At 33.3% G+C, this 69783-nt stretch overlaps 10 protein-coding genes across 14 annotated transcripts; 6 read left to right on the top strand and 4 right to left on the bottom strand.

The window, feature by feature from the left end:
* The first annotated feature begins 5167 nt into the window (after positions 1-5167).
* On the top strand, positions 5168-6428 carry LOC130983219 (probable phospholipase A2 homolog 1). The gene is made up of 4 exons (XM_057907412.1): positions 5168-5297; positions 5380-5428; positions 5511-5630; positions 6149-6428. Exons 1-4 carry the CDS (start codon positions 5235-5237, stop codon positions 6322-6324), a joined length of 408 nt encoding a protein of 135 aa, XP_057763395.1. The 5' UTR covers positions 5168-5234; the 3' UTR covers positions 6325-6428.
* A 4703-nt stretch (positions 6429-11131) lies between these two features.
* On the top strand, positions 11132-16829 carry LOC130979809 (uncharacterized). Its single transcript, XM_057903356.1, has 7 exons — positions 11132-11428; positions 11599-11731; positions 12387-12490; positions 13154-13325; positions 13414-13554; positions 13703-13937; positions 14021-16829. The coding sequence occupies exons 1-7, from the start codon at positions 11388-11390 to the stop codon at positions 16468-16470; spliced, it is 3276 nt and encodes a 1091-aa protein (XP_057759339.1). The 5' UTR covers positions 11132-11387; the 3' UTR covers positions 16471-16829.
* An 18334-nt stretch (positions 16830-35163) lies between these two features.
* On the top strand, positions 35164-36196 carry LOC130981260 (uncharacterized). Its single transcript, XM_057904863.1, has 2 exons — positions 35164-35232; positions 35333-36196. The coding sequence occupies exons 1-2, from the start codon at positions 35164-35166 to the stop codon at positions 36194-36196; spliced, it is 933 nt and encodes a 310-aa protein (XP_057760846.1).
* A 2541-nt stretch (positions 36197-38737) lies between these two features.
* LOC130981774 (probable caffeoyl-CoA O-methyltransferase At4g26220) lies at positions 38738-42467 on the top strand. The gene is made up of 6 exons (XM_057905470.1): positions 38738-38834; positions 39015-39087; positions 40247-40326; positions 40500-40644; positions 41376-41507; positions 41992-42467. Exons 2-6 carry the CDS (start codon positions 39019-39021, stop codon positions 42280-42282), a joined length of 717 nt encoding a protein of 238 aa, XP_057761453.1. The 5' UTR covers positions 38738-38834; positions 39015-39018; the 3' UTR covers positions 42283-42467.
* A 97-nt stretch (positions 42468-42564) lies between these two features.
* On the bottom strand, positions 42565-45999 carry LOC130981773 (deoxyhypusine synthase). Of its 4 annotated transcripts, none has more exons than XM_057905467.1 (8): positions 45889-45999; positions 45472-45755; positions 45193-45360; positions 44501-44719; positions 44128-44214; positions 43790-43895; positions 43475-43710; positions 42565-43125 (listed from the first exon to the last, which is right to left on the bottom strand). In XM_057905467.1, the coding sequence occupies exons 2-8, from the start codon at positions 45679-45681 to the stop codon at positions 43045-43047; spliced, it is 1107 nt and encodes a 368-aa protein (XP_057761450.1). In that variant the 5' UTR covers positions 45682-45755; positions 45889-45999; the 3' UTR covers positions 42565-43044. The 4 variants fall into 4 exon arrangements, with proteins under 4 accessions (XP_057761450.1, XP_057761449.1, XP_057761448.1 ...); XM_057905466.1 differs by having other exon boundaries at positions 45472-45708; positions 45889-45998; XM_057905465.1 differs by having other exon boundaries at positions 45472-45708; positions 45885-45987.
* Positions 46000-46480: 481 nt separating this feature from the next.
* Positions 46481-48500, bottom strand: LOC130982679 (pentatricopeptide repeat-containing protein At3g14330). The gene has a single exon (XM_057906727.1). The coding sequence runs from the start codon at positions 48487-48489 to the stop codon at positions 46519-46521; it is 1971 nt and encodes a 656-aa protein (XP_057762710.1). The 5' UTR covers positions 48490-48500; the 3' UTR covers positions 46481-46518.
* A 2880-nt stretch (positions 48501-51380) lies between these two features.
* LOC130979476 (asparagine--tRNA ligase, cytoplasmic 1-like) lies at positions 51381-54228 on the bottom strand. Its single transcript, XM_057902927.1, has 6 exons — positions 53679-54228; positions 52728-53321; positions 52273-52529; positions 52040-52169; positions 51852-51910; positions 51381-51760 (listed from the first exon to the last, which is right to left on the bottom strand). The coding sequence occupies exons 1-6, from the start codon at positions 54162-54164 to the stop codon at positions 51577-51579; spliced, it is 1710 nt and encodes a 569-aa protein (XP_057758910.1). The 5' UTR covers positions 54165-54228; the 3' UTR covers positions 51381-51576.
* A 147-nt stretch (positions 54229-54375) lies between these two features.
* On the top strand, positions 54376-56675 carry LOC130979477 (vacuolar protein sorting-associated protein 32 homolog 2). Its single transcript, XM_057902928.1, has 7 exons — positions 54376-54575; positions 54690-54852; positions 55460-55559; positions 55674-55759; positions 55852-55943; positions 56037-56151; positions 56255-56675. Exons 2-7 carry the CDS (start codon positions 54775-54777, stop codon positions 56444-56446), a joined length of 663 nt encoding a protein of 220 aa, XP_057758911.1. The 5' UTR covers positions 54376-54575; positions 54690-54774; the 3' UTR covers positions 56447-56675.
* A 4210-nt stretch (positions 56676-60885) lies between these two features.
* LOC130983065 (60S ribosomal protein L31-like) lies at positions 60886-62220 on the top strand. 2 transcript variants are annotated; one of them, XM_057907240.1, is made up of 3 exons: positions 60886-60985; positions 61087-61193; positions 61786-62220. In XM_057907240.1, exons 2-3 carry the CDS (start codon positions 61111-61113, stop codon positions 62063-62065), a joined length of 363 nt encoding a protein of 120 aa, XP_057763223.1. In that variant the 5' UTR covers positions 60886-60985; positions 61087-61110; the 3' UTR covers positions 62066-62220. The 2 variants fall into 2 exon arrangements, with proteins under 2 accessions (XP_057763223.1, XP_057763224.1); XM_057907241.1 differs by having other exon boundaries at positions 60893-60985; positions 61073-61193.
* A 925-nt stretch (positions 62221-63145) lies between these two features.
* Positions 63146-65618, bottom strand: LOC130983064 (meiotic nuclear division protein 1 homolog). The gene is made up of 10 exons (XM_057907239.1): positions 65381-65618; positions 64991-65071; positions 64751-64867; positions 64592-64630; positions 64382-64489; positions 64235-64297; positions 64093-64144; positions 63921-63965; positions 63659-63738; positions 63146-63440 (listed from the first exon to the last, which is right to left on the bottom strand). The coding sequence occupies exons 1-10, from the start codon at positions 65381-65383 to the stop codon at positions 63372-63374; spliced, it is 657 nt and encodes a 218-aa protein (XP_057763222.1). The 5' UTR covers positions 65384-65618; the 3' UTR covers positions 63146-63371.
* Positions 65619-69783: the final 4165 nt, after the last annotated feature.

Consider the following 69783-nt stretch of genomic DNA (forward strand, 5'->3'; position numbering starts at 1 on the left):
AACAACATGATAGTTAAATTATAGACATTCCTATGTGATTCATAAGTAAAACTTTAAATATCTCTTACTCTTAACTCTTGAAAGTGCCACATATAGTTGGCCATGTATAAAAACTGGTTTGGGCAAGTACAATCTAACATGAGATAAGTTTGTCCCTGAGACTTATTAATTATCATGGCAAACGATACTATTATGAAAAACTGTCTTCGTTGGAATCTAACTGGGACAGTTTCATTTGTTGGTACCATATTCATTTTTGGAGTCAAAAGCAATATGACCAACATTGTTATCCGTTAACTTCACATTTTATGACATGATTTCCAAGCTTTCTAACTTGTAGCCATGTACCATTACAAATACCACTGGATTGGTCAATATCCTCAGTAACATCACCGGATCACCAACCTTGAGTATAATTATATGGAGGCAAACCAGAGCAATTTAGCTATCAGTAATTCAAGATCTAAATTTTGTGCAGACATCCGATTTTATCCCTAGTGTATGTTCCTGTGTCCTACACGGGATAATACATAAAATTATAAAATTTTTTAAAATTTAAATAAAAAATATACATAGTAATTATTATTATAAATATTTACAACTTAAAATATTAAAAATAATTAATATTTATTTTAATCAATTTAAATTTATTGAATGGTCATCTCATTTGCCCGCTTAAGCAAGTATTTGGAGTTTGAATCTCGCCTTGTGTATCACAATCCATTAGTTAGCGACAGACCCTTAATAAATAAAACTCATATGTGGTGGATTAATTCTCGACTTTCCAAGTTAAAAAATCTGTAGAAAAAATTGTATTGTCTTTAAAATAGATTAATTTTTCATTAATAGAAATACTATGAATTTTGCTTTGTTGAAATTTTCCTGGGACAATTTTTATTACTATCGTATTCATTCTTGAAATCAAACAATATGATCAACATTGTTACTTGTTAAAACTTCATATTTTATGAAATAATTTTTAAATTTTCAAATTCATAAACTTATGTCATTACAAAGTTACATCGATTAATATTTTTGGTAATATGGTGTATCAAACACCATCGTTGAGTATTAGTTAGTGTGAAAAAAAACCAATAACAACTTTTGTTATTCAATATATATTTTCTATTGAAAATAATTAATATTTTCTAAACTTGTAAATACATTTTCTTCTAATTTCTTACACACCATTTTATTTGCCAATATTTACTATTAAAAAAAACAAATGACCATACTATCTTACATATATATGATGTACAAAGTAATTCTTCTCTTAAAATTAATTTTGGTTAGTGAGATAAAATGTAAAATATTTTTTTATTTTCTTACTCAAATTTAAATTTAAATTTAGAATTGATTAACAACTCATCATTTTTTTAATTTCAATAAAAAATAAATTGGTTAGATGCAAAATATTTATTTTTAATTTCAATCATTTAATTTTAATTACCAAAATTAGATTAAAAATTAATTATAAACTTAATAATCGATTATATATAATATATATATATATATATATATTATATATATATATATATATATATTATATATATATATATATTAGTACGTAAATAATAATATTCAATGTATTGATTATTTATTTTTTTTGACAGAATTAATATATAATCTATTGAGGATTGATTTATTATCCAATTTTTTTTTATAAATTTTGTAATATGTGAAAATAGTAATCTTATTTTTTTTATTATTTAATAAATTCTTCTTAATTTTTTAATTATGTAATTAACTTAATTAATAATCTTATTATGCTTTATACTAAAAAATATCAATTTATACTATTTATATATTTTTTACTACTAATAAATAAATAAATATTTGCACTATTATACTTATTGTGCTAGATGATAACTTAAGTTATTATTTGTATGTTAAATTTATTAAATATTAAGATAAAAAATTAAAATTGTTCAATAATTATATAAATAGTCATTACAGAAAAGAAAAAAAATTATATCATATATAATCCTTGATATATATAGTCATGTATATATAAAATTCTCTATTTTAATTATGTGATTATTGTTTTTTCACTTTTTTTACATTAGAAAATAATATTTAAAACTAAAAAAGAGATAATTAATTTTTTTAATTGAATTAAAAATGTCTTGTAAATATCTAACTTTTATATATACTAAGTGTTTAATATTAAATAGTATGGTATTTGCTATAACAATGACTCAAAATATTAATTTAAGATATATTTGAACTTGGTAAGACCTCAATGCAAGCAAGATCAACTAAAATCTATTGTTAGGGTCCCAAATCTGACTTGAGTTCTTTACCTTAAAGACCCAATGCAGATGAAGTCCATGCGTTTCCTCTTAAATCGGCTCAAATTGGATCTCCGTTGCTAGTTAGATATGGTAATGAGAATTCAGGGGAGCGTGAGAAACCACTTTTCATCCTTCATTCCTATTTAAAAAAAATGTCTCTGTTCTTTTCCGTCATTGTAAGTTTCTATTTAATTACTCCTAAGAGAACGTAGATCTTCGGGTATCTATTAATATTCTTTGAAAATTTTTTAAAAAATTAACACAAAAAGACATAATAATAAATCATAAATAATCAATTCAATATAATTCAACACAATTTATAACATATTCATTATGAAAAATAACATTTCAAAGGAGAAAACATAAAAAAATCCAACAAATAACATAACATAATTTTTTTAGGATGATACTGAGCGACATAGTGACGGACTTGATGAGAGGTAGAGAAAGTGAGTTAGAGAGAGAGAGAATCAAGGCTAAGAATGAGTCTGAAAGAAAAAGGAAAAATTCAAATTGGAGGCAAAAATTAAGGTTACTAAATTCAAGAAATAGATTTACATATATATAAAATAGGATAAATTAATAATTTTTATTCGCGTATATTTAATAAGTTTCATGGGGCGGGTACTTATGTCCGTGCCCCTATTAGGTACTTAATTAGAATAAACAATAAATTATTTATTTTATTTTAGACTCATAAATGAAAAAATCAATTCACTGATACAATGAATTACAATTAACGTAGTCTAATTAATTAATAATATAAATTATAATAAATTATATTAATATTTAAATATCCAATCAAATCAATTAGTTGATATATTAAGTCATTGTAATAAATTGTATTGAATGAGTTAAAATAATTAAATCGGAAAACACTCTGTGGAGCATGCTATGTCAACTCCATCATTAAGTGTAGAAACTCAATTTTTATATAATAGAATAGATAAATAAAATAAATAAGTAAGTAAATATTTGCACTATTATACTTCTTATTCTACATAATGACTTAAGATATTTGTTTTGTATGTTAAATAATATAAATAATATTTTGTATCTTATATTCATTAAATATTGATATTAAGAGGAGAAAATTATGTAATAAATTTTATAATAGTAATTATAAAAATAAATAATTATTTATTATAAAGATGTCAAAAAGAATCTAATATATAAAGATGTGAATTGTAAAATAGAGGGATACATATAAAGAAGAATAGCATGCATGCATAAACGTTTTTTAACTATATCATAATTTGCTGTAGCTATACAATGAATTCAACGGCAGTGCTTCAAAAGTTTGCATCGGTGCACCTCGAGCACATGACTTGATTTCTTAAGCCGCAAGTATGCCGAGCACATTGTCATCCAATTCCATCAGCAACGATAAGGCTTAAATTGAGATATTTTTGAGTTATAAACAAACAATCAACGAAATATTATTCATCTATACCTTTTCATTTATCCATAAAAGAAATTTACAAAAAAAAAAAAAGAAAAGAAGAGTTGAAATAGCAAGCGATAAAAATGATGATTCTTATCATTTTGTTTGGTGTCTATATATAGAAGACCAGAAAATCATAATTATCTAATAAAATTAATTTGTATTTATTGCATTAATTTGAATAAGCAAAAATTATCATATTTTAGTTTAGTATTTAATTCACATGATTTGAATTTGACTCAATACATATAATTTAATTTGATTTAATTATTAGTTAAAAATATCTCATTTGCTTATTTTATTTATAGATTTATTATTTTAATTATTAATAATTTAATCAAATCAATTAATTAATATACATAATTTATACCTAATTTGATTTAATAAATTAAAAATACTACCAGAATATTAAAAAAAATAAATTAGGAATACTATTAAAATAAATTGATATAAATTATAATTATGTAATATTTAAATCTAATCAAATCAATTAGTTGATATAATTAATCTCATAATAGATTATATTTAATAAGTTAAAAGAAATAAATCGAAAAACACTCTCCGAAGCATGTTAGTCAACTCCACCATTAAGTGTAGAAATTCGATTTTTATATAATAGAATAGACGTTAATTCATATAGTATATAACAATTTAATTAGAATAAATAACAATTTATTATTTATTTTAGACTTTATAAATGAAAGATTAATTCACTAATATAACGAATTAATTAATGTAGTATAATTAATTAAGTAATATAAATTATAATAAATTATATTAAGAAAAGAAATATTTAAATATCTAATCAAATCAATTAGTTGATATAATTAAGTCAGTGTAATAAATTGTATTGAATGAGTTAAAACAATTAAATCGGGAAACACTCTCCGAAGCATGCCACGTCAGCTTCATCATTAAATGCAGACATCCGATTTTTATATAATAGAATAGATAATATTTATATTTGGTAAATCAAATTAAAAATTGCTTTTAATAAATATAAATAACAACAATTGCATTTGGTAAAATACCTTTTAAAATTTAAAAATATTATAATAAATATAAATATAAGCATAAAATTTAAAAATTAGTTAACATATAAGATTATATTAAACTTTTAAATTTTAAAAAGTATAAACTAACTTTAAAAATTTTTATCATAAATATTTTTAAAAGTATCCAATCTTTTAAAAACAACAAATACAAACACATAATTTTTTTAATTTACTAAACACAAAAAAAGAGTTTAAATTTAAAAAAAGCATAAACACCTATTCTAAAACTTTTATCAAACCAAACCTAAATATAGAGGAAGCTGCATCGCAAATAGCAATTGGTAATTTCGGTAAGGGCTGTTTTGGTAATTTCGGGTATGCCCTCCCTGACATAACTTTCCTTACTTAAAACCAATAAAAAACAGAGAGCCTGCAACGACATTGGCTTACGGGACGTCTCGTTGTTTTACGTTTTCGTTATTTCGGTTTACTAAACGCAATATGTCACGCGCCACCGCCGTCGTCGTTGTCCTCCTCCTCGCTGTCCTTGTTGATCTCTCCGAGGTAACTAACTATTCTGTTTATATCAAATCTGTAATCTCTAATCCCTAATCGCGTTTCGTGATGAATTTGATGCGGAGAACAGGTACAGGCCAATGCGTGCAGCAAGAAATGCATTGCAGAACAATGCCACGGTAAAGATAAGATTAGATTTAAATTGAAGCTGGATTTGTTTCATGCATAGATTTGATTGATGAAATTGTTTTCACATTTCAGTGCTGTCAATCAGATACGGAAAGTATTGCGGGGTGGGGTACTCTGGCTGCCCTGGTGAGCAACCCTGTGATGATATTGACGCTTGTTGCATGGCCCATGACAATTGCGTTGACAAAGAAGGTAACCTTTTCATATTCTTCCTATTATCGAATTTCACGTACCAATTTACAATTCATCTGCGTATTGAAGTTAACATATTTCACATGGATGGAATCTAATGGAACCAATTAGGAATGGACTATGTTACCATTCATATTAAGCAAACGTGTAAGAATATCATTAATGCCTTGTATGATTGGGTTAAGGGCTAAAGCTACATTAATCAATGTTACAGACTTATAGATTAAACAATGCATGGATCCGTTCTATCTTGTGCTGAAATTTTAGTTTTTATTTAGAAGAATTAAAGACAATGATCAAATACTAACCATTTTCTCGTTATATGACTTATTCCTCCCAAAAGTTCAAGTGTTTAGATAGAGAGATATATGGCATTGTGTTCATTATGGATATGGAAACTGTTTCTGCTGCATTGCCATAGCCCATAAATATCAACATAGTAAACTTATCTACAGAAGATTGTTTCTGCATCATTAACAATGTAACTAACTAAGCATGGTGTTCTTGTTTTAATACAGGAATGGTTTCTGTGGATTGTCACCACAAGTTGAAGAAGTGCCTAATCGACGTTCAGAAATCTGGGAAGGAAGGATTCTCAAAGGAGTGTCCGGTCAGTGTAGCTGCCCCTACTATGATTAAAGGCATGGATTTTGCCATCTTGATGACCCAATTGGGGAGCAATATACATCATTAATTAACATATTCCTTCCCCGTCCAAATCCTAATCAACAAAACTAATATTGATTCTGAAACAGAAAATCTTAATGATCTGCTTCAGTCATTCTTTCTGTCCAAATATATTCATTCTTTCTGTCCAAATATATTCACTGATATTTAATATATATATCAGAACATTGAGAACAATGTTATCCAATATTTAATGTTATATTTAACTATTGATGAGTACTTATTAACTTTTTTACTCACTGTAAGCTCAATGTATGCTCATAATAATCTTATATTATTTGTTGCTATTGTTAATATACTTCTTGCTATTCAAATTAAAAATGCTAGCTAGCTAGGTTACTAGGTACTTGTTTAACTTGGCATAAATATAGCGCAAACTAACAACTACAGATAAACAATGCTTATCTTTTTCATTTATGTTCAATTGGATGACCTATTTACTAATCACTGTTGCAAGCTTTAAGATTTAAGAATCCTAATTTATCTTCAAGTTAATTGATATTTGATAATGTTTTTATCATTCTTACTGGAAAAAGTCTAATATGGTGAAAGTATTTAATGGTCTTTAAAAAATCAGGATATTTAAAAGAATTTAAAATAAATTTAGAATAAAATTGTAAATATATTAATATAAATTTTTTTTTGCATAAAATACTTATAAATTTGCCACATGTTCTTTTCATTTTCCATTTTAATTAGATTTAAACTTTTTTCTATTTAGACATTTTTTAAATAAATAATTTATTTATTGATATATATTTTTTAAAAAATACTTATATTTTTTATTATTTATATCATTATCATTGCTAATGAGATAAATAATAAAAAATAAAAAATATTATACGATTAAATTATTTTTATAATTAAATTCAATTAAGTATTTTTATTTTTGTCTTTTTTTTTCTCTGTTAGACTAATCAATTTTATTCAAAATAATAAAATTTATATTACATCAATTTATATTTATTTTTCAATCCATTTCAATTCAAATTATTGTAATAAATAAATAAATTATTGATATATAATTCTAAATATATTTTAAAATTTAAAAAGATATGTGTCTTAATAAAAGGAAAAATGTAAATATTTCAAAAAAATATCTAAACAAATAATTACTTTAATTAATTTATTTAAATTTTTTTTCTCTTATGATCAGAAATTTATCCACCTTTATTTGTCAAACTATATTAAACAATTGCAATTTCTTTTTTTTTTTAAATGAACTCTCTCTAGAGTTTTAATATTTTAAAATAAATATCAAATGTTAATTTGTAATATATTTAAATAATTTTAAAAATAAAATAGTATTTTTCTTTTTTAATGCTAATATCGAAATTTTTTTTTTGTAATATTAAGGAAAAATTTTAATCTTTCCAAAAAAATTAATTAAAAGAATGTAAGTGGTCTTTAACTAACATTGTTTAAATCATCAATTCTTTGCATAATCTAATAGACCATTTTGTATTGGGCACAAACTTAAAAGAGTTAAAGTCAAACTTAGCAAATTTATAAGTTATAACTTTATGTACAACACCAATAAAAAATACTAAATTGAAATATAATTGCCTAATCCATTAACAATCAATTTTTAATAAATTATAATTTAAACGATATATTTTTTTTTATAATCACTTAAGAAATTTCGAATCCAAATTTTTCTATTTTTGATAATAATAATAAAAAAAACAATTTCAAGTTTCTCTACAATAGTCGATTCCTACTTGCAAGGATCTAACATCTAACTATCTAATATTCATTTGATGGACTCAGATCTCTAGTTTGGGGGCGGCAATAGTGACTTGCAATAATATAATAAATAATTGAAAGAGACGGTGACATGATAAAGCTTTCTGGGACAAGGAAGCATGTGGCCGAGGTTAGATCATACATTTAACTCGTAAATACTAAATTACCACTCAAAATAAAATAGTATTTAATTTTTGTTATTGATAAAATAATTTTTAAAAAAATTTATAATTTGATAAAAATAATCAGTTTTCAATTGAGTTATTTGAAATTAAGATTTAAGAATAATGTGCCAGTTAATAATTTTTATAATTACAAAATTTATCATTTTTAATTTTTATAATTTTAAAAACACCCCAATTTCAATTTTTTAAAACTCTAATCCCTTTTTTTTGGAATCTTCGTCTCTTCCTCTTCCTTAGCGTCCTCTTCCAATTTTCTTCTTTCCCAATAAACTTCTCTTCATTTTCGTTCATTATCGTCTCTACCTTCATCCTCATTTTTCTTCCGATTAACTTCCGGTTCTGGCTTACTACAACAGCGTCATCCTCCTCATTTCTTCTTCTTCTCTCTTTTTTAATCAAAGATACTTATTTGAGACTCAACTCTTTTTTTATTTTTCCTTTTTTTTTTCTTGACCAAGTAGTTATGATGCTTCTATGGCGGTTGAGTTCATAATGGGTGGTTATAGAAATGATAACAGCAGCAGCGGCTTCGCCACTTTTAAGACTAAAAAGAACGCCGTTCAAGAAGTGGCATCTCTCTCAAACTCAGCCCCAACACTTTAACACTTCTTCTTCTTCTTCTTTGTCAATCAAGACAGTTTCACATATGTCCAATAAGAAATTTTCAGCAAAAATAGCAGCAGTAAAACAAACAAAACCCATCAATTCTTTACTTAGGATGTTCGCATTTTCATTACCATTATCATCCAAGAAAATTGACGTCTTGATAATGTGGTTCAACTCACGTTCAATCTCTTAATCCGTCCCAAAAGAAATCAGATTTTCGTTATCAACTTGTCCCTACTCCTAATTTTCATAAGCATCTTGTCTAAAATATTTTATGTATCGTTTTTAGCTGTCTTACTTGAGGTCTCTCTAATAAAAAAGGGAAGAAAAAAAGACATTAGGATTTTTTGAAAATGATGATGATTTAGAAGAAGAGATGGGAGTTTTAGAGAAAGGGGATTAAGGTTTTTTAAAAATTAAAATTGAGGTATTTTTAAAATTATAAAAGTTAAAAGTGGTAAATTTTGTAATTATAAAAATTGTTAATTGACACGTCACTCCTAAGTTTTAACTCAAAGTAACTCAATTGAAGGCTGGTTACTTTTGTCAAATTTTAAAATTTTGTGGGGATCATTTTATCAATAACAAATATCATGTACCATTTTATCAGCGTCAGAATCTTTTTGGGTACTGAATTGGTATTTACCTCTACATTTAACTAGGCCGTACATGAATTAGGTGAAATACGGGTTCCTCTTTATTTATATTTGACCTTAAATAATAATAAGATATATTTTTAAAATCTTTATTCAGTTATAAATTCAGTAAAATTATGCTATTTTTGAATCACACTAAAATCAAATTTAAATCAGTGAAATTCGAATTTTGATAAATTTTATGTCAAAAAATTATAATGTCTTTATTTATAAATAAGAAAAAATATATTTGTTACCGAAAAGTTGATATTCATATTTGAACTTAAATTTGTTTATAAATTTTAATTTCGCGTTTTTTTAAATTTATTTTCTAATTCAGTTAAGTGTGATTAAAAATAAAATAATAAGTTTATAATTAATATAATATAATATTAAAATTAATTTAAAACATATATATCTTTTTTAATCACCTTAGAGTACACATGGGATGAATGAATCTGAATTCGTCTTGATTTGGACTCTACTCTAAATAATAACCGAATCTATTTTTAAAATTTTTACCCGACTTTAGATCCGATGAAATAACATTAAATTAACCTCTAAAATATTAAAATTTGGACTAGACCTTTGGATCAGGCCGAGTTGGACCATATATACTCCTATATTTAATAATTAATATGACGCGTGGGTTTGCTAAACTTTAAAATTTAAATTAATATAGTTGCTGTAGATTTTGAAAATTTAAAAATAAAAATAAAAAATTTTAAAGAATGAAAGTAAGCATGTATGTATCGTCAAGTCTACATTTCTATTGAGAGAATGAATTGTCTAAACTATTAGGGGGAAAATTACATTGATAATGTAATACTTTTCATTGTCAATATTATACATCATTCACTCTATCTAATTATAATAATGTTTTCTGCTTGAATTATCTATAAAACTGTTGAAACACATTCTTTCCAAAGACTAACAGTAAATGGAAGAAATAGTATAAACAACTATACGACTAACTATGCAAAATTCTATTCACCACAATAAAAAGAAGGAAATCTAAACTCTCTTATTCTTTCTTAATCATACAAGAGGAAAAACTTACCCATTTTCATGATTAATTATTGTTAATTACCCTATCAAAACGGTCGACATCACATCACATCACATGTAAGCCATTAGTTGTAGTCATCGCTATTACTATTAAATTAACAATTTTAGGGCCAATATATAATTGCCCCCTAAAATATTTAATGTGCTGGTCCGTTCAGGTTCTAACTTCTAACCTAACTTTCAATAGGAAGAACTAAGAAGAAAAGTAGAGAACCACATCAAAATTGAAAAGAAAAAAAAAAAAAGGAAAAAGGCGATCACTTTGACTCTCAAAATTTGGTTTGTTGATAAAACAAAATTAATTTAAAACTATTTTACAGGATCATTTAATCATGTTCACGTCAATTATTTTAAATGATCATTCACATATTTATTGTAAAAAAATAACTATTTTTACTAATATAACAATAAATAATTAAATACATGTGTAAATATCAAAATAAAAAAAATATTTTGTCTGATAAATAAATTTGTTGATTTCGTTTCATTTCCATGGACCTTCTCGCACGTAATTACGCGCTATTAATAGCGTAGGAAGAAAAAGGTTTCTTCCAATAAGGATTCCATTGTCGTCTTTCGACGAAACTTCAAATTTTTTTTTCCCCTAATTGTAACAAAAATTACTCTTTCCTTCGCCTGCAAGATCCACTCTTTTCATTCTCTATCTTCCACATATATTATTTTAATTCTAATCTCTTAATCATCAATTTCATTGTTGTACAAAGCACAATTCGAAAGTGATTCCCTTTCTTATAATATATCAGATAGGTAGAATTACAGTTAGTAATTAGAGTCTTCATCTTCATCGTTGATTAATCCCTGCAGAAACTATGTCTTCTATGTTGCATAGAAGCTTCAAGCCTGCAAAGTGGTACGAGTAACGCGAAATCAGTTTCAATTTTCTTTCTTTTTGTTTATTTTTTTTTCATATGAATCAGTAATCTTTTAATTTTTCTTTTTAGTGGAGGTGGTTTTTTTGTTTGTTTGTGTTTGGATTCTGAGTTTTGAGTAATTTGAATTTGGATTATGGTTTTGGTGCAGCAAAACTGCATTGAAGCTTGCGGTTTCGAGGATAAAGCTTCTGAAGAATAAGAGAGAAGCGCAAGTTAGGCAGCTTAAGAGGGAACTAGCTCAGTTGCTGGAGTCTGGTCAAGATCAAACTGCTAGAATAAGGGTAATAATCTTGAGGAATTTCATTTGAGAATATGTTTCATTCATTTACTATTGTTGTTGCTGCTGTTGTTTTTCTCTATTTGTTAAATTTGGTGTAAGATAGCACAGTTAGGATTTTTTCTAGTTTGATAAAAAGAAGAAATTTATTTAGATTAAAGTAAAGTAAATAAGGGGAGAGACGGAGATAATGGTATTGAGATATTGGATTCACTACTTATGAATTATGAACGAAACAGAGCTGAAATGTTGTTACAGCAGCAAGCTCCTTAATCCATTTAGTGTTCTTTGAACATGTAGCCTACTATTGCTAGCTATATATATACATACATAAACTGAGACTTGCATTTCACAGTTTAGTTGCTCTGAAACAGAATCAAAGCATCAGATTCAAAAGTTTATTAAGTGATCAGTTCAAATAAAATGTTACTTCTATATGTACTAGTAAAAGAATCACTGGATAAACAGTAGAACTGATCATGGAGTCTTGTCTTTTCTTGTTCATGATATTTGATCCTTCCACATTACCTGTTTGCTGAAATTACTGGAAGCTATACATGCTGATACAACAGAAATGTAGCGCAATATAATTCAGGAAATTTCACCTTTTTATTTTCTATCTTTTGCTTTCCTTGACGTGTCTTCTGTTTTGTGCTTAGGTTGAACATGTTGTCAGGGAAGAGAAGACGATGGCAGCATATGATCTTATTGAGATATACTGTGAACTTATTGCTGCACGCTTGCCAATGATCGAGTCACAAAAGTATTTGAAACCTCTCAAATAATATTTTCTGTTATACTTTGCCTACATTTCTAAGTTTTTCATTTATTCTTTTAATGCGGGAAAGTCTACATCATTAAGGCCATGTCACTTGATATATCTATTCTAGTTGATCTTCCAGGGACTTCATATCATTCTTCATCTGGGAAATATGATTAAGTTTTCCTGTATCATTATTTTGTTAGGCTTTTTCAAGAAAAATGGTGATCAGAATAGGAGAATCTAATTCTATTATGTGCTAAAGAGTAACAGATGATTGTTTAGGTGGTTCTAGTCAAGCTAGGCTCCGATTGTAGATGTAGGAAATTATTCGAATAAAGATTAGTAAATGCAATTAAGTAAACAAGAGGTTATGGCATCCTAGTATAAGGTAAACCCTTGGGCCAAGATGTGTTCTCACTATCTCAGTCCTATTATCAATGATCTTTTATCATTATATATTAAAAGATATTAATATTATGCCATTGCACAAATTATAATCTTTTTGACAACAATGTTGCTTTCATATACTAGCAGAGGCCCTGGATAAAAAATCATGTTCAACTAATTATGCAGCATTCTAGTGTCGCCTTTAAGGTTCGTTTAGTAATATTTGGCTCGATTTGCAGAACTTTCAGTGTTGATTTGTTTTTTCTTCTTTTCCAGAAACTGTCCCATCGATTTAAAGGAAGCAATTTCAAGTGTAATATTTGCATGTCCAAGATGTGCAGACTTACCTGAGCTCGTAGATGTGCGGAAGCATCTTACAGTGAAGTATGGGAAAGAATTTGCATCGGCAGCTGTTGAATTACGCCCTGACTGTGGTGTAAATCGCTTGGCAAGTTTTTCTACCTGTCCGAAGTTTGATAGGATCAAATTTTCACGGCCTTTTTTTTCACCCCTCTAATAAAATGGTTTTGTTTCAGTTGGTTGAGAAATTGTCTGCCAAAGCACCCGATGGTCCAACCAAAATAAAAATACTGTCTGCAATTGCTGAAGAACATAATATCAAATGGGAACCCAAGTCATTTGGAGAAAATGATGTAAAGCCTTCTCAAGACTTGTTGGTATGCTGTTTATTTCTTTAATTTATTATATGAAATTTGAATTTGTTATTTTTTATTGTTTTTACAGTATTTAATTATTTTAGCCAACTCCACCAAATGGAGTAAAGGTTGTTATTGACTTTTCTTTTATTATTATTTATATGTTAAGGCTGGGCCAAACACTTTTGAGAAGGCAACTTATGCAGAACCTTCTCAAGTCCATGTTCCAGCAGCTGTTCGTGATGAAAAGGGTCCTCCTAACGTACAGGCTTCCTCACAATTTAAACCAGTGTATGATAGACCAACAGGTTCGGATGCGCAGAATACAAGTGATGCTACTAGAAAGGACACTGGAAATCAGTCGAGACCATCAGGCATGTCTGATCCCAAAATTATGCCTTCAGGTATATGTTTAAGGCAATAACTGGATATATTTCAGGCCTTGTGTTTTGTCTATTACCTAAATATTTGTTGTCCTTTCTGATAGGAACTGGAAATCAAGAAATGCATTATAGAGATTCATATTCTGAAAACAGGAGTGCTTTTCCTACTGTAAAGCAGAATTGGAATATGGAATTTAAGGATGCTGCCTCTGCTGCACAGGCAGCAGCAGAATCTGCGGAGCGTGCAAGCATGGCTGCAAGAGCAGCTGCGGAACTTTCAAGTCGTGAAAATGTAGCAAGGCAGCGTTCAAGTGAATCACATAGTTCTCCCAGAAGCCAGCTAAGAGATGAAGTACCTCAAGAATATTCTTTTAATGATGACAAACACCTTTCTACAGGTTCTGCGTATACCACCTTCCAGAGAGGCAGTTCTGGGTTGAACAATGAAAAAATTAATACAAGAGAGCAAAATAACTCGGTAGGAATGCGCAATGAATATTACAGGAATAATCAAGAGAATGTAACGAAACATGTGCAGTCTGCATCATTGACATCTGCTAGTGCTTTTGATGATGAACACCTTTCTACAAACTCTGCTTATAGCACCTTCCATAGAAGCAGTTCTGGCATGAAAAATGAAAAAAATAGTGCCAGAGATCAAGATAACATGGGAGGAGCTCCCAATGAATATTACAGGAATAGTCAAGAGAATGCAATGAAACATGTGCAGTCCGCATCATTGTCATCTGCTAGTGCTTTTGATGATAACCCATTTGCTAGCAGGTCTCAAATGGCTGATATAAATCAGCATCACTCATTTGAGCAAGGGAGCAGTGACTTCCGTGATGTGAGAACAAAAAGGCAGGAAAGCAGAACTGAAGCAGATTTTGTAACTAAACTGCATGGTGATAGTGATGTGAACACTGAAGACAATTATGACTTTGGTGATGCAAGTACAGATAGAAAATCTAGACAAGCTTCCTCTTCTCACCTCATTTCTCCGAGTGATGATCGCCATGATAGTTTGAATCTGAGTGGCTGGGGAAGGGTCAGTGAAGATGTGGAAGATCGGTTTGTCACTGGTGAAGGGAACACCATGGAAACAAGTTCTTATAAAGATACTTCCGTTGTATTTGATAATTATGGATCAGAGGATGATGATTATAAATTTGAGTTTGATGAAAAACCCAATACAGTATTTTTCCCATCTCCGGATAGCAAGTCACATACTGATTCATTAGAAAAGAGAAATTCTTGGAGCCATGGACAAGATATTAATGAGGAAGTGCCAATTTATAGTTCACAGTCATACTTATCTACGTTTTCTGAAGGATTGACTAAGTCTGCAGTTTCTTCTGAAAAAGAAGACATGTTGCCTGTCACTTTTGATGATTACGATGACTCGGGTTCAGATAGTGAGGTGAATTCGGTCAATTCTAAGGTTCCTGGGAATTTTGGTCATGTAAATTCTGGTGTTGATCACAGTACAAAGCTTGGGGCTTTAGAGGGGTCTTCATCAAGAACTGATAAGACTGCAGGTTCTGACAGAAATCCTAGGTTATTATCACCATCTTCATTTGGTTCGGATACTCTGGAAGAGCATTTTGAGAGAAAGGTGGATATTGCTAGTGTTTCAGGAAAGAACTTTGGCAACAATGACTCACCAACCAATCAGCCATCTTCAAGGGAAAGAAGCTCTGTATTGGATTCGGATCTTAAGGCAAATATCCATGCATCACAGTCACCAAACACTTCCATTGATACTGAAAGTTTTCAGGAATCTGAAATAGGAAGTGCCAGGGAATTAAACTATGGAACATTGAGGGGCGGTTTTCGCAACAAGGGTTATAGTCGACCACCTTATGTTAAGGGTACATTGAATAGGGTTCAATCTCCACCAGATGACATGTCGATCCAGAATGGAAGATCTTTGCCTACTGTGAGGACTTTAGTCAGTTCGGATTCAAGGGAAGCGAGCACTAGAAACAGAAGTGTGGGTTTGAGAACACACAGCACTTTTTCTGAGTCTGATAACTTTGAACTGTCTTCAAACTCGCAGCAGCCTCTGACTAGTACTTACGAACCTCGTATTCAGATGGGGCAGAGTGAGACGAAAAAGAAATCAAAGACATACTTTGATTCTGATGATAGTAGTTCTGACGATGAACAGCCAAAACAAAATTTAGCTAGTTCTGCTCGTCCTGGTAGCGGAGCATCACGAAGAACATCTGTTCCCTCGAAAACTGCGACTACTCGTACAAAACTTGGATGGAAATCTACTAGAGCTTCTCAGGAGAGTGAAAATGAAGAGGCCTCATCCATGAATAGCTCCGAAAATCGAGCAAGTTCTGAGCCTAGATCATCCACCAGTGTGCAACCTTCAAGTTCCCTTCCTAAGAAAGTGATGCAAGATTATGGTGAGGAGCAAGAGGCTTCAAAAGGTGGAAGTTCTGAAGCAGATACTAAGGAGAAGGCTGGTCATGTTCATCCAAAGCTACCTGACTATGACTCCTTTGCTGCTCATTTCATGTCTCTTAGAAAGGGTCGCCAATAAATTTTGTTTGCTTTGCATATTAGTTGCGTAGCCACACTCAGTATATACTATATAGTACTCCTTAGAGGTTCATCATTCTTTTTTCAGCTTGTACTGGTATTGGTATACATAGATGCGTGAGTTTAATATTCAAATTACTTGAGGAACATAGATGTCACATGGTATTTTTGTTGTATAAATTGAGTCACAGAATTCATCAAATATTCTTACGAACCAGCCCTGAAAATACAAGAAAAATTCATATTTCATAAGCGATTATAATGCCTAGATGGGTAACTCGGAGACGTGTTAGCAACATAGCATGTATGATGCATGTTCTCTTGACTTTATATATACTAGAATGGGACTTTATTGTATAATATATTCTAATATTGTTTAGAGATTGATTAGACAATGAATTTTGTTATACATCTTAGTCTTTTTGGTAATTAAGTTTATTAAGTTGGTCTAAATTCAACAAAATCTACTCAACATTCGGGTGAAAATCACGCCGTTATTCTTTTTTGTATTTTTTTATATTTTTTCGTACGCCTCTTCTTCTTTTTTGTATTTTTTTATATTTTTTTGTACTCCTCTTCTTTGCAGTTATTTGTTCTTCTTTGTTTATTTTTTTCTTTCTTTTTTTGCAATTTTATTTCTCTTAATAGAGTAAAACAAGAACAATTATGAAAAAATAAAATAAAAAAATAAAAAAAAATTAAAAAAAAGTAATAGCAGAAAATAAGGAGGAGGAGGAGGATTATACAGAATTTATCAGAAAAATAATACCAAAATCTCTTAATAATAACACATAAATTTTTTTGTTTTGACACTAAAATTTTGCTACAAAAGCATAAAATGTCTTATTTAATGCTGTATTTTTTTTATTTCTCTTTCTTTTTTCTATTGTTCTTATTTCTTCTTTTAAGAGTATAATTGTCATAATCAAACCAATGATCGAACTGATTAAATTACTGATTTATTGGTTTATTAGTTTAACCGATAGATTCAAGGACGGACCTACATTGAAGGACGAGGGAGCATTTGCCCCCAGAGAGTTTAAAAAAAAAAAACTAATACGTACCTAATATATATATATGCCTTTTATTATATTATATTTATCCAAAATAAAATATAAATAATTTTTTTTTGTATTTTATATTAAAAAAATATTTTGTTAAATTTAATATTTAATAATAATTATATTGTTAAATTTGATTTAGTATAAAAATAAAAATAAAAAATAAATAAATTCAAAAAATAGTAATAATTAATTTTATTATATTAGTTAATTAGTTGATAATTAAATTAAAACTTAGTTTTTTAATTGAATACTACTTAAATTATTAGTGACTTTTTAAAAAATATTTAACATAAAAAAATATATTATCTATATATTAATATACTCTATTAATATTTATTATTAAAATAGTTTTAATTATAGTAATTATTTTGAATAAAAGATTTATTTATACCATAAAAACTATAATAAGTAGATATTATAATTAAATGAGATAATAAAAAATAAAACAATTGTTTAAGAACATATATAATAAAAATAATATTTAGTCATGTTAAAAATAAAAAAGTCATTATAAATTATTTTTTAATCATTTTAAATATTATACTGAGTGAAATTATCTTTTTATTATTTTAAATACTATAATAAGTGATTTCGTGTATGTTTCTAATTCTTATAAATATGTATAGATAGTTCTAATTTAAAATTTTAAATATGACTAAACAAATTTGGGTTGGTCGAGTGATTAGCTTAATTGTCCGCTTAAATAAATGTTGGGAGTTCGAATTTCATTTCGAGTGTGTAGCAACTCATTGGCCCTCTTAAATGAAACTCAAAGTCATGATAGATTAGTTCTTAACTTATGAAATATTGTGAAGAACAAAAAAAAATATATCTATACCTAAATTTTATTATTTTTTTGCCCCCACAACTAAATTTTTCTGGATCCGATAGATTACTAGTTGAACTGATAAAACTGGTCTTATATAAATAAAAAATATAAAATAGTCAAAAATTTAAAATTAATATTTAAAATACATATTGTTCATACCCTGGCCCAATGATAAAGGCCCAGGTCCAATTAAAAGGCCTAATCTGAAGGATTAAGCCTAGCTAAGTACCGACCTCCACGTAAGAAGTCGGTATCAACCACGACTTGACCTGAAGAAGTCGGATGTGAGGTTAGCTGGTGGATAAACACTCATTCAAATGTGTAACCGCCCCTAAAATCTCTCTAACCGCTTCATAAAGCCATATCTTAACCTCCCCAAGATAATGGGGACGGTTAACACCCTAAAGATACGGCACTACACCAACGGTGGTTATTGGCTCACCACTATAAGTACACTGACACCTATCAGGTATTTCTAAGCCCAATACTCTCTAGACCTGCTCACACTCTTTCTAACTTAGGCATCGGAGTGTCTTTGCAGGTACCACCCCCCATTCATTCACGCGCGCAAGTCGGACGGAGCCTCCCGAGTTGCAGATCCATCCGGAGTCCTCCCCCTTCATACACTTGGGCCATTTAACGCCATCCATCTCATTTATCTCCGGTTACCCACCGTAACATTGGCGCCGTTGCCGGGGACCCGAGAGATCATCCATTGATGGCGGACAGATCCCACGAAGAAGGCCATGCGGAAACAGATTCTGAACAAGAGAATCTAGGCATGGGTAATAACGATGAAGACCTGGCCCTACACCAGGAAGATAATAATCAACACAGAGAGGGTACCTCCGGAGTGAAGAACCCGAAGGTAAATTCCTCAGATGGGCGTGAATCAGAGAAAGGCGGACCATCCCACGTAGTTGAATTAATGGGATTGGTCCACAGCCGCCTAGAACAATTGGAGCAAGAGCGGGAGAAGCAGAAGGAAACTGAAAAGTACCTCAAAGAGGAGATGGAACGGCGAAAAGAGTTAGAAAGAAAACTCTTACAGCTAGAATCCTCCCTCAAGAGTCACAACTCCCGCGACGAACAAGAAGACCAACTCTCGGGTGGAGAAGATCCTTTCAGCGAGGACATAATGAGGGCAAAAGTTCCGAGGAACTTCAAAAGCCCTAATATGGACCTCTATGATGGAACCACAGATCCTAAGCATCACCTAAGTAACTTTAAAAGTCGGATGTATCTAGCTGATGCCTCCGACGCTACGAGATGCAAAGCTTTCCCGACCACTTTATCGAAAGCAGCGATGAAGTGGTTCGATAGCCTCCCCCCGAGATCAATCACTAGCTTTGAAGACCTCTCAAAGAAGTTTTTGATGAGGTTCTCAATTCAGAAAGATAAAGTAAAACATGCACCGAGTCTCCTGGGAATAAAACAGGAGGTCGGAGAATCTTTACGAGCCTATATGGAAAGGTTCAATAAGGCATGTTTGGAGATCCAAGACCTGCCCACAGAGGCAGTCACAATGGGGCTAGTCAATGGGCTCAGAGAAGGTCCCTTCTCACAGTCCATATCCAAAAGGCACCCCGTTTCTCTAAGTGATGTACAAGAAAGGGCTGAAAAGTACATCAACATGGAAGAGAATGCAAAATTAAGAGACCTGAGTTGGCGACCCGGACCCCCTCCCTCATCCAAGGAGAGGGAAAGGGAAGTCAAGAAGAAGGAAGAACTCGGTCTCGAGAGGCCCAGAAAATATCACTCTTATACTCCTCTCAAAACTTCTATAGTGGATGTATACAGAGAGATTTGCCACACTGAAAGGCTGCCACCCCCTAGACCTATTAAAAACAAAAAAGGGGGAAGCCGTAGCGACTACTGCGAATACCATAAAATATATGGTCACTCCACCAACGATTGTTACGACCTCAAAAATGTGATAGAAAAGCTGGCTAGAGAAGGTCGGTTGGATAGATATCTCATGGAAAGGTCGGACACTCACGGGAAAAGAAAGCGAGATGATATGGATAGGAGAGATCCACCACCGCAGACTCCAGAGAGACATATTCATATGATCTCGGGAGGATTTGCGGGAGGGGGCCTCACTAAATCCTCTCGCAAAAGACATCTCAAAAGAGTCTATCAAGTCGAGGAAGAGACACCCGACTTCCCTACTATCTCGTTCACAAAAGAAGATGGGCAAGGGATAATCCCCGGGCATGATGATCCCGTGGTGATAACTATGATCCTAGCCAATGCCCATCTCCACAGAACCCTAGTAGACCAAGGAAGCTCGGCGGACATCCTTTTCAAGCCCGCCTTCGACAAGCTAGGGTTAGACGAAAAAGAGTTGAGAGCCTACCCCGACACCCTATATGGATTAGGGGATACGCCAATAAAACCACTGGGATTCTTACCCCTTCACACCACTTTTGGGAAAGGGGAAAATCAAGGACTCTGAGCATAGACTTCATAGTCATCGATGAAGGGTCAGCCTACAATGCCTTAATCGGCAGGACTACCCTTAATCGCCTTGGAGCAGTGGTATCTACTCCCCACCTTTGCATGAAATTCCCAACCCCAGGAGGAATAGCAACGGTGAGAGGAGATCAAAAATTGGCAAGAAAGTGCTACAACGAAAGCCTAAATCTGAGAGGAAAGGGCAAAGAAGTCCACACCATAGAGTTAGGCGGCACAAGGACCAGAGAAGAGCTGCGACCCCAACCAGGAGGAAAAACCGAGGAGATACAAGTCGGAGAGGAGGAAGGAAAAAGCACTTACATAGGAGCCAATCTAGGGGAAACCCTAAAGCAAAGGTTGGGTGAACTCCTGAGAGTTAATTCTGACCTCTTCGCATGGAAGGCTTCCGACATGCCCGGGATTGATCCCGAGCTCATGTCCCACAAACTCTCGGTTTACCCAGGGTCCCGACCTGTGCAACAAAGAAGACGCAAGCTCGGCCCGGAACGAGCCCTAATAGTAGAAGAGCAAGTACAGGCGCTCTTGGAAGCCGGCTTTATTAGAGAGGTCAAATATCCAACATGGCTAGCCAATGTAGTGCTAGTCAAAAAACAGAATGGTAAATGGAGAATGTGCGTCGACTATACCGACTTGAATAAGGCATGTCCTAAGGACCCTTATCCCCTACCAAGTATTGATACCCTGGTGGACTCCAGCTCGGGTTATCAATACTTATCATTCATGGACGCCTACTCGGGATATAACCAAATCCCGATGCATGAACCCGACCAGGAGAAAACATCTTTCATCACGCCGAGAGCCAATTATTGCTACGTGGTCATGCCATTCGGACTAAAGAATGCAGGAGCCACGTATCAAAGATTGATGAATAAAGTGTTTTCTCCCCACCTAGGGAGCTTGATGGAAGTATATGTCGACGACATGCTAGTAAAAACCAAGGAGGAAGTCGACCTCTTAACCGACCTCTCACAAGTCTTTGACACTATAAGGTCGCATGGGATGAGGCTAAATCCTGCAAAGTGCGCCTTCGCGGTCGAGGCAGGGAAATTTCTAGGGTTCATGCTAACACAGAGGGGAATTGAGGCCAATCCCGATAAATGCAGAGCCGTCTTAGAAATGAAAAGCCCGACTTGTTTGAGAGAGGTTCAACAGCTCAACGGCCGACTTGCAGCCCTCTCCAGATTTTTGGCAGGCTCGGCACTAAAATCCCTTCCACTATTTTCCTTATTAAGGAAGGAATGCCAATTCGAATGGACTCCGAAATGCGAGGAGGCGTTCCAAGAGTTCAAAAAGTTCTTAAGCCAACCTCCTATCTTGACCCGACCAATACCGGGAAAAGACCTCGTCCTATACCTATCCGTAGCGAACAGGGCTGTCTCGTCAGCCCTGATAAGAGAAGACGAGGTCGGACAACACCCGGTCTACTTCATCAGTAAGGTCCTACAAGGCCCTGAACTAAGGTACCACAAACTAGAGAAGTTTGCCTACTCCTTAGTGATAGCCTCACGGAGGTTACGACCTTACTTTCAGGCTCATACAATAAGAGTCCGCACAAACCAACCCATGAAGCAAATCCTCCAAAAGACGGATGTTGCAGGAAGAATGGTTCAATGGGCGATAGAGCTCTCCGAGTTTGATTTGAGATATGAAACTCGGACAGCAATTAAAGCCCAATGCCTCGCCGACTTCGTTGCAGAATATGCAGGAGAACAAGAGGAAAAGCCGACTACATGGGAACTCTATGTAGACGGATCCTCCAACAAAACAGGGAGCGGCGCAGGCATAATACTGGTAGATGAAAAAGGAACCCAGATAGAGGTCTCCTTAAAATTTGAATTTCCAGCTTCAAACAATCAGGCAGAATATGAAGCCTTGATTGCCGGATTAAAGTTAGCAGAGGAAGTTGGTGCTACAAAGGTGACGATCTACAGCGACTCACAGGTGGTGACCTCCCAAATAAGCGGAGAATATCAGGCAAAAGACCCTAATATGAAGAGGTACTTGGAAAAAACCCTGGAGCATCTTGGACGCTTTGCAGAAACCGAGGTCAAACACATAACTCGGGATCTGAATAGCAGAGCGGATGCCCTATCCAAGCTAGCAAGTACCAAACCAGGAGGAAACAACAGAAGCCTGATTCAAGAAACCCTTCAAGAACCTTCGGTAGCAAAAACAGAAGATAAACAAGAGACACTTGAGGTAGTCGGTTTAAACCTCGGATGGATGAATCCCTTAGTCGAATACCTGAAATTTGACATCCTCCCTAAAGAGGAAAAAGAAGCTAAAAAGATCCGAAGGGAAGCACAACATTATACTTTGGTGAGAAATGTCCTTTACAGAAGAGGGATATCAACACCATTACTAAAGTGCGTACCGACCTCAAGAACCACCGAGGTGTTGGAGGAGGTACATAGTGGGATCTGCGGAAACCATCTAGGAGCAAGGTCACTCGCCAGGAAAGTAATCCGAGCAGGATTCTACTGGCCGACTTTGCAGAAAGATGCCACAGACTTTGTGAAAAAGTGCCAACCATGTCAGATGCATGCAAATTTCCACGTAGCTCCACCAGAAGAGCTCATCAGTATCACTTCTCCCTGGCCCTTTGCAAAATGGGGAATGGATTTGCTAGGTCCCTTTCCCCAAGCACCAGGACAAGTCAAATACCTGATCGTGGGAATAGACTACTTCACAAAGTGGATAGAAGCAGAACCATTAGCCACTATCACCGCTCAAAGAAGTCGCAGATTCCTCTACAAAAACATCATCACAAGGTATGGGATACCTTATTCCATCACCACAGACAATGGTACTCAATTTACCGATGCCACCTTCAGAAGTCTAGTAGCCAGTCTGAAAATCAAGCATCAATTCACCTCGGTGGAACACCCACAAGCATATGGGCAAGCCGAGGCAGCTAACAAGGTCATACTGGCAGGACTCAAGAAGAGACTCCAGGAAGCAAAGGGAGCTTGGGCTGAAGAGCTCCCTCAAGTGTTATGGGCTTATAGGACAACTCCTCAATCCGCCACAGGAGAAACACCCTTCCGACTAGTCTATGGCGTGGAAGCCATGATTCCAATAGAAATCAATGAGCAAAGCCCAAGGGTAATTCTCCATGACGAGGTCGGAAACATACAGGGGCACAAAGAGGAGCTCGACTTGCTCCCCGAAGTCCGAGAAGATGCCCAAATAAAAGAAGCGGCATTGAAACAAAGGATGACTGCCAGGTACAACAAGAAAGTCATTCGAAGAACATTTGCCCTAGACGACTTAGTCCTAATCAGAAACGACATAGGAGTCAACAAATCAGGAGAAGGAAAGCTCGCCGCAAATTGGAAGGGGCCATACAAAATCAAGGAAGTGTTAGGGAAAGGTTATTATAAAGTAACCGACCTGAATGGCACTGAGCTACCAAGGTCGTGGCATGCTTGTAATATGAAAAGGTACTACAGTTAAAAGCGAACTCTACTCCCTGATGTACTCTTTTCCCAACTTCATGATTTTTTCCCAAAAAAGGGTTTTTTCTGGAGAAGGGTTTTTAACGAGGCATCATAGTAGAGACTAAGGGAATAGGCTATCAAAACCCTTAGTAGCAAAAGAAGGTACCTCCCCAATCAATAAAGATCTTTTTCATTCATAATATCTCTTATAATATTCTCCCTTATTTTTCTAAGTCTTTCTACGAAACGCGCCGACTTAAGCTCGACAAAACGTGAAAATCCCATGAATCGACCTAGATGGTCGTCAGGATAAAACGACGAGGTACAAGTCGGTGTAAAGAGGTTATATGAGTCGATCGTAAAAACTCGGGAACCAACCCGACTCATAAGTCGGAACGAGACCCCGAGCAGGAAAACTTGGAAACACTTCGATCCATAGATTGGAGTATAAAACCGAGTAGAAGAAAAACGCATCGCAAAAATAACCTAAGTCATGAGAACTCACTAAAACAAAAGTTGAGTATGAGGAATAACAAAAAGAGATAGGAAAACCTAAGGAGAAGTTCAAAGGACGACCCGAAAGTCCTCAACGAAAAACAAACAATCCAAAAAGAAAGGTTTTCAAGAAAAAGCTAAGGGGAATTCAGGGAAATCAGAAAAGCATACACGCACAAGGTAACTTAAAACCCTTATCCAAAAAAGGGGCATTCACTTTTGTTTAAAAGCCCTTATCCAAAAAAGGGCACAGAGCAGAATATTTTGTTTACGGCCTTAAAAGGCCAAAGGGAAATTGTTCACACAACCAACAACAATGAATAAGTTTAAAAAAGGGGGGACTCACAGGCCGAGCCCCCATATAGCCATAAAAAACAAAGTTATCTTTTCAAGGGAGTAGAGGAATCACCACCGCCAGACTCAGGAGGAGCGCCACCAGGACCAGGAGAGGGAGCTGAAGAGGAAGTCGGATGAACGGCTGAAGAACTCGGAGCATCTCGGGAATGAGGAGGAGACTCAATAATCCTCTGCCCCCGAGTCTTCAAATCTGACTCGGAAACAACCTCAGGGGCAGGAGGATAGACGATGGCGCCATCAATAACCACCTTGTCAGGATGTAGAGGAGAAAGATCCAAGTCGGGAGCGATAACTCTGACTTGTTCCAGGAAAATTCTCCAAGACTCCTCAGCGCCCTCAGCAATAGAGTCCTCTAACTCGGCGTATGCGTTCCGAGAATTCAGCAAGTCCTTCCGCACAGCCACAATATCTTGAAATAAACTGTGGTAGCTGTCTTGTGCTGTTTTCCTCAAATTTGCCTCCAAAGTACATTGAGCCCGCAGCTTACCCTCCTCCTCCTTAAGGTGATCCCTCTCCTTCTTCAACTTATCTCTCTCCTCCTTCAACTCCTTCTCATGTTTTTCATAAATAAGAAGCCTCCCCTCCAACTCCTCAACCTTCGAGGATGCCCCCAAAGAGCTGAGGGGAGTCTTCTCAAAAATGTCCAAAAGTTTGCCACAAACACCCGCTGCCCTAAAACTCTCCTCGGCCATGGTGGTGAGGTGGTTTCGAACAGAAACATCATCCATACTTATAAAAGGATAGATGTTCTTTCGGACGAATGCCAGAGCATCCGCCTTAACCCCACCATCAAAAGAAGAAGAGCCAGACTCTGAAGTCTTACGCTTCTTCTTCTCTGGCTCAGAAAGAAGTTGGGCAGAAGGGAGTGGCCGAGATGAAATTGAAGAAGAAAGTATAATGGGTTGAGAGGGAGTGCCAGTATTTTTAGGAGGAGGAGGAGGAGGAGGAGAGGTGATCGCCCTGGCACCACCAGACCTAGCTCGGGACTTCGCTTTAGCCTCCTGGACCCTTTGGTAAGCCTCCTGAGCATTCTTCTTTGCCATATCTACAAGAAAACAACTAACAAAAGTTACAAGTCGGTAACATACAAGTCGGTAGAAACAACTCGGAAATAAGGAATGCATACACTACCTAGCTGAGATTGAACAAAAGTTGGCGTTCCCTGGAGGATTTTTCTAGTATCCAAGTATGGGGACCTCCCCCACGCTTCTCGGAAAAACCCCACAATAGCCGCCTCCACCTCGTCAAGGTCATCTAGACCATACTTCTCACAAGGGGAGGCGGCCAACCAATAAAGGGGAAAGCGAGGGGAGGAGTGCTCATCAAGGAAAAAGGGGTGGTGACCCTCTACGGCTTGAACTTTGAAAAAGTAGTTTTTGAAGTCATGAAAAGATTCGTCGAAAAGGGTGAAAATCCTCCGACCTTGTATGGCTCGGAAGGATACCCACTGCTGTTTGTTGTTTAGCCCACTAAAGGGCTTAGTCATATGGAAAAGAAAGAAGAAAATCCTCAAAGAGGTCGAAAAGTCCAGAGCGTGGCTAATAAACTGATAGATCTTCAAAAGAACTCCCAGAAGAAAGCGGGTGATCATACATTCATACATGAAGAAAAAATGAGGGGCCGCCTCATTAACTCTCCCAAAACAGACCCGGTCTTCAGGACCCGGGATTATCAGTTCATATTTTGGCTCGTCCTCCTCCGAAGTACAGAGCCGGTGATGAGTACGAAGATGAGTGATAAACTCAGCATCGACCAGGGGTTCCTCCCCAAGGACAGTGTCATCAACCCACAGAGAAAGAACATCTACGGAAGCCATTTTTTATATATAAAGAAAAGTGGCAGAAACCTACAAAAGGGAAAAAGAAAAAGAAAAATCAAAAAACACGGCCCCTAAAGAGGAAAGATACGAAACTAGAATCTACAGGCCAACCTATCCACTCACAATACAAAACATGCAAACATAAGGCATGACATGGAAGAAACAAAACTGACCTTTATCCGAAGAAATGAAGGCTGGAGAAAACAGAAATCTTCGAACACAAGAATACAGCACGAGCAAGGCAAGAAAAAGTTTGAAAGATTGCAGAAACGGAAAAACGAAAGAGAGGGAAAGTATTTATAAATAGGCTAAGGGGCATAATGGTAAAAACGAGGCAGTCATTAATGAGATTGCACCGTTACCAAAGCCCTCAATCCCTAAACGCTTCCTCAACAGACACGACGCTTGAATTGACGTAACTGTCAGAAACAAAAGGTCGCGAAAATCACGTCGGTTTCAAAACCCGTGAAAGTCGGCTACGAACCCGAGTTAAATACTTGAACCCAAGCCTTAAAAAAGGATCTTGGGCTCAAGTAGGGGCACTGTTTATACCCTGGCCCAATGATAAAGGCCCAGGTCCAATTAAAAGGCCTAATCTGAAGGATTAAGCCTAGCTAAGTACCGACCTCCACGTAAGAAGTCGGTATCAACCACGACTTGACCTGAAGAAGTCGGATGTGAGGTTAGCTGGTGGATAAACACTCATTCAAATGTGTAACCGCCCCTAAAATCTCTCTAACCGCTTCATAAAGCCATATCTTAACCTCCCCAAGATAATGGGGACGGTTAACACCCTAAAGATACGGCACTACACCAACGGTGGTTATTGGCTCACCACTATAAGTACATTGACACCTATCAGGTATTTCTAAGCCCAATACTCTCTAGACCTGCTCACACTCTTGCTAACTTAGGCATCGGAGTGTCTTTGCAGGTACCACCCCCCATTCATTCACGCGCGCAAGTCGGACGGAGCCTCCCGAGTTGCAGATCCATCCGGAGTCCTCCACCTTCATACACTTGGGCCACTTAACGCCATCCATCTCATTTATCTCCGGTTACCCACCGTAACACATATATTTACAAATATTTTAAGAATAATCAAGTCTCAAATTCTAAAAATAACTAGTACAAAGATAAACATAAAATTAGTCAATATTACTACAATAATATTTTAATTTGACACAATAATAACAATCCATGAACTATATTAAATTTTATGTAATTTTTTTTCATAACAAGTAATTTTTATTTTATTTTTATATTAAATTAATTAATTTTTTATTTAAAAAATTTATTAATTAATTTATACCTATTACATTATATTATTCATAGGTAAATAACCATGTAATTTATTGGGCAAAACACTAAAATAAGCCAAGGGGAAGAAATTTTTACGTAAATCCGCCAAACCAAAATTTAGTTCATGAATCAACCAATGCATGTTTATATGTAGTTCGAATCAATTAGATTCGAACTCAATCTACACATAATTCGAATCATATTGCTTCGAATTATACACAAAACTCACACACACACTAATTCGAATCAACTTGATTCGAATTACACACATACAATAATTCGAATCAAGTTGATTCGAATTACACCCTGATTTATTAAAAAAATTAATAATTATTAAAAATTTATTAAAAAATAATAATTTAAAATTAAAAAATATATATTTTATTTCATGTATTAAAAAAAATCTAACAAAATATTTAATTACGAGACTTTTTTTAAATATTAATGAGCTATCAATTCAAATTCCATACAATACTCTTTTGTCCATTTTTAATAGCTCATGAATATTTTTAATAAATTTTTTTAAATTATATGGTGAAATATTACATGATTCGAATTACGCATGGAAAGTTCAATCACTCTGATTCGAATTATATGGTGAGCAATTCGAATTCTATACAATACTCTTCTGTCCATTCTTGATAGCTCATGAATACTTTTTAATAAATTTATTTTAATTATACCACAAAAAATATTTTATTCTATGCAAAATAATTTAAAAATGGCTTAAAAGATGTTAGGAGTACTATAAAAATTTGCAATGACTTAGGACATTAATAATTTAGAAATTAAAGAAAATATTTTTATCATGTATTTACCTAAATCACTAGAATATTATAAACTTTTATAGTACTCGTAACATTTTTAAGTCATTTTTTTAAATTATTTTGTATAGAATAAAATATATTTTTAATTATTTTGGATGGAATAAAATATTTTCTTTAATTTTTAAATTATTATTGACTATCTAGAGTATTTTATTTAAAATTTGTGTACATGCATGTATTTACCTAAATCATTAGAACATTACAAATTTTTATAGTATTCCTAATATTTTTTAAGTCATTTTTTAAATTATTTTGCATTATTTTTTTGTGGTTTATATAATTAAAATAAATTTATTAAAAAATATTCATGAGCTATCAAGAATGGGCAGAAGAGTATTGTATAGAATTCGAATTGCTCACCGTATAATTCGAATCAGAGTGATTGAACTTCCCATGCATAATTCGAATCATGTAATATCTCACCCTATATTTTAAAAAAATTTATTAAAAAATATTCATGAGCTATTAAAAATGGACAAAAGAGTATTTTATGAAATTTGAATTGATAGCTCATTAATATTTAAAAAAGTCTCGTAATTAAATATTTGTTAGATTTTTTTTAATGCATGAAATAAAATATATTTTTTTAATTTTAAATTATTATTTTTTAATAAATTTTTTAATAAATTATTAATTTTTTTAATAAATCAGGGTGTAATTCGAATCAACTTGATTCGAATTATTTTATGTGTGTAATTCGAATCAAGTTGATTCGAATTAGTGTGTGTGTGAGTTTTGTGTATAATTCGAAGCAATATGATTCGAATTATGTGTAGATTGAATTCGAATCTAATTGATTCGAACTACATATAAACATGCATTGGTTGATTCATGAACTAAATTTTGGTTTGGCGGATTTATGTAAAAATTTCTTCCCTTAGCTTATTTTAGTGTTTTGCCCTAATTTATTTGTCTAAATTTGTTTGTCCAATTGAAATCGATAAATAAAAATGATTGTTTATGGTCTCTAAAAAATAAAGGTTTAATTTTTTTAATTTTATTTTTTCTAATAAATGAAACAATTAAACAAGTCCAACACGATATTATTCTTCATTTTTTTTAAGTTTGTTTTGTTGTTATTTTTTCATCACAAAAAAAAGTTTAACAATATCTAATTAAAAAAAAAAATAACAATATTCTGACAAAAAAAAGGACCTAATTTAATCATAGCTGTTTGACATGTAATATATTTAAACACACATAATTTAGTGAAACATACTGTAGCTCAGTGGCTACAAGCATGCTAAAATCTTTTTTAGTGTGGGTTTTAACATGAATCCCACCTCAAGAAATTTTGCAAATTTTGATCGGTTTAGATACGATTCAAATGATTTTGATCGATTTTTATTTTTAATTGGTCAGAATATTAAATCGGATCGAATTAGGGTTTAATTTATTGATCTGATTTGGTTTCTACAACTATATTTTAGAGTATTATTTTCTATATTAAATTTAAATAAATTATAATTTTATTTAGTTGAATGAATATAAATTCTTTCTTTTTTTACTGATTTTGCATCATTATGTATTTTTTCTTTTTCATAAATCCCACCTCAAGAAATTTTGCAAATTTTGAACGATTTAGACACGGTTCGAATGGTTTTGATCTATTTTTATCTTTAAACGGTCAAAATATCAAACTGGATTGAATTAAGGTCTAATTTACTGGTCTAGTTTGGTTCTTACAACTATGTTTTGAAGTATTATTTCTCATATTATATTTGAATAAATTACAATTTTATTTAGTTGAATGAATATAAGTTCTTTCTTTTCCTACCGATTTTGCATTATTATGTACTTCTTCTTCTTCTTTGTTTGATTTTTTCTTATTTTTATTCTTGTTAAGAGAATAAAACAAGAAGAATCATGAGAAGGTAAAATAAGAAGGAAAAGATGAATAAGAAAAAAAAGAAAAAGAAGATGATGATAATGAAGAAAAAGGAGGAAGAATTTTGAGTTATCATTAAGTAATTTCAGTATATTCTAGATTTAAATAAGGTGCACTTGGTTTGAGCTTGTTTAAAGTGAGTTTGTTTGTGTGTCGTCATCGTTAAGAAATTTCGGTACATTTTGAATTTAAACTGTTATACATATAAGAAAAAGACGAAGATAACGCAATCACGATAACGATGATGATAATGACGATGATGAAGAAGATGGAAAAGAAGGAGGAGAAGAAATTCAAACGAAAAAAAAGAGAAGTATGAGGTGGTGAAGACAGCGACGATGATAATAAAAGAGAAAGATGAAAAAAATGAGAAGGAGAAGAAGAAGCTAAATAACAACAGTAACAACTAACAAGGGTAAAGAAGAAGAGCATATGCGAGAATTTAAAATTTTTTATAACAACTTACTTGATTAGATATTTTACTTGGTTGTAGAATTTTTCTCTTAAATAATATATATATATCAATGTTAAATTTAAAGTATTTTACATTAAAATTATTTTATAAAATATTTATTTAATAATTTATATATAATTATTCAACAAAAATAGAATATAAATTAGATTATAGATTATTATTTTTAAGAATTTAAATTCATTTATTAAAAAAACATAAATTTTTTATATTAAAATTGTACAAATTTACATCTTTATTGTTTTCATTGTTTGTAAATAATTTTAAAAATTTTAAAAAATGAATTTGAATACCACCAAAAATATAATATAAAGTTATGAATTAATTTTATAATTATAATATATTTAAATATACTTAATAAAAAAATGTACCAAATTAAAAAAATTTTAGAGTAAGTTTTTACAATTTGTATAAAAAATTAAGAAATAAAATAATAATAATAATAAGAGTTATATGCAATATAAATTTTTAAATAGACCAAATAATATAGTATAGTAATAAGAATCTTATACCATATATATAAATAAGTCAAATAACATGAGATTTGAATATTTGTAAATGAATTTTTTTATGATTATGATTATTATGATATTTTATTTGTATATATTTATTCTATTTAATTAATAATTTATGTTTTTATTGAATAATAATAATAATAATAATAATAATAATAGGTAAATTTTTATTTTTTATTTTTTTTAATATTTTTTTAATTCTCATATGTTATCATGTATTTAGAAGTGCTAATATGATATTATTAAAAGAAATAAAATAGTCAAAATTCATTATATATAAAATTGACATCAATTTTTATAGATTATAAAATACTTAATAAATACAAAAGAAATAATCATGAATCAATTTAATATACTTGTGTATATTTATATGTATTATTTTTATAATTTTTCAATATAATAACAATCAAATTTAATATAACAGATTTTTTTTTAATTTTTATAATAATACAAATAAATTTTTTAATAAATATTAAAAATATATTTTTATAGGTCGTTGGATGGAGTATGAATCACGTTGGAGATCTATGATTTAAAGAAGGGTTATGCAAATGAGGATTAGGAATTTTGAGTATATATATATATATATATATATATATATATATATATATATATATATATATATATATATATATATATATATATGGTATGTGAATGAAAAAAACATATATGAAAAATAAACTATTAAGGACACTTAAACAAATTTAGAATTTCGAAAATTAGCGGGGACAGGACGGGAATTCCCGCGCCTGCCCTGGGAGAATTTCGTCTTCCATTCTCATCTTTACAGAAAAAATTCTCCACAGTCGGATCTTCATTCGAGGCAATTTTCACAGAGATCCTCGCATTTTAGAGAGTTTTACCATCCTTATATTAGGGCTGTCAAACGGGCTAGTCCGATCCATTTAGGCCCAGCCCGTTAAACCCGTGGGTTAAATGGGTTGACTCGTTTAAATTCGCTTTATTTGCAGGCCAAAATTTTCTAGCCTGAACCGTTTATCATTTAATTTTATTTTTTGAAAAATATTTTGACAAAAAATACAATTTTTATGTCAAAAACCTTTAAAAATAATACTTTTTTTAGTTGATGGGTCGGATTTTTGGGTCGAATCGGGAGAAAATATCGACTAAAAGTACTGGTTTTTTTTTTAAAATGTAAAAAAATAAACGGGCCACCCGTTTAACCCATCATTTTTTTGGATTAATTAGGCTCAGCCCGTTTAGTCAAAAATTTAAACGGACTTAATTTTAGAGGCAAAATCTATTCATTTAAATAAATAAACAAGTTAACCCTATAGGTTTAGCCTATTTTAACAGTCCTACCTTATATAGGAAAATGGTTCTCTGTAGTTGATTTATTTTATCAACAATAAATTACAGATACAAATTTGTCTACTTTTGAAAATTTTAAACCCGGTCAAAAATACCTTTAGTTAAAAAATAAAAACAACAAAAACGTTTTCAAAAGGTTAAAATGTGTGATAAAAAAATAATCAAATATAAGATATGTATCATAAAAAATGGGTAAAAAACCATAATAAGCCAACTGGCTCAAAAAATTACGTAAATACGCCAAAGTAAAAATCGTTTCAGCAATAAGCCAGATCGTATTTTTATATAATTCGAACCAGGTTGGTTCGAACTCTATTTGTTAGTAAATCGAACCAGGTGAGTTCGAATTAGGGTTTTTTTTTTGTTAGTAATTCGAACCAGCCTGGTTCGAATTAGGAATGAAGGTAATTCGAACCAGGGTGGTTCGAATTATAGAGAGAGAAGGTGTGCATGTAATTCGAACCAGGCTGGTTCGAATTACACCAATCATAGTTCGAACCGGCCCGGTTCGAACTATGTGTGAGACTGACTGTATATATATGGTTCCAAACGTGAGTTAGTCTCATTAGAGGGAGTAGGATGGCTAGTGAGGAGAGTTTTGTTGTTTTGGTGCACCACAGAGGATCTGTTAATAGAAAAACTCGTTCCGGAGTAAAGTTCACAGATAAGGATCCTCTATGTATTGTCATAACATCTACGACGAGTTACGATGAGCTTGTTAGCGCTGTACTAATGAAGCTTGGTGTGGAGGGTGCGAAGGGGTAAAGAAGTTTTCTATCGCATTCCAGTCACGGTGCTACAGAATACGGTGAAGTATGATTGCTTCACGATTAATAATGATGCGGACTTGCAAGTAATGTTTCTCTGTCGGCGGCAGTTTCCGGAGGTGAGGACACCGGAGTTGTTGGCCCGGCTGGCTGATGTTGTATCCAGCTCCGGCGGTTCGAACAGGAATACGAAACACTATAGCGAATGCAGCAGGTTCTAGTTCCCGGCCTGCCGTTGCTTCCTCGTCCGTCCCTGTGTACGAACCAGTGGTCGAACATGTCGCCTCCCCATCTTTCGCTGTTGACCTCAATGCCACCGAAGGCGACGAGGTAGTGGAAAGAGAAAATTTGCCGAACGCTTTAGGGGGTTTGCACCTGTTGGTGTAGGAGACGGTTTTTTGGACGATGAAGACGAGGATGACGTCGAGCCGGATATGATTGACGATGATAGCGCTGATGATATTGGAGCGACTGGGCCTGCATTGGAGGTAGGTGGTTCTAGCTCTGGCACACAGCAGTATCCACCACATTTTTCCCTCGTTGGACTTGGACGCCATGAGACATGAGGGGGTTTTAGGTCACGCTGTTGGATTCGGAGCTAGAGATGCGGAAGGGAGTACTGGTCTGACAGAGTTCCAGGTTGGTCAGCAATTCCAGGATAAAGATGAGGCCCTTTTAAGTGTGAAGACTTACAGCATCCGGCGAGGGGTACAGTACAAGGTGGTGGAGTCCGATCACCGCCGGTATGTGGGCAAGTGTTCCGAGTTTGGGAATGGGTGCACATGGATTCGACTGAGTCTCCGGAAGCGCAAGGGCATTTGGGAGGTCAAACGGTACAATGGACCTCACACTTGCCTGGCCACATCCATCTCGAGTGACCACAGGAGTTTGGATTATCATGTGATTTCGGCGTTCATTATGCCAATGGTTAGGGCCGATGCATCCGTGAGCATCAAGGTGCTCCTGAACGCCACGGCAGCGCACTTTAGTTTTAGGACGACTTACCGGAGGGTTTGGATGGCGAAGCAGAAATCTATTGCCCTCATATACGGTGACTGGGATGAGTCCTACAACGACCTGCCTAGGTGGTCTTGGGTGTCCAGCTGACGATGCCTGGGAGTGTTGGTCCTGAAGACGAGCCCGGTTTGAGTTGGAGGACAGGTGGACGAATCTCAAGCGTACTTCCACAGACTTTTCTGGACTTTCCCGCCCTGCATCGAGGCATTCCGTCATTGCAAGCCGCTAATCAGCATTGACGGCACACATTTGTATGGGAAGTATGGGGGAACGTTGCTCATCGCGATTGCACAGGATGGGAACTCCAACATTCTACCTGTGGCATTCGCACTAGTAGAGGGTGAGAATGCGGAATCCTGGACATTCTTTCTCTCGCACCTTCCACAGCACGTGATCCCGAAGCCCGGTGTGCTGGTTATATCGGACAGGCACAACGGCATCAAGGCTGCGCTCGAGGCTCCTGACGGCGGTTGGCTACCGCCATCTGCGTACCGTGCATTCTGCATACGACACGTAGCGGCTAATTTTGCCCTAACCTTCAAGGGCAAAGACGCTAGGAGGCTACTAGTGAACGCGGCGTATGCGAAGACCGAGGTTGAATTTGATTACTGGTTTGATATCCTGCGATCTGAAGATCCGGCGATGTGTGACTGGGCGAACCGGATTGATTACTCGTTGTGGACTCAGCATCGTGATGAGGGGCGGAGATTCGGTCACATGACGACGAACATCTCCGAGTGTGTGAACTCCATCCTGAAGGGGGTCAGAAATCTCCCTGTAGCATCCCTGGTGAAGGCAACATATTGTAGGCTTGCGGAACTATTTGTTCGCAAGGGGAGAGAGGCTGAGGCCCAGATGGGAACAGGACAACAATTCAGTCAGCATTTGGTGAAGTGTATTGAGGCCAACATGAAGACGGCCAGGTGCTTCACGGTGACGCTGTATGACCGGGATAACTCCGAGTTCACTGTAGCAGAGACTACTCCGACTGGTTCTTTCCCTTGGGTACTTACAGAGTATCACTTGCCTCTCGGACATGTGACTGGGTACTTCCAGGCTCTTCATTTCCCGTGTCAGCACGCACTTGCGTGCTGTGCATACTCACGGGTCACCTGGACCTCTTAGTTCACGCGTCTATCAGATTAGCTCGGTCTTCAATGTGTATCGGATGGGATTCACACCTCCCATCCCGGAGGGCTTCTGGCCACCTTACGACGGGCCCACAGTGATTCCAGACCCTGCCATGAGTGCCAGAGAGGGTCGTCCTAGATCCACTAGGATACGGACGAATATGGACGAGGCGGATCCGAATCGGCCAAAGAGGTGCGGCCTATGTCGCCAACCTGGACACACGCGAGTAGTTGCCCACAGGTTGCAGGCTCGTCTCAGACACATTAGTATGCATGTTGTTAGTGTTAGCATTATCTACATTAGTGCGCATCTTGCTAGTCTTAGAGTTATTTAGATTATATCCCATGTTGTTAGTGTCAGTATTATTTACATTAGTGCATGACTTTAGTTTGATTGTTGCGAGTAGTAATGAATATGGCTTTTTAAATTATGTATTTTTTTTCTTTAAGTTCAATCATGTATGATCCTGGTTTGTACTTTTTTTGTTATGTTATAGTCTGTTTACCTATGTTTTTTTTAATTTGTGTTCTGGGACATTCATTTTGTATGATCAATGAATCTTGAAACAGTTTAGCGTTTATTTTCTCTTACTAAACTGTGTCCGGGTTGGCGACATAGGCCGCATCTCTTTGGCTGATTCGGATATGCCTCGTCCATAGATACACAGCTTAGTCAGTCTCACACATAGTTCGAACCGGCCTGGTTCGAACTATGATTGGTGTAATTCGAACCAGGCATGCACACCTTCTCTCTCTATAATTCGAACCACCTTGGTTCGAATTACCTTCATTCCTAATTCGAACCAGGCTGGTTCGAATTACTAACAAAAAAAAAACCCTAATTCGAACTCACCTGGTTCGATTTACTAACAAATAGAGTTCGAACCAACCTGGTTCGAATTATATAAAAATACGATCTGGCTTATTGCTGAAACGATTTTTGCTTTGGCGTATTTACGTAATTTTTTGAGCCAGTTGACTTATTATGGTTTTTTACCCTAAAAAAATGCTATAAAATTTGAAACTTGATGCTATTTTTTATGAATATAGAGAAACTTTTATTTTTAAAATTTAGTAATTTTATACCAAATGACATTTGTTTGCTATTTTTATAGATGACATAAAATTTTATAAAATAAAATATAAAGAAGTCTAAAAATTAAATTTTATTTTGGTTTTTTATATATTTTTTAAATTTTATCTAAATATTTTTACAGAAATTCAGATTAAATACAATAATCATTATTAAATATTAAGTTCATTTAAAAAGTATTTATTAATTATTATTGTCACATTTTAATTTTTTTTAAAAATGTTTTTATGGTTTTGCTCTTTTAGAAGTAGTGTAATTGTTAGCACCAAAATTTTGTCAGAGGTATTTTTGGTACTTCACATGATTTTGATGTGACCGTGGCAGTGCAAGAGAATATTATTAATGGAAGATTTTTCTTGCAAAAAATCAACCAGTATGATGCATGGCTCTAGAAATCTTGGTGGACAAGTAAGAAAAAACTAAAAAAGACATTTATCATTCTCAACTAAGCCGCCTCATCTGACCGTTTAAAAAAATTAAGAAAATAATATTTGAAAGTATACGTCGCTAAAAAAATTTAAAAAATACAAAAGACAAATATATTTATAATTTTTTTAAAATGTGATAAAAAAATAGATATTTTATATAGAGTTTGAAAAATTTTTAAAAATTAGATTTTAATATAAATTTTTACAAACATTATTAAAAATATAAAATCTTCTTATTTTTAAAATTTAGTAATTTTATATCATGTAAATTTTTTAAAAATATTTTCTATTATAAATTACCACATTTTTTCAAAAAATAAAAAAAATTTAGAGATAAAATTTTGTTTCAAAATTTTTTGTATATTTTTTAAATATTATCACAAAAATTTAAATCAAATAGATAAATTATTTGTTAAATATAAAATTTTATTTTGTTACTTATAACAAATATAATAATTATTAATTGTTTTTATTATATTTTTAAATTATTTAAAAATTATTTATCAATCATATTTTTTAAAAAAAATTTTGTGGTTGAATCTTTTAGATACTAAATTAATAATTAACCATTGACTAACTTAATGTGTATGATTTGTGTTCTTTTGGTATCTCTGTATGATTTTTATTTAATACTTAAAGAGCATATCCAATATCTTTAAGTTGAATTTTATTTTAAATTTTATAAAATGATAAATCAATATTAATGTGATCATATATTATAAATAATAATTTAAAATATAAAATAAAATTTATTATTTTAATATTTAGTCTTAATTTTAATTAAAATTTTTATATTATATTATTTTTTAATTATTCTATCAAAATAATTATATAAATAGCAACATTTTATTAGTTTTACGTTAAAGTGATATTATTTTTTTAAAATAATACTAATTTTATTTCATTTATCAATTCGAATATAAATTTTAATTTTAAATTAATTTATTTTTTAAAAATATCAAAATTAATACTCTAAAAAATTCTATTAATGTGGTACTAATTTTGAATTGAATGTCACTGGCACCCCAGCTTGCTCTCTATATATAACACCAACACTCACACTCTCATCCTCATATTATAATACATACTTCAACATCCTAGGATTCTCAAGTGTAAGCGTTGTCACTGAAATATTCCAAATTTGTTAAGAGAGCTCATCTTTCACGTTTTTTTTTCTTCTATTATTAATTCTATTCATTTATACAACTAAGTAATTAATGTTTTGAAATTATCTGCACATGGTTTAGCTAATTTAGTAATAGGGTGTTTTGAACATGGTGTTTGGATTGCAGAGAAATGGAAAACATAGAAGAACCAATGGATTCCAATTTTCCAGTCATACTACAGAGCGAAAAGTTAGCAAAGGTTTGTACAAATCATATCAATTGTATTGTTTTGGATTCGTTCACAATTTCACATAGTTATTAGCATTTAGTAAGATAGATGGAATCAAATTAAACGAATAAATCTAAGGTTTGGAGCGATTTAATTTATAATATTTTAAAACCTGAATGATCATTCCTTTACTTCATTAATTACATCACTCAACATATGATTTTATTTTCATTTTTTATTTCCCGAAACTCTACACTTATTCTTTGAACTATGTATTTATTAAGTATATTATTATTATCATAAAACTTCACATTATTTGTTGTGTGAAAATATATTTATTAATTTCTTTCATATTCAAAACCCAATCCAAATCAACCTCATTTTATGGTAATTGGTTAATAATAATAATAATAAAATTTAAAAAAATTATTATATATTCAATACATTAAAAATATAAAAAATTTATGGTATTTTATCAGTGTAATGTCTATTAATAAAGTTTCAGTTTAAACAAGTTTTTGGTTTCTATAAAAAAAATATTTGCTTTTTTATTTTGGTTCATAATAAAAGAAAAGATCTTTTCTATTAATAAAGTTTAAGTTTAAACAAATTTTTAGGTGAGCTTTAAAGAAAAGATCATTTTGGATTTATCTTTTTTTAAAAGATCATATGAAAAAGTAAAAATAATTTTATGTTTGAATATATCGTGCAAAAAGATCTTTTTATCTATCAATTATGTTTGGGTATAACAATATAAAAGTGCTTATTAATTTATTATGTAAAAAACATCTTTTTTTTAGGAAAAAGATATTTTAAAAAAAGATGTAAATTGTAACTTCTCAAAAAAGATATTTTTTTCTAGTATTTTTACTTTTATTACTAAAAATTTAACAAACACGCTAAAAAAAATTTATTAAAAAAATATTTTTTTATCAAGATAATGACACCCAAACAACCACTTTGTCTTAGTTTAATTTATTTCGTTAAGTATTAACATAACATATTAAATACATCTTTTTACAATAACAATTCTACTTGTCAAGACTACTTTTTAAATTTTTTACCGGATCAAAACAATAAATAAATAAATAAATAAGGGACTAAAATTTTATTTAAGCCTAAAATTTTCTATTATATATTAACAAAATGGTTTAATATGTCTAACTTTTTTTTTTTTTTTTTTTTACAGTATATAGTGGAAACTGCTGTTTACCCTCGCGAGCCACAGCTTCTTAAAGAGCTGAGGGAACTCACTCAGAATTATCCTAGGTTAGTAACATATATATGTAATATTACTTAAATGAATAAAAATTATATATATATGTAATATTTTTTAAAAATATAAAAGATAAAAACGTTCAAGACCTTTTCTATTTAAAAATTAGAAGGATAAAGAGTTTAAATAATTTTTCATACTAAAAGGTTTCGAAATTTATTATTAGGGGTTTCATGGGTACTAATCCTGAATCAGGCCAACTAATGTCAATATTGTTGAAGCTATTGAATGCCAAAAAGACGATTGAAATTGGAGTGTTTACTGGCTACTCTCTTCTTCTTACAGCTCTTAACATTCCTCTTGATGGAAAGGTTTGCACAATTTTTTATATTTTATTTAGAGAAATAGATAAATAGATTCTTAATTTTTTAATTCAAAGATAAATAAGTTATTGACTAACTGAGAATACAAAAACGTTTTTCACCTTTTGAAATGTGAGACATATAAGTTCTTTCGTCCAAAATATATAAGAACAAATAAGTCATCAAAAAAAATTTATATGTTACATATTTTAAAATGTGAGGGACATTTTTATATTTTTGATTAGTTAGTGATTTAGCCTTGGTATGATAAAAATTTTTTAAACACGTGCTTATGCTTTTCAAAAGCACAAACACCTCGTTTTATGTTTGATAAATTAAAAAGTGTATTTGTGACTTTCAAAAATTAGGAGTGTTAAGAACTTATTTATCGTTTTCTATTTTATTTATTGTGTTTATTATTTAGTCGTTTATTTATCTTATTATTTAATTTGCTATAGTATCTTTTTACTTGCTTCAACGTCTTACTTATGTTATGAATAAATATAGTAGGAAAATAAGATAATTTATAATTGAGATGAAATGTCAATATATGATTAAATAACAAAATAAGAATATAGTTTTGATATTGCTTTAGACATTGAGCAAATAAGTAAGCTTAATGAAGTATTTAATAGTCAAGATAACAAATTATTAGGTCATGTAAATTTAAATTTAAAATAAATCCAGCATATATATTTCAATTTTCTTTTTATAAAAGAAAAACATTATAAATATTGCAGATTACAGCCATAGATATTGACAGAAAAGCTTATGAGGTTGGATTACCATTCATCAAAAAGGCTGGAGTAGAGCACAAGATTGATTTTATAGAGTCTCCAGCTCTGCCAATTTTGGACAAACTATTGCAAGATGTAAGCATTTTTCTTTGCTTGGAGAAACATAGGTTTTATGAGAAATTAATTTTTATATGCTCTAACAGCAAATCAAATCATTTAATTTTTATTACTTTCATACTATATATAATAGCAATATGAGAAGAGTTGGTGCATAACTTTACTTTTTGAAATACCTTTTATTATATATACAATCCATATATTTTTTTCTTTTGTTATTTTGAAAACTTAAACCCAAAACCTATTAATTACCTTATAATCAATTTGTCATCTCAACTAATTCCATTTTTATTGCTTTTACACAGAGTGAATAGAGCAAGCAAACGACTTGATTTGTTCACAGAACATTTAAAGAATTTCTCATATAACCTTTGTTCCTCTAATAATTTAACTGCCTTTTTCTTTCCTTGATTTCCAGACATAAAAAAACTTACTAATTATTACTTCTTCTTCTTCTGCTTATTATTATTATTATTATATTCTTGGTATGTTTTTGGTGTAGCCTTCAAACTTGGGAACTTATGACTTCGCCTTCATTGATGCTGACAAATGGAGCTATGTGAAGTACCATGAGAGGCTCATAAATCTGGTGAAGGTTGGTGGGTTGCTTGTCTACGATGACACACTCTTAGGTGGATTTGTTGTGTGGCCTGAACAGGATGTTGAAGCTTCTCACAGACCATATCGAAAAGCTTTAATCGAAGTCAACGACGCACTCGCCACAGACCCACGCGTTGAGATCGCTCTTGCTTCTGTTGGAGATGGACTCACTATTTGCAGGCGCATTGCATGATACTACCTAAATCATCCTTTCACTTTAAATATCAAACCTTAATAAATAACGACGAGTTATTTGATTATTAGTACATGGTTACTCACATGAGTAGTACATTATATATATCAAAATAAGGTTGTATGCTTTGTGTTCGTGGCCTGCTGTTAAACCAAAATGATGAATTAATTTACTATTTTGGCATATATTTATTTTCACAAATCCTTCATAGATTTCCAAAAGATAAAACAGACAAATGTTGGTCAATGAGTTAAGAAGAGACTGTTAAACGTTTGGTTAAAATGAAGTAAAAGAAAATACCATTGTGTCATTATATTTGATTCAGAACCATATATACAATCAAGAACACAAGTACAGGCACAGCAATATGATTCAGAAGAATAAATAAGGTCTGAATTGTGATATATCTTTTCCTCCAACATGAAATTTGGCCATCAGTTGGAAGAAAGATAAAAATATACCGACTTGCAAAGTTGATGAAGTTTCAAGTTTCTAATGTTATTTGTTTTAGAAGTTACAATCATCCTCATCCCAAAACTCACATAAACCAATGAAAATTGGTTATTGCATCTATAATTCCTGTCTCTGATGCAGTCAGGATTAGTGTATTACTTTTTCTTTTTTGGTATAACATAAAATGCACACGATAATGATGGACACACCAGGCATGATGACCTAATCGAATACCAGCGGTGAACACGTTCATCAATGTCCTCAAACAATGAAATTTACGCGAACTTGACAGTTAGTTTGTCTTAACCTCTATTGATTGCAAGGTTTCACTCTTGGGGCAAATGTTTCGGCAACAAGCAAAGGGAAGGCGATGGTTGCATCACAGTGGACCTGGTTTAATGAAATCAACATACTTGTAAGCATAGAGATTAAGACAAATATTTATTCATGACTAACGTTACATAAATCTTTAGAAGTCCAACAAATATAAGAACAACAATGGACATCAGCATATTTTGCAATTCTGCTAATGTTAGTAGAAATCATGGTTGTATTTTATAATATAAAATTGGATGAACCTTGGAATTTTCAGTCATATTCTAAATCAGGATGATGATTGATGATATTAGCTGGCTACAATAATCCAAAAGTATGAAACTATAGCCATAGCATTCACCGCAGCAATTTGGAGAATTCTGACAAGAAGAAAAGTAATTGTGAAATCATATAGAGGATGTACCTTAACAGTTTTTGCAGATCCTCGTATTTTCCCCCAGGAAACAGCTTCATCTGGACGAGCTCCCGAATCACTACCATCAAATTCTTGTGCGGTATTAATAAAAACAGCGTAGTCTGCACCATTACGCATCATATTGGCATTGCAGATGTGATGCTTTGGAATACCACCTCCTAAAATAATCATGCCGGTCTTCCTAGGACTCGCATGTACAGCTTCTCCATTCATGGCCCTTATATCTGTTACATTGCAAAGTTGTCATTCTACGCAATTCAGATTCACTCAGGAAGTAGGAAGGCAAAAGAGAGTAGAAAAGACCTTGCACTATGTCTACAATCAGACCCGGGTTGCGGAACGAATGGAAGTACAGCATGTCCCCCAATGAGCCATCGGTTAAGCCCGGACAAAATACTGGAATATTGTTCTGGAAAATATGAAAGAAACTCAACAATAATTGTGATTTTCTAAATCAATGCTGTTTAGAAAATCAGGAAATTTACACAACAACTACATTTCATCGTATACATACATGATACAAGAAATATAGAGAAACAATAACCTAATGCTCGGAAAAGGAAATAGGCTAAGACTTGAATCAGGAACAAAATGCAGGGAATAACATGATTATAAAAAAAGCTTTGCTCCCACAGCCTTACCTTGTATGCCCAATAAAGGTAAGAGCTCTCATTCTTTATTTCTTTACCCAATCGAGCAATCAACTTGGATGGTGTCCATATCACATTCTGTCAAAAATGAAGAAGAAAAAAGAGTAAGATGAACAAGTGTCGGGAAAAACAAGTTTCAAGTAGCACCTGCTTCATCAGAGGTATGCCATTCAATTTTAAAATGTTAATCTATTTTAGTTAATTTTGTTAGCAACTTACCATAAACAAAACATATACAGAATAGTACAATACAAATACAGACGACACTAATATTGAAAAAGGAAAACAAAGACAGATGGTAAATAAGTCCCCATGCATCCACAAAAACTTTCACACACTACAAGACAGCTATAAAATAAAGTACCTCATTATTTTGTTCTGTCAACATCTGATCAAAAATGGGAATAATCCAGTCCTCAAATTTGCAATAATTGTCATTAGGGACCAACAAATTACCAATACGATTCAATCCCTTTGAGCGCAGATAGGCTCCATCCAGAGAGAAATCTCCTTTGTATGTTGGTGCAAGGCACTTTATAAGATCTTCCTCGATGCCACCAGTAGTTGTCACAATTACATCAACCTGTAACAGATCAAGAATTATAATACTATCACAATTTGAATTTAACTTATTTTTCCAAAGGAAAAAAAAAACACTTCCTTTTGCAAATTACTTTTGGAATTCAACAAGTACACACTCTATCATTGTTCAAAGACAATCAGTTAAATTTAATTTTATCTCTAATCAAGGGGATTAGCAACAATCAGTCAATGTGATGCTTGTCACCCTATTGATGAACAATCTAACAACAAAGTCTCTACTTACACGATGCTATGCTACAAATAGTTGGTAGTGAACTAGAGATACTATATACATTATATATGCACCAGCTACAAAAGTTTTTTCAATTCTTCCATCTTACAATCATTTTATGACACCACAAACAACACACTAAAACAGATATTTTTCCAGATACAACCGAAAACCAAACATTTATCATGTTAACACAAATTAAGGGGAACCAACTTCCCAATTTAAGCTTACAGGATACTCACCATGTGATGTTGAACGAGAAACCGAACAGTGTCTCTAACACCAGAGGAGATGAGATTAGAAGTGAATCCCAGAAACACCTTGCAAGTAACAGACCTTCGGTAACTCAAATCCCTCTCTTCCTCACTGCAATCATCGACTACTGGTTCATCAGCGAGCCTCCAATCTAGCTTCAACCCAGTTCCCCAAAAGTTGCAAAGACAATAACTTTATGAGCAAAAAGTCACAGAAACACAAAAACAAACAGATGGGGGGCACAAAGAAAAGCAAACAAAACAAACCATTTGATTAATGACTTGGATTGCGTCTCCTAGGTTTGAAGCTTGAAAGCCAGTGGTGACCATGGACTTGAGAAGCTGATGGTAATTGACGCCTTGGTTGAAGTCATAGCCTTCAATTTTGGTGCATTTTCCTTCTAGATTTTCCGATTCTTTGAAGACTGTGGAATGAACTGAAGATAGAACAACATTGTCTTCCTTTGCCTCACCCATCGAGCTGAATCCCAAGCTGAGAAGTTCCTGTGAAAATTGCAACACAGTACGAGGAGCACAAACGTGCTATGATTCTGGGATAAAGTTTTATAACAACAAAACTCAATTCACAGATGAAGACAGAAGGAATATTTATCTAAACTAAAACACACAAAAAAAAAAAAAAGAGACAGAGAACAGATGAAGAGTGAAAGCTTAAGCACCTACCTGAGCTTCTGAAAGAGGTGATAATCGTCGCGGTGCCGGCGGCAGAGAGTGGAATATGATGTGTTCTCACTTTTCAGTGTTTTTGGTTTTAGGGATTGTCATTATGGTGCATCGTCTGGTGAAGTATGTTTTGTATACCTCACTATGAAGTATAGTAGTTGATCAATAAAAATATGACACGTGTCTCGCTTTTTGACAGCTACAAGCGAGAGTGTTTCTATGACTGTATAATTTTCTAAGTAATTTCATTTGGACTAAATCATATAATAAGATTTTATCGGGGTAAACAAAACAAGTTTTTAATCAATGAAAATCAGAATTTTCCATTCTATCGGCAATTAAAGTAGGCTTATTTAAATCAAGCAAATGCTAGAAATTTTAAATTATTGTGATAGTTCTAGGGTTCGGAGTCAAATTGATGTGGCTATAATAAAACATTACAAACTGAATTTAGCCTTTCAAATTGCTCTTTCTTGGTGAGATTAACTCAATTTTGAAATTTTCTTCAAAAGTAAATATTGCTAACAATAGTTTGAAATATTAGTGAGAACAAAGGTGAATATTTTTCCAAAATTTTGTATGTCACTGAAACTTTTGTTGGAAACTTATTAACAACATTGTAACTTTCCATCACCAATAGTCCTTACAAGAACAAGTACCATTTTCAAAATGGTGAAACCTATTTGTATCTCTCAATACAATCAATCTCTTTGTAACTCTTGAAACTGCCTTCATCCATGAGTGACAATCCACACAAACTCTGAGGTTCTTAGTAATCCTAACTGGCATTCCCTCACCAGTGTTGATGAGTGCATACACTGCTGCAAGCCTTTCACTGTGTCCACAAACCCACATTGTCTTCATCTCTTCATTAATATCATGAAGAACAACTTCTGTGTCAGGGACATATCCCACTTTCTTTGTAGCATTTGACAACTCACTCCAAACTCTGCAAAACTCAGCTGAATTGCGAAAATCGGTGCTCCCTCCTGCGACAAATGTATGAATTCTATGCTTTATTTGTATCCAACTACATCCGGCATCTTTCTTGATTCCCCTCATTGCCATCATTTCTCTAACTCTCTTCACCTCCTCCCACATCCCTGCATTTGCATATATGTTGGACAACATCACATAGTTTCCGGAATTGTTAGGTTCAATCACAAACAACCGCTCGGCCACAGTTTCTGCGAGAGAAACGTTACCATAGAGCCGACACGAGTTAAGCAACGATCCCCATATGCTTCCGGTAGGCTTCATTGGAAGGCTTTCTGCCACTGCTAACCCCTCGTGGAGTTTCCCTGACCTACCTAACATATCTACCAAACAAGCATAGTGTTCTAGAGATGGTTTCACCCCATAATTTTGCATCACATGAAACAACCTGTTCCCCTCACTTGTAAGTCCTGAATGGCTACAACCAGATAACAAGGCAACAAAGGTGATACCATCTGGCCTAATGTTATTACTTATCATTTCATCAAACAAAGCCATTGCCTCATCTATTTGCCCATTGATTGCATACCCGGAAAGCATTGTATTCCATGATGTTAAGTCCTTGTTCTGCATTCGGTCAAACACTTTTCTACAATAACCAATTGCTCCACATTTGGCATACATGTCCATAAGAGAGTTAAGTAAAGGAACATCACCTCTCTTCTTAGACTTCACAATTTGCCCATGTATCTCCTTCCCACTGTGAAGTGCAGTAACTTGACCACAAACAGGAAGAACCGTTGTAAGGGTGACCCAACTGAACCCCATCGCCTCTCCCTGCATAACTCGAAAAGCATCGAGCATCTCAAACACTCTCCCTTGACCAGCGAAACCCGCAATCAGCGTGTTCCAAGACACAACATTTCGTTGAGGCATTACCTCAAACACCTTCAGTGCCTCATTGAAGCACCCTCCACACTCCACATAGAACTTCAACAGTGCATTGTTCACAACTTGATCAGCTTCCTCATCATGCTTCACAATCTGGGCATGGATTGCTCTACCCAAGAAAGTATCAGAGGTATCCACACAGGCCTTAAGAGCCGCCGAAAACGCGAAATTTCCGGGCTTCACAGAATGCAACAACATATTACTATACAGAAGCAGAACTTCAGTAGAAAATCCGTTTCTAGAGTACCCAATTGCCATGGCTACCCACACTGGCTCCGAGGGAGTGGCTTCACCGCTGGTTTGGTCATTGAAGACACGGCGAGCCTCGTCGAGTTGGCCGCAGACGGAGAAGAGTGTGATGAGCTTGCTCTTCAGGGTGGGGTTCTGCAAAAGGCTCGGTTTTGAGCGAAGAATGTGGGAACGGAGCTTTTGGGCATGTTCCAATGACTTTGTGGAGATGCAGGCATGGAGGAAGAGAGAGAAAACTTCAATGTCTTCATCATTGGGTTTGCGCTTTGAGGATTCTATAACGCTAAAGGCCTCCTCCAATTTTCCCAATTTGCAAAGGGATTTCAGGGTTGAACCAAGAGGTGGTGTTGTTTTGTGTAATTTCTGAGTTGTTGTGGTTCTTGGTGTTGGTGTGGCGGAAACTGTTATGTTGGTTTTGACAGTTATGTTCGTTGAGAGAGAAATGGCGGGGAACATGACCATCATGATAATGATAATGTGAGTGTTATTTTCTTTTTATTGTTATGAATTTGTTTCAACCTCTATATATACAATATAAGGTTGTCATAACATGAAGTACTTATGACGAGGTATATGAAATTTTTAAAAATCCAAAAAGTGGATGTGTTAGGTCAATATAAGTTCCCAAGAATAACCTCACATGTTTATATGTATATTTTTTTTCGTATTTTTATCAAAAAATTGTGTAGCTCGTCGTTAGGGTAAAATATTATTTTTAGGTGAATTCTACCTAACCCCTCTAAAATAATATGTAAGTTATCCTTCATGATGTGTCACATTTTAATTGGTTATTATCTTAACTATAGTTGGGTTATTTTGTAATTTATTATTTTAGATGAATAATTATATAATTTTTTAAAATATTAAAATTCTACCCCATTAATTGAAGCACGTTCTCACGCAAATCTCTTCTCTTTCTACAGTGCATCATTCCTTAACAGGTCATTGAATTCTCATGGCTCGTAACTTCCCCGTTATTTCCAGTATAGCCAGCGCCGACTTCATTTCTATCTCTTGTCCTCTCACTCAATCCCTTACCAACATCAACATCATTAATGATTAGTTCAGTTATTAAATTTTTTTCATTAAAAAAATATATATTTATTTAATTACATGATGGAATATATATTTATATGTAAAATATAATATAATAAAATAAATCTATTCAAAATACTTAAAAGTATATTTAAAATCATGAACATATAAATATAATAATAAAATTTGTACTCTAATCAAGTAAACATATTTTTTATCATACATAAATTATTTAAAAAATAAATATATTATTAAATTAATAATACAAATTTAAAATAATAAAATCCAATTTTTTACTGTATTTTTTTATAATATATATTTTTATTTTTTTAATTTACAATTTATTAGTACTTTATTATTTAATTAATGATTAAACAAATTATTTTTATAAAATTTTTTTGGTATTATCTTAGAGAAGAGACCAATATAATAATTTAAAAAATAATGTAAAAATAAAATTTTAAATAAAATATTTAATATTAAAATTTTTAAATACAAAATAATTTGTATAAATATTTGAAAGATAAATATCAATATATGCATAAATAAATAAACAGATAAAATGGGAGTACTCATAAAAAATAAATAATTATTTTTGTCTTCTTTATTTATTTTAAACATATATTTCATATTATATCTTGAATATCTATACAATTTATTTTTGTATTTAAAAATTTTAATATTAACTATTTTTATTTAAAATATCATTTTTACATTAATTTTTAAACTGTTATATTGGTCTCTTCTTTAAGATTATACAAAAAATAATTTCTCATGAAAATAATTTGTTTAATCATTAATTAAATAATAAAATATTAATAAATTAAAAATTAAAAGAATAAAAATACTATAAAAAATACTTATAAGAAAGTTGAATTTTATCATTTTAAATTTGTGTTATTAATTTTAATAATTTATATTTTTTAAATAATTTATGTATGATAAAAGATATTTACTTGTTTAGAGTACAATTTTATTACTATATTTGTATATTCCTGATTTTAATTATACTTTTAAGTACTCTGAATAGATTTATTTTATTATATTATATTTTACATATGAATATATATTCCATATATTATTTTTAATGAAAAAATTTAATAACCGAACTAACCATTAATTATGTTGGTAAGGAGTGATCCACGAAAAAAAGGGATTGAGTGAGAGGATAGGAGATAGCAATGAAGTCGGCGCTGGCTATACTGGGAAAAACGGGAAAGCTACAAGCCATGGGAATTCAACGACTCGTTAAGGAATGATGCACTGTAGAAAAGAGATTGTGTGCAACTAAGTCAGCGCTGCTTACCGGGTAGAATTTTAATATTTTAAGAAATTATACAATTACCCATCTAAAATAATAAATTACAAAATAACCTAACTATAGTTAAGATAATAACCAATTAAAGTGTGACACATCATGAAGGGTAACTTACATGTTATTTTAGAGGGGGTTGGGTAGAATTCACCTTATTTTTATACTTTAACGTTTAAGCTAAGTTCTAATTTAATTTCTAATATTTAAAATATCATATTTTTGTGTCAAACATCTTATTCCATTCTATTTTAGTCTTTTGATCAATTTTTTTTCTTTAAAAAATTATCCTTTTTCTATTATGATTTTCTTTTAAGTAATGGCAAAAATTATAATTATATTGATTATAATAATAGTTGTAGTGATTTGAGAACGAAAATAGTAGAAAAATAAGACTTTTTAATGCTTTGAAAAGCTTTTTTGTACTTGCTTTAACTAAAGTATTTTGGAACAAGCATTGTTGATAAGGTAACAATGTATACAGTGGTTGTAGTTAACCAGTTGGTAATGTATAAATAGAAAGGACGCGATGACGCATAAGAGTGAAAACATAAGGACAAATTCCTCAGGCGACCATTTCATTACATCAATTGTGAGCATCACTAACAACTTAATCTTAGCTCAGTAAATTACTAAATTAGAGCTCTCTGTTTGAAACTTCGGATTGACCATGTTTCCTCCATCTTTTGCACCTAGTTAATAGCAGCTTGGTTTCTCATGTGTTGAATAGCCCCAGATATTAAAGGTTCCATATGTTTTTAATCCAACACAAAACTCCGAGCTACCACTTTGTTAGTCTGTGATTAGAGAAATTTGGGGTTTACTTTCTCTGGTGTATAACTGATTTATAATCTTATGTATCAATGTATTTGGTTACCATAACAGCTTTGGCAAATGAATTAGCTAGTGTATAGCTCACAACCAAAAATATATAAATACCTTGAATTTCAAGCAATCTGGCATTTCACAGAAACAAACCTATGATAATGAATGAAGTACAATACAAGACTGGAAATAATAACTTTGATTGAATTATAAAGATTCTATCCTTTCAAATTGGATGTAGCAAAACAAAGAATAACCCAGCACATGTCCCAGGGTTGAGTTGCATCAAAACTAGCATTCACTAGATTTCTATTTATAACTCCAGCTACTTGTGGAATCAAATTGTACTAGTCACACATGCAACAGATCCATAACTATGATCATAGATCTGCCCTACCAGGATAACGAGGGAAGGGAATCACATCTCTAATATTTTCAAGGCCAGTTGCAAAAAGAATCATCCTTTCAAAGCCAAGACCGAATCCAGAGTGTTTCACGGTTCCATACCGCCTCAGATCAAGGTACCATTCATATGGCTCAAGAGGAAGCCCCATCTCCTTTATCCTGCAACATAAAAATGAAATAGTCATAAAAAAAAATGAAAGAGAACACAATTTGTGATCTATAATATATATAGCGCATTCATATTTCGAACCTTTGAACGATCACATCATATCGCTCTTCTCTTTGGCTTCCACCGATCAATTCACCAACCTGAAATTTACATTCATGCTTTATGTTCACCAAGAGAAGAGGCACTAGGTATCTAAAAATATTACCAATAGCTACTAGCCAGGAACACAAGATATGTTTATAATCAAATCAAATATGCAGGACAGATACCTTTGGTACAAGTACATCCATGGCGGCAACTGTCTTTGAGTCATCATTTAGTCGCATGTAGAATGCTTTGATATCTTTTGGATAGTTATACACAATTACAGGTTTCTGAAACTTTACCTCTGTAAGGTATCTGCATAACACCATGTCCCAGATATCAGTTACTCTAAGTCAATAAGAAAGAAGATCTTTGATAAGTGAAAAACACAAACCAAAATAAAATAAAACTAAAATACCTTTCATGCTCAGATGCCAAGTCAATTCCCCATTTCACTTCATTATCAAACTTCTTACCATTCTTCACAGCCTCCTCCAGTATTTCCACAGCTTCTGTATATGAAACACGAACAAATGGGGTAGAAGCAACCATTTTCAAACGATCAATGCAACCTTTATCAAACTTATCAGCCATGAACTTCATATCTTCTAGGCAATTGTCAAGTAACCACTGACACAAAAATTTCACGTATGCCTCGGCACAGTTCATGTCATCCTGCACAATAATGAAAAGTTGTGAGTTTCAAAAGCATAAGACCTACACCAAGGAGCATATCATTGGCACTAATAATAGCAACAAATAATATGCTTAATGATTAAATTTAGACATGGAAATAGTAAGAAAAGAATAGCCGTATATTCTCTTAAACTTATAATAATAGAACAACTGAGAATGAGTTCAAGGCCGATATACCTTCAACTCTGCAAAAGCAAGTTCTGGTTCTACCATCCAAAATTCTGCTAAATGTCTAGAAGTGTGAGAATTCTCTGCACGAAATGTTGGCCCAAAGGTGTATACACTACTTAGAGCACAAGCATAAGACTCAACTTGAAGTTGGCCTGAAACCGTCAAGAACGCTTGACGAGCAAAGAAATCTTTGGCATAGTCCACGTTTCCATCATCCTTCTTAGGAATACCGGGTTTAAGTTTGGATCTCTCCTCCAGCTTCGATAGAGTATCCTTTGATTTTTTAAGCTCATCCACAGCAGCGCCGATTTCCTTCTTACTTGCTTTGGCAGATTTCAATTGGGAAACAATTTCCCCTTTCTCCTTAACAACAACTCTAGCAGCTTCCACCTCGGCTTCTGTTGGAGGAGGATTATGTATTAGTTCCTTCTCCAGTCTCTCGGCTTCACTGAGCAAAGTTGTTACTTGAAACATTTCACCAGCGCCCTCACAATCACTAGTCGTGATTATTGGTGTGTGCACATATAGAAACCCGTGCTTATTGAAAAAAGTGTGTGTGGCATAAGCAAGAGCATTTCTAATTCGAGCAACAGCAGATATCTGCAATTGTACACAACAATCCAATGCTGTCAACAAAGAATCTTGATCTAAGAACAGGAAATATAATAAAATTTGATCTCAGGGTAAACACACAACAAAACTTCCCACTCTTGTCCATAATCACCTTCCATTCATTTGAACAAATCAAATAGAAAATTGGTACTCAATACTGATGCACATTAAACAGTAATGCATCAAGCACTATTTTTTATTTTTTCTAATCTATGCCACTAGATGAACTCCAACTAATCTAAGATTGATCCAAGTCAAGTTGAAACCCTAATTTCCATAATGATCTATTACAATAACCAAAAACAAACAAAATAAATACAAAAAACTGAAACTTTAGGAAATTACCGTGTTGGTTCTAGAGCGAAGGTGAACGAAGTCCCTTAAGAATTCAAGTGTGAGCCTCATTTTCGGAAGAGGGTACTTGGCAGGGTCGACGGGTCCCACATGAACAACCTTCTCCGCCCTTAGCTCCACCTTCTGCTTCGCCCCTTCCGGCGGCAACTTAAGCTCGCCGTCAAGCACCACGCAGGTCCCCGTCGGTACCACCTGAGACAGCTCGCCGGCGACAAGCCCCGCCTCCACGATCACCTGCAGGTTCCCGGGGCATGATCCGTCGTTGAGCTCCAAGAAAGCGAATGCGTCCTTGTCGGCTTTCCTACCCGTCTTTACCCACCCGCCCACGCGGGCCTTCTTGCCCGCTAGGCCCGACCCACCATCGGCCCGCGAGATTATGGAATTGATCGGAACCCTATCCGAGAACTCCGCTTTCGGAACGATCCCGTCGTCGTTTATGGTCGTCGCGGCCAATTGCTCCGCCGTAGCTTCCGCCATTGGCTTCTTCCTTTCTCTATTTCTCTCTTCTGATGAGAAAGTGAAAGTGCGAAACAACGAGACAACACAAATATCGGAAAAACCCTAGCCTTTTTTGTCAGAGAAAAACACTTTTTTGTCTGAATTTATGTTTGGGCCTAATGGGCCTGACCCATGAATTTCGCGCCACGTGGAGGGGGTGGAAAAAAGAAAGAAAAAAGAAAAAGACAACAGACAAGGTTCAAGGTTGCTTCTTTTCTCCTCTTTGAACCTCCAAACACCGAAACAACACGCTTGAAGGGGATTAAAACTAAAACTACCGGTCTTTCTTTCCTCTTTTGCGTTTCCTTTACCATACCCAGATCTCAAGTTCTGATCTCTTTGTTGACTTCTCTATCGATCTCACTCCAAAATCTGATTTTTCTAGAAGGGGTTGGTTCATATCACAGCCACTTTTTTCAGTTTTGTTTTGGGGTTTTATTCTTTCTTTCTTTGGTATTGTAAATATTTCGCGATTGAAATTGTTTCCTTTTTTCACTTTTTCAGGAAGATCGGTTCTGCAACGAAGAAGGGTACTATTGTAAAGGAGTTTGAATCTACATCTATACATATTAATCTATAAGGATCAACCATGTCTATGTTTGGGCGCATGTTTGGTAAACCTAAACAGGAAACCAATGCTTTAACCACTCTGGATAAGTTAAACGAGGTAATTCACTCATGATTATTCATATTTATGATGGTTCACTGGTGATTGCTTCATTTTTAAATGTTTCCCATGCTTTGTTCATATTAGATGAGTATGTAATAGGTGCAACTGTATGGATTGAAATTAGTTGTTAATTTTGATGAGTATGCTGTGTTTTTGAGCTCTAGCTTTATGTTGCAATTAAATTCCTCAGCTGCCTTATAATTTCACTTAATCTTGTTCCTATGGCAACTTTGATTTAGTGATTCCTAGTACAAATCATTCCCCCAAGATTATGGATAATGCCTTTTGGAACTCACGAGAATAGATGACAAGTTGTTAGTGTGCTCTTGCCAGTTTTTTTCCGACGATGTTAGACTCTTGTTTGTAGGGAGATTGCTTGATCATGGTTAGATCATAGATGATAAGAATTTTACAAAATCTTTTATTCATGGCTGGAGGATAATAATGTTTTCAAAGTTTAAACGCGTCATTATCCAATGTTTTCTGCATCGTGTAGTATCATACGTAGATTTTTGTTACCCTTTTCCTTTTCGTATAGTATTAATTTTATGCCTTCGGGGAAAATTTTTCTCAATTTGACTGTTTTGGTTTGTGAATCTTATAGACGCTTGAAATGCTGGAGAAAAAGGAGAAAGTTCTCCTTAAGAAGGTTTCAGCTGAAGTTGAAAAGGCGAAAGAATTCACAAGGGCGAAGAACAAAAGGGGTATACTGCATTACTCTTGTGTTGCTGTTCAATACAATAGTTTTTTTAATGCCTTCATTCCTCCCACCTTCACTTCTATTGTGACCTGAGATTTGTGCATTCTGTTTCATGCAGCGGCAATACAATGTTTGAAGAGGAAGAGGCTATATGAGCAACAGATAGAGCAACTTGGGAATTTCCAGTTGCGCATTCATGACCAGGTGTTTATCCGATATTCCAATAGAATTTGTCCATAAAATGTTTTAGTTTATTATCTTTGATTTGCATCTTATGTTGGAAACTTGTGTTCCAGATGATAATGTTGGAAGGTGCCAAAGCCACCACAGAAACAGTAGATGCATTAAGATCTGGAGCATCGGCTATGAAGGCTATGCAGAAAGCAACGTATGTAGTGCAACTTATGCTATGATATATCGGTTTTCTTACAGCTTATTCTTCACATGATGTCTTATATATTTTTTAATTAACTTTTTCCAGGAATATTGATGATGTTGACAAGACCATGGATGAGATCAATGAGCAAACCGAAAACATGAAGCAGATTCAGGAAGCACTGTCTGCTCCAATTGGTGCAGCAGCTGATTTCGACGAGGTGATCTTAAAATTGTTTACCATATTATATTCATTGTGTAGTGTCACATTTTTTTAGCATGTCTTCAATGCATTCTGAATTTTCTGTCTTCTTCCCTTTTTAGGATGAATTGGAAGCTGAGCTTGAAGAACTGGAGGGTGCTGAATTGGAAGAACAGCTTCTTCAACCAGCAACTACAGCTCCTGCTGCCCCGGTGCAAGTCCCAGCCGGCCGGCAACCTACTCGGCCTGTCCCTGCAAAACGCACTCAAGAAGAAGACGAATTGGCAGCTTTGCAGGCTGAGATGGCACTTTGAGCAGGTCCATATTCTCAAATGTAATACAATCCGATATCCACACTACGCATTAGTTTGTTTTAGTTCAATGAATGTTGCGTCACAACCAACATCGCAGTTTAATGGCTTGTGTATTTATCATTTTCATGTTAGCTATCAACTTTTGCACCTTTGAGAGTGCACTTGTACAATAGTCTGGAAAAGTTGAACCTGAGATCACTTGTCAATAAGATAAATATCATTTTGTGCAGTTGTTGTTGTTGGATTTGTTGGTGGCTATGATTAAGCCAGAATTTTTGCAGGCACCATTTTGTGCATGATGACCACTATTATGTGTGAAACCATTGAACAGATCAGAGTAAGGTGACAAGATTTGAACATAAAAGTGTCTTTCAAGATTGATCTTCCTTCAGTTCAGTGTATATCTCAAAATCAAAATTTAAAGGTGGAAATTCATATCAGGATTGTAGTAGTCTCCTAAATCAAGAAAAGGGGCCCAAGATTAGTTTATCAAAATGTTGGTAATTGAGAGACTAATATTATTGAACATTAAATTAGTCTTGTATAGTGTAATTTGGCATCATATAAAATTTAAGTGAGACTAAAAAACACGTGAAAGAGAATCCATTTTCAAGTTATATATGAATTGTATTGTATACAAACAACTGAACAAGTTGGTGACGAATTTGTATTTTGCTATTTATGTGCCATTCAAATTGGACTTTAATGTTTATATTATCCTTTTTGTTATTAAGTAAAAGCCTAAACATAAAAACTAATCCAATTTATCCAGGAAAAGAGACGTCCCTAGAGCACGTTAAGTTAACTTTTATGTCAATTCTTTGCGAAGACATTATTGCAAATTCATCTTTTGTTATAACCTAAACATAAGCTAATCTGTATTGCTATTTGTTTTGTGAAAGCGAATTGAGCATTGCAACTTGCAAGTTGTTTTGTGGAGAACAGGTTGTAAAACTATTCTTCATTACTAAATTGAAACAAAGGAACCAGAAGAAAAAAAAAAAAGCCAAAAGCAAAAGCTGTTTATTACTATTCCACACCCCCACAACCCCCTTCCCCTACCAAATCCCTTTAAGAGATTCTGACTCATTTTCATTTTTTTTCAATGGGACTAAACTTTTCTACAATTCATAATGTGAAATAAAAGTGGAACCAAGAATTAATGGCAAAAATATACACTAGAGGAGAGAAAGTGAATGTGACACACCCCCACCAATATCAAATAAGTTTCATTCAAAGAATAGACTGCAAACAATTAAGTACAGACAGGAGAGCTAAGTATAAACAAAAATTAAAAAATAGCCCAAAAAATATCCATAGTCAATTGATGAATCCAATCCGATTCGATCCAATGAATTAGGCCGTCCGAATTTGCAAAAGCCTAATGAATTATGTAGGTGAGAACCAAAGCCAACAACATTAGCACATAGGCAACTCCTTGGTCCACAGATATACCTGTGTAGAATTCAAATAGCATGTATATTGGTTACATGAATCAAACGACATTATAATAATTAAAAAAAAAAAGAGCATATAGTATATATAATTAAAATGTACCATCACTAGTTGGAGCTGGGGCAGGAGCAAGAGGTTGAGCATCAATGGAAGGAGCCAAATAGGCAAAAGCAAGAGCCACCATGGACACAACAAAAAGCTGAACTCTCAAGACCTCCATTGTAATGAAATGAATTGAATTAGAAGCAAGAGAAGAGAAGAGGAGAGAAGAGAAGAGAGTGAAACTTAGTTGAATGAGGAAATGAAGAATGAGATGGTTTATAAGGGAGAGAATTAGAGACAGCAAAGACCAGAGAGCAAAGGTGGTTTGGTTTGGTTTGTTTTCTTTTGAGTTGGGAGAATCTTTGGCAATGAAGCAGCCACTCTGGCTAATTATATAGCTACTCACTACTAGCCGTTGATTTATGCCACGTGTACGGCTCTTATTTCCTGCACGTTACACAGTCTAGCTGTTTTGGTGTAGAGAGAATCGAGGTCCAACCAATCATGAATCAGATTGGGTTTTTTGAAATTTCCAAAACGTTAGATTATCAAAATCAAATATTCATAAGTACAATTAATTATCATAGTCTTTATTTAACAAAATTTTAGTATTGAAGTAGTGTTAGTATATAATTAGTGAAAATAATGCATCATCATAATAATCATAATTTGTAAAACATAAATACCTAAGAATATTCGTGGTTTGATTTGTTTTGGTGCCAGTGTGCCACATGGTTGTGTTTTGAGTGATTGGTCCAATATCATATGCACAACTGGATTCAACCGATTTGATTTTTACTTGATTTTTTATTAATCAACAATTGAACTGAAATCAACGACCTAAAATTTAAACACGAGTTTTAATTTATTTTATTTATTCTTTGGTTTAGGGTTTCTTAAAATTTGAAAGATGATTGAACCGTTGTACATTGCAAATTTGCAATGGACGGCAATGGTTGGCTGGTTCTGCATGATGTGGGGCCCACAAACAAACCCAATTCACAAATCACATATCACAAACGGACAGCAAGCTGATAATCCGTTATTTATTTTTATAAATAAATTTGTTTTTTTTTTCTTTTCTTATGTGTCTTCTCATTGTTTTTCAATTGGTTTTTACTAATAACATGTGCAAAGTATATAATAAAATTTTTTATAATTTTGTTTTACTAAAAAAATTAATCTATAAACTATTAGTCAATTAGATTTAGTTAAAATATATTTTTTGTTTTTTATAATTTTGTCAAATTTCAGAATTATTCTTATCGTTTAATTTTTTATTTTTATCATTAACATTTATTATAATAAATGTGATTTTAACGTGATGTTCCATTTGTTTCAAAAATTACTTTTTTAAGTTTTTTATTTATGAAAAGTAGTAGTATTAATGTTTGGTGTAAATTTTAAAATCAAATTATAACTTTTTAAGAAATAATGTAAGTGTTTATAGAGAAATTAAAAAAATTACTTCTTTCATAATAAATTTTTTTATCACATTTCTATTAAAATAAATACTTTTAGAACTAAAAAACTAAATATAAAATAATATATTTATAAATTACTTTTAATATAAGTATTTATTGTTTAAACTATTTTTATAAAAAGAGATTAATTAAACTATTTATTCAAAGTAGACGATATAAATGGTTTGTTTTATTTTACTTTACTTTTGAGAAGAATAGATATTTCATTTATTAAAATTGAAGACAAAATTCAAGTACATTGATAAAGAATACACAAAGGATAGGTGAGTTTCTAATAGAATACATATAAAAAATTAACTTTTAATTATCAAATATTAATCAATTTTTTATTATAAAATTACCTTATTCTGTTTATTTTTTTTCTTGGACAGGGATTTTGATACTTGTAATTAAAAGAGTTTTTTTTTTTGTTAAGACTTGTAATTAAGGATGTGTTTGATTTTAAGAATAAAATAAGACAAGACACAAAATACAAGATATAAAGGAGAGATACATAAATTAATATTTTTATATTTTATTTGATGATAAATTAAAATAAATTATGAATACATGGTAATTATCCAAACATTTTAGGGACTAATTTGGTGTGATTTCACCAGATTTAGGGTCGGGACCGGATCTCAAAAATAAACCTGGTCATTATTTAGGGTTGGATCCGAGTCAAGGCTCGACTTCATCCGATCCATGTGCACTCTAAGAGAACTAAAAAATAATATATACATATGTTTTAAATTAATTATAATATTATGTTATATTAATTATAAGTTTATTATTTTATTTTTAATCACACTTGTTGAATTAGAAAATAGATCTAAAAAGCATCAAATTAGAATTTATGGACAAATTCAAGTTTAAATATGGATATCAACTTTTATAACAAGTTTTTTTATAAATAAGTGCATCATAAATAAGTTTCTTTATAAATCATTGTTAAAACTTTAAAGGCACGGTTTTCACCCGGTTTAGATTCGGTATAATTGTGGTCCGAAAATGTTTAAATTTCATCGAGTATAGAAATGGGTTAGGATCTAAAAAATAGACTCGGTGTATATTTAAGATCGAATTTGGATTAGGACAAATTTGATTTCACCCCAATCTATGTACACCCCTCTTATGAATGTCCAATTTATTTTATTATTTTATTCAAAAAAATTAAAAAAAATCATAATAAAAAAATATAATTATAAAAAAATTAACAAAAATAATAAAAAAATAAATTGTGTCTCTATATCTTTTCTATCAGAATAAATACAAAATATACTAATTCAATGTCTCATAATAAAATATTTTTGTGCCTATTACATTTGTCAAACATAATTTTGTTTCTAGGTGAATACAGCCTAAAAGTTAAAGTGACGTTTTTTTTTTCACATTTTTGGACAGTTTGGCCAATTAGTTGAAAAAAGTTATCAAAATTAAATTAGGCCTTAAAGCCCATAATTGAGATCGGCCCATTAGGGTTAGGGTTTTAGCTTCTTGTTATGTTAGGGCGATAGCTTCATTCACTCTCCTCCGTCTTTCAACTTCTACGCTGCCTCTCAAAGTTCTGGAACCAAAGGTACCTCGACTACTATCTTGCAGAAATTTTTGGAAGTTCAGATTTGAATTTATAAAGTTAGGGTATTTAATGTGATTGATGGATCAGTGTTTGTTGTGTAGGTAAGTGAATCGTGGTGATCGAGAATGGTGGAGAAGGCGAAGGGTAGGAAGGAGGAGGTGGTTACCAGAGAGTACACCATCAATCTCCATAAGCGCCTGCATGGCTGGTATTCCATTTCTTCCCAATTTCAGATCTGACTTTTCTTTTCTTTTTTCTTTTATTTCAGTGTATCATGTTGAACCCTAATTACCTAGTGCTTTCCATATGTTTAGCTCAAAACATGTTCTCAGGATCTTAGAGTTTTCGGTGGTTGTAGAATAAAATTGATTAGGAACTGTAAAAAAATAATACGAAGAAAAAGAATTATTAGGAACTCAAGTTTGAACATAATAATTTCAGTTGGAGCATAAGGTGATTTATATTATGGAGCCAAATGTTTTGTTTTTCAAGTAACTGGATGGATTATTCATACAAAAATTGTTGTGCCCATGCTCTATATTGATTATTGATAGATGGCTTTTACCTAAGTATATAACTCTAGATTTTATCTTCTGTTTTTATTCTTTTATTATCAACACTATCCATAATTCCTGTTGTGTATTTGATATATTAACGAGGAACATCTAAAAGTTTTTGCTGTTATTTATTTTGTTTATATGAATGTTTAGTAATTGAGGCATAATTCATGTATGTTATTCAATAAGATAATGTCTGATACATGACTAGTTTTTGCTTGGATTGTCGTTGTGTATGGACAGCACATTCAAGAAGAAGGCTCCCAATGCCATTAAGGAGATAAGGAAGTTTGCCCAAAAAGCCATGGGGACCAATGACGTGAGAGTAGATGTGAAGTTGAACAAATTTGTCTGGAGCCAGGGTATCCGAAGTGTCCCAAGGAGGATTAGGGTACGCATTGCTCGCAAGAGGAACGATGATGAAGATGCAAAGGAAGAGCTGTACTCACTGGTCACTGTTGTTGAAATCCCCAAGGAAGAGATCAAGGGGTTGGGCACCAAGGTCATTGAAGATGAGGATTGATTCTTCATTTCTGTTTGAAACCCAGGGACACATGTAGTTTTTTATTGTCTTTTGCAATCAAATTTTGCCTTTTCTAGATTTTTCCAATTAATTCTGATGTTGCTGAGACGTGGTTTGAAGTTTTATGATGATGGTACTTTAGTATTTTATTGCAACCGTTGCCTTCTAATTTATTTTTTACCCTACCGATTTAGTTGAGACTAATATGTGGTAAGCATGTCCTAAAGTTCTAGAGTTATGAATCAAATTGATGTGTTATATTGTATTGTTGTATACAGTTGGATATGGCTAGTCTACAATGCTATATTACTAGATTCAGCAAATAAACCCAAATTCACATCAACAAACAGCACAGGGATAAAACCTTTATTTTGGTACTTATTTTAGATTTAGTTAACTTTGTTTAAATTAATTTACACGATCATAAATGCTTTATTGTAAAACCTTTGTTTTCGAAGACTCTTAAGTGGCATTGTGACGGTGCAAGACACCTCATTTTAGTTCTTTTTGGGGTACAAAGCAAAATGAATGCCAAGACACTACAGACCAATTAAGGATCAGACAAATTAAAAATAACAATTTTGGGTGCATGTTAATTAAACAACTTCCAAGTTGCCAAGTGGTAAAAACTATTTAGTGAGCAAAGAAAATGACGTCTTATTAGACTACTTAATTGATTATTATGATATAGAGCAAAGAGAATTACACAAAACTATGGACTTGTCATTGAAAGTATAAAATCGTTAAGGTAGTTGACTAAATGATACAGTTACAGAGAAATATATCATACAACCCTGGTGAAAATTTACAGTTAAGAACAAAGCTAGCTTTGTATGATCACTTTAAGAAGGGAATGAGCTGCTGTTGGCAAGGTAGATTGCAATAAGTAGAAAAAATGAAATTTGGGAGGCTCTAGGATTGCAAGTAACCACCAATTCAGAATTAAGAAAATTACTTAAAAAATAAGATTTTCTAAGGCTAATATAGATTATTAAGAAAAAGAAACCATCAATAAATCACACTGCAAATGCTCCTTAAAGTGAGAAATACCAACCTCAGTCAAGTTGGGAAAACAAAATAGAGGCAGAAAAAGATTAAAGCAAATTACGTATGTTGCATCTCGAAGCAACAAGTCTCTGGAGAGGTCATTGGTTCAAGACAACAAGAAAGAAGAAAATAATAAACCATTTCCCTATAAATGAAGATGTCATTGGCATACTTGATCAAATTTTATTCTAATTGTCAGTGTTCGAGAGAAACACTGGAGTCAGCAGTGCACAACTACGCATTTCGATAGGCTATGTAATTAATCAGCAACTTCTTTGAGTGGAAGAGGAGCTAACTCCAAATAGTCAAAATCGTCTGTTATACCAACCTGCATGGAGACGCCAGGTGCAAAACAGAAATGAAAAACAAACAGGAGAAGACAATGACAACAAAGCATGTTTAAGATGGGGCACACTAGAGGATATTTTATGTGGTAAGCTTGCTGCAGTTACCAAGCTATATCATTCCATTCAATTGAAATAAATATTTGAAGCAAAATAAGTCCCAACAAATTAGCTGATGATTAGGTAAAATCAAATGACTGACCTCCCTGTACATGTTTTCAAGTTGCTCTTTAGCCTGTGGGAAGTTGTTTGAACACCATTGTCTCAGGGTGAAAATGTTATCTGCATAAAATATTGGGCACAACAAATAAATATATGTATCGCCATCACCGTGTGCATTTAATTATACTAGACATGCCATTTCTCCCTCCTACCCTAGAATCAAAACCATGCAGGAAAACAGAAACATAAGAAAATAATTTTAAAATAAAACAAAATAGAAAGTTAAACATGGAAGGTAAAACCTGTCCATCTGTTGGCTGATGCATGAGCAACTTCAATTGCTTCCTCTGCCAATAATAATACCAGAAACATCAGGGTCCAAACTTCCAAAGTATACCAAGGTATGAAGATTATTAATCTTCTGAAACGTTAATGTATTGTACATATAAAGAAAATAAAAAAGCATATCGTAACTCATTGCTTCAAAAGCAGCTGGATCATTATCTCTGTACTGTGCCAACTCATCCTGAAATAGTTAAAAGATATTCGACTGTTACAAATAAGACTGACTTTATACCCATGATATATATTACCAACTAATAAACTATAATCCAACCTTCAACTCATTATGCTTCAGCTCAATGGCTTTGAGATCTGCTAGGGCCTCCGCTCGTTCATCCTGTTTCACATTCAACATTGAGAAATACAATGACACAGAAGTAGAACTAACTGGAATATAGGTGGGGAAGAGACTATAACTCACGGATTCCTCTCGCCCCTTCTTTAGTGCCTCGCATTGGTCAACAAGTTCAGCATGCCGCTTCTTACTGCTTTGTAGATCAGAGTCGAGTTTGTTACGCACATTCCTAAGCTGTGCATTGAATTTATTTGGTTACTTTTACAGCGGACATTTACAATCATATCAAACATTACATGGCCAAAGACATTGTAGCTCTGGTGATTGGAACTTCACCTGATTTCCAGCACAGCTAGGAAGACTCCAGAAATATACCTGATAGGCAAAAGTATAAATATGCATTATAGAAGCATAAATAATAAGCAACATATTTTGTGTCTTTGACAATGTTCCCATGGCAATGCATACATAACATTAAGTGATTTCAAAACTTACAGAAGTTCCTATCTTATCTTTGGAAACAAGATCATCATCCACTAAACTTTGAACAACATCTTTCACAGACTGAGTGATAACACCTTTCTTAGGACCCATCTTCTCCAGCTCCTTAAGCTGAAACAACAAGAACAACGATAACAAAACTATTTAGTAATCGGCAATGAAATAAATGATCAAAGCAACACTCATTCAGATTAACATCAAAATGTGCAAGCTAAGTGTGAATTTTATGCCAACCAGGAAGAAGTCTTGAGACTCATAGAAGATTTCAAGCATCTTCTCACGCTTCTCTTCCAATGAAAGACCCCTTTTCTTCGACTGCAGCAACACAATGAGAACACGTCAACCAAATTGTAATTTCACAAACACCACAACTGGCATTTTCACAAACACAAAGAGAGCACTCCAACAGGGGAAAATTAAAAAAAAAAAGTTCCATTTTAGGTTTCGCTTCTCGTTAGGCCTAATTTTGATCCTTCTCTAATCCAAATTACGGCATCAAATAGAACCGAACAGAAAAACAAAAACATAAACAACGAAGGGGAGGAATCCAATCGATTAAGATACAAACGCAGATCAACAAAGATAACAGAGGAATCATTCCAGCGAGAGAGGAAAACGAATTACCATTCCGACGGCGTCCGGTGGCGGAGGAGTGACGGAGAATATTCTGGAAACGCGTTTCGTGCGTAGTTGCGGTTCTCTGGTTTTGGCGGGAAAATTGCTTGTAAAATTTTGCGCTTTATATTTTTAAGTTAGCGGAAAAAAACGAGATACCAAATTATTATCAACGCCTTAAGCCCTTTACATTTTTTTTACCCTGGGGGAAATTAGTACCGACTCCTTAATTGTAGTGTAGAATACCATAAAGAAAATATTTACTAGTTTACTAATATCAACTTAGGCATTAAATTAAAGTACTTCTCTAAAGTTATGCTACTATTTAAATGAAGGAAAAAAATGAAAAGATATACATAAAAACTAAAGAAAATCAATAAGAATAATATTATAAATCTATATTAAATTTATCTAGTATTGAGATTTTTCTTAGTCCATATATGTATTTAAAGTTAGAGAAATTCTCCACGAACAAGCGTTTTTCCATACAAGTAGGGCTGGAAGTGAGTCAAGCTCATGAGTCAGTTTGAGCTCAACTCGTTAATAGCTCGATAAGCTAAGCTCGTGAGCTAGTGAACCAAGGTTGAGCCTGGAATTGAGCTCATAAATTAAATGAGCTAAGCTCAGCTCATTAGCTCGTGAGCTGGCTCGATTATATATATATATAGACATATCTTATATGCATTTAGTCTATACTTTTAATATTATATATATACATATGAAATAGTAATATATAATTATATATATTAATGATCTTAATTATTTAAAATTTTATATTTATTTATTACATATAATTTTGATGTAGGACATAAATAAAAAATTTATATTTATTGATAGATAAACAATATATAAAATTGTTCTTTTTAAATATTTTTTAAAATATATAAGTTATAATTTATTGATATAAAATTATAGATTTTGTATTTATGTTTCTATTATTTGAGCCAGTTCGTGAGTTTGAGCCAGCTCGTGAGCTTTCGGTGAGTCGAGCTTGAGCTTAAGAAATAGGCTCGATTGTTAATGAGTCGAGCCGTGAGCCAAGCTCAATTTTAGTGAGTCGAGCTTGAGCTTGGTCTAACTCGGCTCAACTCGGCTCACTTTCAGCCCTACATACAAGTTATATAAGTCATTTATATTCACCCGTTTTTTCACGTTTTTCTTCGTACCTCTTTTTCTTCTTTTTTTTCTTTCTCCATGCGACAATGCCTCCTCTTTTTCTTCTCCTTCTTCTTTTTCCGTGCCTCTTATTCTTCATTTTTGAAATGTTTCATCTTCATCGTCGTGTTTCTCCTCGTTCTTCTTTTAATTTTGTAACATTATGTATTTTTTTTCTTTGTTTGATTTTTTCCTCCCAAAAAAAATTATGAGAATATGAAATAAGAAAATGAAGAAGAAGAAGCAGCAGAAGATGAGGAGGAGAAAGAGAAAGAGTTTTGAATTATGCATAAGGTGTACTTCAACGAATTTCGGGTGTATTTCTGTAATCCTTTGAATGTATTTCTATAATTGTTTGGGTGAATTCTTGTAACCGTTTGGGTGTATTTCTGTAATTGGTTGGGTGTATGTCTGTAATCGTTTGGGTGTATTTCTGAAGTTCCATTATCTTCAAAATGATTTCAAAGCTTGATTTCAGAAACCATGGAAATCGAAAAAAAAACGAAGCAAGAATACCAGTGATAAACGCAGATAAAACAACGAATGAAAAGATAAAGAGAGAACACACGAAGGAGATCGAACAAATTTGGCAAGAAACTCGTTTTCATGGAGGAAGAAAAAGAAGAGTAGGAGAAGAAGAAGGAGAAGAATAAGGAAGAGGATCGGAAGAAGAGAAGGAGGAACACGAAGCACGTCATGGAAATCGTATATGGGTTAGCATGTTTTTTGTTAAATTTCTTCCAATTTGTATAACTTGTAAACCAAATGACTTGTATGTGTAGCACTCATCTTAAAGCTAATCAGTTATTTCTAATTGGATGTTGTAATATTCTTTTTCAATTATTTTGAGAGATAACATAATTTTAAGAATGTTAGAAACAAGAGATTAAACGGAAGAAATGATTTGTGTATTATTGAATGTATTCAAGTTGTCTAGAATGATACAATATAGAAGAGTATTTATAGGTGCTAAGAGAATCGTAATAATAAAGACGTAATATGCTATAATAAATATCCAGATATGCTAATTGATCCTAATTGATCCTAATTATATTCTAACATCCTCCCTCAAACTCAAGTGACAACTTGAGTTTGAAACATATTTAAAATAACGAAATAAAAAAATGCATAAACTAATAGAACGGATGCAGACGGAACTGCCGGAAGAAAGCACAGACAGAACTGTCGCTGTCGGAAGGAAGCGCAGATGGAACTGCCGCGGGTGCAGACGGAACTGCGGAAAGGAAGCGCAGATAGAACTGCCGTTGTCTGAAGGAACTAGGAAGTGCAGACGGAATTGCCGTTTGTCGGAAGGAAGCGCAGACGAAACTGCGGGAAAGAAACGCAGACGAAACTGCCACAAGAAAACACTAACGAAACGCAGACGGAACTGCCACGAGAAAACACAGACAGAACTACCACCAGAGAACGCAGACAGAACTGCCACCAGAGAACGCAGACGGAACTGCCACAAGGAAACATAGACGAAACATAGATGGAATTGCCACGAGAAAAACGCAGACGGAAACTGCCACGAGAAAACACAAACAGAACTGCCACGAGAAAACGCAGACGGAACTGCTACAAGAGAATGCAGACAGAACTGCCACGAGAGGACGCAAACATGAGAGAACGCAAACGAAACTGCCACGAGAGAACGAAAAGTATATGATGTCTTCATGAGAATAGGTAAGCAGCGGATAACAATATTGTTTAATCATACGACTTGAAAAAAAAACACAAGACAGAAAAAATAGGCTAGTCGGTGAGGTGAAAAAGCATCAAAGGAGTAACAAAAGGGAAAGAAGAATGGCATAAAAAAAATACAAAAACTCGATGATTTCACCGCAAGGAAAACAACTTATCCTCTTCAAGGAGGATACCATGGCTCTGATACCATGTTAGAAACAAGAGATTAAACAGAAGAAAGGATTTGTGTATTATTGAATGTATTCAAGTTGTCTACTCAAGTTGTCTAGAACGATACAATATAGAAGAGTATTTATAGGTGCTAAGAGAATCATAATAATAAAGACGTAATATCCTATAATAAATATCCAGATATGCTAATTGATCCTAATTGATCCTAATTATATTCTAACAAAGAATATATATCCATTTTGGTCCTAAAAAAATTTCAAACAAGATATTTTAGTCCCCAACTAAAATTAATTACTCGATTGATCCCTAACAATTAATTCCGTCATTCATTTAGGTCCTTGGCTCCGTCAACTCTAACGGAAGACAAAATGGTCCTTGAAAACTCTAACATGGGAAAAAATGATCCCTGACAACTCTAACAAGGGATAAAATGATTCTTGACCCTTTTATTCGAAAATGACACTGTTCTCTTTAGCTCCAAGATTAAGCCACGATGTAATCACACGTGTCGCACCTACCTCAACATGTCATAGACCACACACTTCCTAAATCTTTGTGACTGATACATCCACCTCCTCTGCACTTCACCCACCAAAAGCATCCACTTTCACGTCTTTGATAACATTACCTCCAACCCAGACAACGTCCACGACATCCTTAAGACCAAGTTCCACAACTACTCCAATGGCACATTTTTTCTCCACTCTCTAGCAAGTAATATAGATTGTTGGACATTAGGACATCATGAGAAGATTCTCCCTCGACATCATATGCAAATTCTCATTTGAAATAGACACCGAGTGCTTCATTCCTTCTTTTCCGGAGTCTATGTTGGCAAATAGTTTCGACCTTGCATCAAAGCTATTACAACGAGCAATGTCGCCGTTGCCGCTCATATGGAAACTGAAGCGGTTACTGAACATTGGTTCGGAGAAGAAGTTGAAAGAAGCGATTGGAGTGGTGGACAATGTGGTCATGGAGATGTTAGAGCAGAGAAGGAGGGAGATGGCAACGACGACGACGAGTCTTAACAAATCAGAGTTGCTGTCTAGATTCATGAGATCCATCGAAGACGACAACTAGTTGAAAGACATAGGCATTAGTTTCTTGAGTATGAATTGGTTGAGAATAAGTTGATTTTTTTTCTTGTGAATATTAAATTTATAGAGTGTGCATTGTGTAGTTTGAAGTTGTAGTGTTAGACTGTTAGTGTTATGCGAGATATGATAGAAATTGAGAGAGAATAGTGTCGTTTCCGAACAGAGGAGATCAGTACCATTTTGTCCCCTGTTAGAGTTGTCAGGGACTATTTTGTCCTCCGTTAAAATTAACGGAGTAAAGGACCTAAGTGACTGATGGAGTTAATTGTTAGAGAC

This window comes from Arachis stenosperma, chromosome 5 (genome assembly GCF_014773155.1).
Source record: "Arachis stenosperma cultivar V10309 chromosome 5, arast.V10309.gnm1.PFL2, whole genome shotgun sequence".
Taxonomy (NCBI): Eukaryota; Viridiplantae; Streptophyta; class Magnoliopsida; order Fabales; family Fabaceae; genus Arachis; species Arachis stenosperma.

What these genes read in the sequence shown, in the direction of transcription:
- LOC130981773 (XM_057905467.1), bottom strand. Translation starts at nt 45,681, where the DNA reads ATGGGTGAGGCAAAGGAAGACAATGTTGTTCTATCTTCAGTTCATTCC. An exon ending in TCCAAGTCATTAATCAAATG is followed by an intron (nt 45,361 to 45,471) that starts GTTTGTTTTGTT and finishes ACTGGGTTGAAG; the next exon opens with CTAGATTGGAGGCTCGCTGA. An exon ending in TTCTCGTTCAACATCACATG is followed by an intron (nt 44,720 to 45,192) that starts GTGAGTATCCTG and finishes GATCTGTTACAG; the next exon opens with GTTGATGTAATTGTGACAAC.
- LOC130982679 (XM_057906727.1), bottom strand. Translation starts at nt 48,489, where the DNA reads ATGATGGTCATGTTCCCCGCCATTTCTCTCTCAACGAACATAACTGTC.
- LOC130981774 (XM_057905470.1), top strand. Translation starts at nt 39,019, where the DNA reads ATGGAAAACATAGAAGAACCAATGGATTCCAATTTTCCAGTCATACTA. An exon ending in CTCACTCAGAATTATCCTAG is followed by an intron (nt 40,327 to 40,499) that starts GTTAGTAACATA and finishes ATTTATTATTAG; the next exon opens with GGGTTTCATGGGTACTAATC. An exon ending in TGGACAAACTATTGCAAGAT is followed by an intron (nt 41,508 to 41,991) that starts GTAAGCATTTTT and finishes TTTTTGGTGTAG; the next exon opens with CCTTCAAACTTGGGAACTTA.
- LOC130979477 (XM_057902928.1), top strand. Translation starts at nt 54,775, where the DNA reads ATGTCTATGTTTGGGCGCATGTTTGGTAAACCTAAACAGGAAACCAAT. An exon ending in AAGGGCGAAGAACAAAAGGG is followed by an intron (nt 55,560 to 55,673) that starts GTATACTGCATT and finishes TGTTTCATGCAG; the next exon opens with CGGCAATACAATGTTTGAAG. An exon ending in AGTTGCGCATTCATGACCAG is followed by an intron (nt 55,760 to 55,851) that starts GTGTTTATCCGA and finishes CTTGTGTTCCAG; the next exon opens with ATGATAATGTTGGAAGGTGC.
- LOC130979476 (XM_057902927.1), bottom strand. Translation starts at nt 54,164, where the DNA reads ATGGCGGAAGCTACGGCGGAGCAATTGGCCGCGACGACCATAAACGAC. An exon ending in TTCGCTCTAGAACCAACACG is followed by an intron (nt 53,322 to 53,678) that starts GTAATTTCCTAA and finishes GTACAATTGCAG; the next exon opens with ATATCTGCTGTTGCTCGAAT. An exon ending in TTGGCATCTGAGCATGAAAG is followed by an intron (nt 52,170 to 52,272) that starts GTATTTTAGTTT and finishes GGTGTTATGCAG; the next exon opens with ATACCTTACAGAGGTAAAGT.
- LOC130983065 (XM_057907240.1), top strand. Translation starts at nt 61,111, where the DNA reads ATGGTGGAGAAGGCGAAGGGTAGGAAGGAGGAGGTGGTTACCAGAGAG. An exon ending in CATAAGCGCCTGCATGGCTG is followed by an intron (nt 61,194 to 61,785) that starts GTATTCCATTTC and finishes GTGTATGGACAG; the next exon opens with CACATTCAAGAAGAAGGCTC.
- LOC130981260 (XM_057904863.1), top strand. Translation starts at nt 35,164, where the DNA reads ATGCCTGGGAGTGTTGGTCCTGAAGACGAGCCCGGTTTGAGTTGGAGG. An exon ending in CAGGTGGACGAATCTCAAGC is followed by an intron (nt 35,233 to 35,332) that starts GTACTTCCACAG and finishes TTGTATGGGAAG; the next exon opens with TATGGGGGAACGTTGCTCAT.
- LOC130979809 (XM_057903356.1), top strand. Translation starts at nt 11,388, where the DNA reads ATGTCTTCTATGTTGCATAGAAGCTTCAAGCCTGCAAAGTG. An exon ending in AGCTTCAAGCCTGCAAAGTG is followed by an intron (nt 11,429 to 11,598) that starts GTACGAGTAACG and finishes GTTTTGGTGCAG; the next exon opens with CAAAACTGCATTGAAGCTTG. An exon ending in ATCAAACTGCTAGAATAAGG is followed by an intron (nt 11,732 to 12,386) that starts GTAATAATCTTG and finishes TTTTGTGCTTAG; the next exon opens with GTTGAACATGTTGTCAGGGA.
- LOC130983219 (XM_057907412.1), top strand. Translation starts at nt 5,235, where the DNA reads ATGTCACGCGCCACCGCCGTCGTCGTTGTCCTCCTCCTCGCTGTCCTT. An exon ending in TCCTTGTTGATCTCTCCGAG is followed by an intron (nt 5,298 to 5,379) that starts GTAACTAACTAT and finishes TGCGGAGAACAG; the next exon opens with GTACAGGCCAATGCGTGCAG. An exon ending in CAATTGCGTTGACAAAGAAG is followed by an intron (nt 5,631 to 6,148) that starts GTAACCTTTTCA and finishes GTTTTAATACAG; the next exon opens with GAATGGTTTCTGTGGATTGT.
- LOC130983064 (XM_057907239.1), bottom strand. An exon ending in AAGATAAGATAGGAACTTCT is followed by an intron (nt 64,631 to 64,750) that starts GTAAGTTTTGAA and finishes TTTGCCTATCAG; the next exon opens with GTATATTTCTGGAGTCTTCC. An exon ending in CTAGCTGTGCTGGAAATCAG is followed by an intron (nt 64,490 to 64,591) that starts GTGAAGTTCCAA and finishes TTCAATGCACAG; the next exon opens with CTTAGGAATGTGCGTAACAA.